This window comes from Rhinatrema bivittatum, chromosome 7 (assembly GCF_901001135.1).
Source record: "Rhinatrema bivittatum chromosome 7, aRhiBiv1.1, whole genome shotgun sequence".
Lineage (NCBI taxonomy): Eukaryota > Metazoa > Chordata > Amphibia > Gymnophiona > Rhinatrematidae > Rhinatrema > Rhinatrema bivittatum.
The window spans coordinates 190228135-190300223 of NC_042621.1; the positions used below are offsets into that span (position 1 = coordinate 190228135).

The 72089-nt window shown below is 43.5% G+C and overlaps 1 protein-coding gene across 2 annotated transcripts; it reads right to left on the minus strand.

The window, feature by feature from the left end:
* Positions 1–617: 617 nt before the first annotated feature.
* On the minus strand, positions 618–50182 carry SLC25A16 (solute carrier family 25 member 16). 2 transcript variants are annotated; one of them, XM_029609675.1, is made up of 9 exons: positions 49908–50182; positions 37301–37393; positions 27262–27395; positions 25297–25360; positions 23710–23831; positions 16199–16265; positions 14832–14994; positions 13488–13556; positions 618–5656 (listed from the first exon to the last, which is right to left on the minus strand). In XM_029609675.1, the coding sequence occupies exons 1-9, from the start codon at positions 49999–50001 to the stop codon at positions 5500–5502; spliced, it is 963 nt and encodes a 320-aa protein (XP_029465535.1). In that variant the 5' UTR covers positions 50002–50182; the 3' UTR covers positions 618–5499. The 2 variants fall into 2 exon arrangements, with proteins under 2 accessions (XP_029465535.1, XP_029465536.1); XM_029609676.1 differs by lacking the exons at positions 23710–23831; positions 25297–25360.
* Between the last annotated feature and the right edge of the window lie 21907 nt (positions 50183–72089).

A 72089-nucleotide genomic window follows, 5' to 3' on the forward strand; every position in this document is an offset into this window, starting at 1 on the left:
TTGGCAACCTATTCCGCTACCATGTGCTTTGGCAAGTCCAGCACCGGAAAGAAGCCGACTCCCCAGAGACAGTACCTAATTGGACTAAAAGCAACAATCCCCATTGGTCACCGGAAGTAGAAAACACACCCAGGATGTGTGTTTGAACATTCCTATTGGACATTGTAAAAAGTTTAAAAGTCACGGACACACAGCTCCTCTCTGAGAAGCAGCCCTGAAAACACCGTTGTAATTTGCCTGCTCCTCCGTGGAACAACTTCCTCAATTTCTTGTTCCGCTTTTCTTTGTCTGTCTTTCTCTTAAATAAACTTACTTTTTAGATCAATCAGCTGCCTGAAGTTGCCTTCCTGAGTCCCGCTTACAAACAAAACATTTCTGAAAAGCATAGAGCACCCAGGGCATCCTGTTTCATTAACAAATACTACATTTTAATAAAGTATCAGACAACTCGAGGTTTTAAAAAATTTAATCAATTTACTCATCTAGAACAGCAGTATCAATAGCAAATTTTTCCCCAATATAAGTTGCCAAAATATTTCTAAGAATCTTTATTCAAACTATACAAGATATCTTAATTTAAAAAATGATATTTTATAAATTAGTACAAAAATAACCAGTATCCTGAAGTACATAATTCTTTATTAATCTTGTATCCCTAAAAATCCTGAGGATACAGGCTGAATTTTTTTTTTTTTTTTTTTAATTCTAGCTTTCAAAAACCAATTAAACCTAGGCCTTTATTCTCTATGCCCTCATTTTCATGTTGGGCCTTTAAATGAAGTTCCAAGAGCCTGATTCAAAGAAGGATAACTGGGTTCTTCTGGTATACTAAGAGCTCATGTACTCAAGAGCAATGAACTGCCACTTCAAGATCTCATGTACATGAAAACCCTGCTCTCTCAAGATGAGCACCTTAATCTGGGATCCAGTCAATTTTAACCTTCAACTATTTGAGTAGTGCACCACAGATATTTCCAAACACTTTCTGCACTGGCACAGCAGGATTTTTATTTACCAAAAGAGATCAAACCACAAAATAAGAACAGCAGATTTCGAGTTTTCTAGCAAATGTCTTAACCTGTGTGGGTATACTGGAACAGGGTGAAACTTTTTTTTTTTTACATGGCCCTACTCCATGTCTAACCATCTTTATTTATAACAAATTTTAAAATTCAAAATTATAAAACCCCTGATTTTATTTCTAATTTTGCATACTTTTTAGCTGAATGCATGTTCTTTAATTAGAATACAGACTTAGATGCTTAAGTTATTATACCAGCAGGAAATCAATAATGCAGTGTACACTATATACACAGAAAGCCCTTTTTTATACAGATACCCAAGCATGCACATGAGTATCTGTTCTAATACAGCCTTACTGGTGGCAAACCTTACAGGGTAATTCATCAAAATGAGTTATGGCGATAACACTTTAATGACTTAACAAAAATTGTTTAAAAATTCGGGAGTGGCATTCAATATAAGATTTTTCATATAACATTTCCTTTTTGGATATTATAACAACACTAATGCCATAACACATGTGATAACACTAGTGCACAGCACGAATGCAAATTTTTAGGAAGGGGCAGGATTTATGAAAATATGGGGCAATATCGCACTATTTTTAAACACCAGAAATAACTACACCTTTTTTTTTCTTGGCATTAAGTTGTGCAATATGCCCGAAATGGCCATAAAGCAATTTGTGATCACCTTGAATTGCAGTTCGGCCATTTCTGGGCTTGGGGAGAGAGCAAAATGAAATTCTGTACTATGTTATCTCGCCCTAGCTTGATGGTACCCTGTTATAGAGTCCATCAAGCTAGGGTGCGAGAACATAGTAGAAAGTCATCTTTGTGCGACTTTCCTCACTCCAAATGACTTCAAACCTTCGCCAAGGTGTACTGTGCTGTTTGTACGTCTCACTGTACATGAGAAACTGGCCCCTAAACCACCAACACCTCAAGCTGTAAGATGCCCCTCCTATAGAGATATAAATACTTGACTACTATAAGGGCCTTAACAGCGAGTCTCTGAGTGAGATGCGAAATAGGAATTATCGCAGGGCGTGAAAAGTTTACCACACCATGAGATACTAATAATGCGAGCATGGTGCAGTAATTCTAAAATTTCCATTAACATAACACCTGTGCTAAGAAAAAGGGGGCATCTATGTGTTATCACATTTTGATGAATCTAGGAGGTTAGTTTGGTAGAAAAGCTACCCATTGAACTATAAAAGTGGTCCCATCTCAAATAAAATGTAGTTTTATCAGGATTTAACTGGATGCTAAAAAAAACAGCTTGCTGGATCTTCTGATCCATCATATTTTCAGAGACATTACAAGAAAGGAAATATGCAGCCTATACACTTCTCTATTCTCCCTCTTCCCAGTTCTCACTTTTGTAAATTTAAAACAAAAACCTACATAAAAAGGAATCTTTTTGGGGGGTGGGTCTCTTTCAAATGTAAAGTTGTCCTGTGAACACATCTGGATTCTGCTATATAAATATCCTTCTTATCCCACACAACTTCAAGTAGCTTCGTCCTGGAGATTGGAAAATGAGCAGTAAAAAGCACAAGACATATCAGATTACTTCATTTAACTGTGCAATCCAATTTTACAGACTGCAGTGAAGGCAATTGAAAAAAAAAATTCCGATGTGCCTATGTATATATGAAACTATTTCTAGATCTCACTGAAGAAATGAGAGGATACCTTGCTGCATTTTAAGCATCAGTTTACCAAAGCTGGTCATCAGCACGATTGCTAAACACACACACACATAATAACCCATAGCTGCCTGAGGTCTATTTCCCTTACATTCTACAGTGTTTACAAAAGAGTCTTTAGGGACCCTTAAAATAGCTTTTAAGATGGGCGATATGAGTGGCAGAACACAAATCAAAGACATATTAAACAGAGCTCAGCAGCAATGATTCTGATAAGCATAAGGATTATTAAATTTGGCAGAAAACCAAATTTAAAATAAAGCCATAACTTTTCACCACCACCCTTCATGTAAGGGGACAAGCTGGTCCAAATATCCCCTCATTCCAGAAGCCCTGAGCACTTGTGGAGGTTATGAACTGGCATTACTGTGCACAAGGTACAGCCACTGTTACCACATCCAGTGTATAAACTGTGTTTTGATAAACTGCAGAATTCTGGTATATGGCCAATCACAACTAATCTAGCATCAAGATTTCTATTTTTGCCAGACATAAGGTTCTTTTAAAAGAGTACTTCCAATGCAGTCATATTTAGTGCTCTAAACCTGCAGGTCACATATGGCATTATACACTGGCAGTAACTATTGTTTGCTCTATAATCTGGGGCTAAGTACACACCAAATGACATCCCACTCTCCTCCAAATATTGTGCTAATTTCAGGCTGCATCAGTGTACCTCATACTCCCAACAGCATCTGTCTCAGTAGTCTTTAAACAGATTCTTGGGGATCCCCCTTCCAGGCTAGTTTACAGGATATCCACAATGAAGATGCATGAAATAGATTTACAAGCATATTTATTTGGATATCCTGGACCACTGATCTATATGAAAGGCACAAGAATGAAATCAGAGGGCAGCTGGGTATACAACAAGCAGAAATTAAACTATTAAAAATTAATGTTTTCATTAAGGCTGAATACTGTTGTTTTAGTGTTACACACTCCCAGGAAGCATTTTAACCCACAAAGAAATAGTCCATCGAATAAAGTTAATCCCTCGATGATAGCGAGTACTGAAGTTCTATTTCCAAGTAATCTAACATTCAGAGCAAATGTCAGTCAAATGACTTCAATGGGCACAAGACCAGTTACTCAAGGAGGGTGATTCTGGCTGTGCAAAACCACACAGAATTGGTTTCATATACAAGACATGCACTATATTATAGGCAACATACATTTAGATTTGACATGAACAGATTTAATTTTGTTCTATTTACTTAATAAATTAACATGGAAAGAACATTTCGTGCATAAGAATATTTCATAGGAGATGTACTGGAATGTGACCACACTGCATAACAGATTGCTTGATTTACACTAAAAGCACATGATCTAATGTATATCAGGGCGTGAGAGCTCTTCTCACTGGAGACTACTCTCACTCCCACTCTTCTCTAACACAAATACAAAACACAGAGGATTTTATTTTACAGACTGTTTTAAACTAATCTAATTATGAATACAATTCTAAACTCAGTCTAAATTGTCAGTCAATATTTCCTAAAATTGGGAAATCTTGAAAAAAAAAAAGTTTACAACTGTGACATTTTTTTTTAAAGTCCTTCTTACACAGAGAGAAAATGTTTTTTAAGTTTTAAATCAAAAAATAAAGCTACCTAAAAAAGTTGGTACTCAGCTTCTGTATGCCAGTTATTCTGTGCCTGATCTCATGTCTTAAATGATGTGGGCCTTTTCTGGCACTTCAGGTTTCCTCTGACCTTTATGCACCAACCTCCATTTCCTGCTGTATAAGCAGTTAGAGCTTTGTACTTTCTTCAATACCTGAAAAGCATAACTGCAGTCTATTGTCCAAGAGGACAAAAGGGGTTTTTTCTGTGCTATATGAAGTGATTCTAAGTTAGCCCAAATGCCCTTTTTCCTTATCAGAAGTCATTACACAAAAGTGACACCTTCAGGTTGCCTCTGTGTGTGACTGCTTAGATAAAACTGTCATGTACAGACAGAATCCAAATCCAGCATGTGTTCCTTCTTTCAAAAAAGAAAATGATACTCACCACGGTTAGGAAACTTAAGTATTAGCATTGCTGAAACTGTGTTTCACATAAAAGTCTGTCATTCTGCAGTGGTCCCACCATTTCACATGTACCTAGCTTGGGACAGTTTTTCTAATCTTTATATCCTATTAGAGGCATCTCAGATGCCACAGTACATTGGGGTTAATGTTTAACAAGTACAGATTAAAAAAGCAGCCACCGAAAATAACAGGAAGGACTACAAAAGCACTATTAACATTGAAGGTTGCTTGGGGGGGTTTTGTTCTTAACTTCACTGACCTAAAAACTTTGCTGTGTTTGCTTGAGCAAATACAGAAATGTCACACTGCCTTAAGAGCTGAAGTCACAGCAGGACATCCTTCCAAAGCTACAGTCCATGCACATGGCTGCGGAAATATGTATGCCTCTAACACCACTTCTAATACCCAAGAGATACCACCATAACCCCTGACAAAACAGAGAAAAATACCCACAAACCTCTGAAACCTACTATAACTTCTAAAATATTTGACAACCAACACCAAAAAATGCTTGCCATGCCATGACATGACATATTCCATGTGATCAGTCGGGCCACTGTGGCTTTCTGCAGCACCTTTGTTTCTAAGACTAATTCTTATTTTGGCTTTAGGTGATAAGGGCCTATGTTTCTCCTAGCACAAATTAAATTGTCGTGATTGGTGTTTCTGAAAAGGTAAGGTATCGAGCAGTATCTCCATGAGAGCATTTCCCTGTTTAAGGATCACATCAATTGAGGTGCAGAAGCTGCTTCATGAGCTCATAGGTAGTAAAAGCCACAGCCTGGGAGGGAATACAGCGAATGTAATTCAAAGACAAGCCACGGTAAAATCCTCTTCTTATCCCATGCTGCTTATAGACATGCTTCAACGTCTGAGACATAGTACTGAAAAATATCAGAAGAAAAAAAAAAGAGATTCTACAAAATCCATGAATACATGATCACACCACATGCTTATTTACACTGAATCTAAGAGATGTGTAACTTTTTTTTTTTCAAAATTTGAGACATATCAACTTCCAAACAATTTTTCCAACATTTATAAAAATTACAACCTAGATATTATGCATATATTCAAACATTCTTTTGTTGTATTTCCTGGCCCCCATTGATACACATTCATCTTCATGCATCCATCCACTCATAACCCTCATCTTTTGTAATACGGATCTTGTTACTTCCATCCCTATCAAGTTTACAATTGCAATGGTAACCCTATACCGCTCAAGGTTAAAATACTTTACAACAATAAGTGATTTTTTTTTTACTTAATTGAATACGTCCTTTCAAATTCAGTTTTTGAGACAGCTTAGAAATGTCCTTATATCTTTGAATCTCAAAATGTGCGGTTTGATTCATTCCAGGTTTTATATATTGGCACCATCTCCCCCTTCCATGACATAACAGGTTTTTTTGGAGAGTATCAAAGCTAACGCCTTAGCCCCTATTGTAGATATAACTTGTAATAAAGAGCAGTGAAAAGGTGGTGAAACACTGACATGTCACACAAGGTCAGTATTTTTATTCTAAGTTTTTTTTTACTTTTGAACATGAAAACGTTATAATTGTTAAGTATTGTACAATATTTCTGCTTCAATGTTATGCTTTGCTTTTGCTAGATAAACTGATGCTTCAGGCTAAATAGAAAATGCAGTTTTACCAAAAAGAACTGGGCTTCAGAGCACAGGAACTATATTTAGAATCAGTGTCAATGTAATTAGCTGCAGGCTCATTAGCATACAAAGCTAGGATTAACATGGAGAGCAAGAACAAATCTATAGAGCCAGATTGTTTATAGAAGAAAGCCAATCAGAAGTTGACAATTATGTAACCTAGATTTTCTCAATAGCTGTTGGCTCTAAGTGTTTATTTCAGAGAACCATAAAAGATGGCAACCCATTGGGATATGGAGGAGACAGTATAAGCCTGCTTGGCTGCTCTGTTTAAGGGAGACGAGACAAAATCAGGCCAATAAAGAAACTGTGTGCTCAGCCAAGCGCACCGTTTAGCACCCGTTTGGCTGTGCGTTTGATGCATGTTGATGAGCCTATTAGTTAGTCGCCTGGGATACTGAAAGAAAAATGTGTGGCTTGGCCGCACATTTTACACTCAGAAATTAATGCCTGCCCAAGGGCAGGTGTTAAAATCTAAGCAACCCAGAAAAGTGTACAGAAAAGCAGAAAATACTGCTTTTCTGTGCACCCTCCGATTTAATATCCTAGCGATATTAAGTCTGAGGAGCCAAAAATTAAAAAAAAAAAATTTTTTTTTTTTAAATCTGTCTGCCGGTCAGGTTAGAAAAAACAGATGCTCAATTTTACCGGCATCCATTTTCCTAACCCGTGGCAGTCAGCAGGTTCGAAAACAGATGCTGGTAAAATGGAGCGTCAGTTGCTGGACTCGCTGACAGCTACCTCTACCGCTAATAAGGAGGCACTAGGGATGCGCTATTGTCCCTAGCGCTCCCTTATTAGCGTGACACCTCATTTAAATAAAGAGTCACGTACCCAGGAGAGGTGCCTAGGCGCGTGTTGAGAGAGCGGGCGCTCAACACGGAGCACTGGCTCTCCCGCACATTTTACAGTAATCGGCCTGATTTTCTTTACCTCTGTTTCAAGCTTCACTAGCTGGCTGGCTCTCCCCCCTCTGCTCCAGAAAGGAAACTCGATTTGGGGCTCTTGTATTGCTGGGCTAACAGCAGGAGAAACTTTATAGTTAAGACTTAAAAATAGAGTTTAGATCAGGAATTAGGGTCCTTAGACTAGAAATCATATGGTTTACTTGGGTCAGACGAGGCCGCATGCAGTATAATTGGGTCTATAAGAAGATGCTATTAGATAAGTAAATCAGAACAGGTTAAACGTATAAAGGCACAGTGCTCAATTTTAGGATTAGGTATAATGAGAATTCTAGTATAATTGAAAAAATTGCAGCAGGTTAGTGTGAATATATTTTAACTGATTTAGTTTAAAGTGACCTCGGGGAATGTGATATTTTAGGTACTGCAGGTATTTTCCTATCCCCAGAGGGCTTACAATCTAACAGGCCGATACAGTAATGCGCGGCCACGGTTACCCTGTTTCTAACCTGCTTTCTACCCACAATTTGGCCGCGTAAGTCTAACCTGCGATTCACTATCTGTTTTTACCAATCTTTACCACTTCTTTAAATTGATGCATATCCCTTTCCGCCTGCAGCATGTATATGATATGTAAGCGATCGGATTAGCTATTCCCTCCCATACAGTAATGTACGGCCCGATTATCGCCTTTTTAACCAACTGTTTTGCCGGGTCTTTAACCCGCTAATCTACCGCCTATCCTGACCCTGGCGTTAGAGGAATGTGACAGCAATAGGCAGGCTCTGGTCAAATAAGTGGGTGGGTTGGAGCAAGCAAGTAACATGGTGTGGCCTGGTTCTCCTACGCTTGGGGATTGCCAGTCCTCTTTCCCCCCCCCTCCCGAAGCAAGGGGCAGGGTGAAAATAGACTCGACATGTTATTAAAGCAAATAGAAATTGTAACAAAAGTAAACTTACTGCAAGCTTCCAGCAGCCCCAGTCCTCTCTCCCCTCCTGAGGCGCCCCACCGCGGCTCCCCTGCCTCCCGGGGGCAGCCACGGAGCGCATGGCGTGACCTCGGGCGCCTTCGCTGCTTGAGCACCTACATTGGAAGTGCGTTCATGCACCTTCGCTGGTGGGGCTGCTGAGCGAAGGCGCATGAGCGCACGCCATGACCTGAGCGCCTATCATTTGAAGTGACAGGTACCAGCGCACCCAGGATATTGTATAGGCGCTGTATGGCGCTCTACAGTAAAATGGATTGCACTTCATGGACGCGGCTTGCATTTGCATGCCATTTAAATACTGTTTCGAGCGGTATGTGATCCGAACTGTGCGCGCGGCAAACAAGCAGGCGCCTGGCACTGCCGCACTTTTTCTTATGCGCCCTTACTGTATCGGCCTGTAAGTTTGTACCTGAGGCAATGGAGGGTAAACTGACTTGCCCAAGGTCACAAGGAGCAACAGTGGGCTTGAACCCTGGTCTCCTGGTTCGTAGCTCACTGCTCTAACCACTAGGCTATTCTCCTCCCTTATTTTCATGTTCTGTTTCTATATTTATGTTACATCTGTTTTCTGTGGTGGCCACAGCACTTGCGAAGGAAAAGAAAAAAAAATCATAATCCTGGAATAAGATAAAGACATGCTATAAATGCAGCTCCGTTAATAGTTAGAGAAATGCCTTATTGGAGACAAAATGCACTGTAAACAATTAACCAATAAGCTGGCTATTTTATCCAGATAAGGATAAAACTAGCAGATGGATGTCATGAAATATGAATACAAGTTATTTCATAGATTTAGATAAGTTTAAAGGTACCTAGGTACAGAGTAAGACACTGTGTGTTCGTGCGTGCTGAAGAGGCCTGTGAGATGTGAAAGTTTAAATCCTTACAAGCTCCTTCGGGTACTGAATGCTTGAAGCTGCTGTTCAGCATGAATGAATGGGCTCTCACTGTTGGAATCGGGCTACGTGTTTAAGTTGTCTTGAAAAGTCATGGTAACTTTGCGGAGGTGGGCACGACCCTATCAGTCTCGATAAGCTTGTATTGCGGGAGGTAGGATGTCTCCTCAAGCTATCTCCCCATCTGTGTAATAAGAACTTATTTTGCTTCAAGGCAGTCTTTACTGGTTTCTCATTATGCTTCTCAGAAATGAGTTAACATCCAGTTTGGAGAAACTTTTATCTGTCTCACTCTCTCTGATGCTTTCAGATGTTAATAGGGGAGGAGGGGTGTGATGGTGAGAACCAGTGCCTGCTATAATTGTGTAGGCAGATATTTAAAAAACCCACATTTGAATGCAGTTTGCAGCTGGCTGTATGATGCGTGTGATTGCAAAATGCCTGGCATTTTATGGAGCATCTGGAGTTCAGTATGGGAGTAGAGGACTTGGTGATTGTCTGTCAGGGCTGGTCGGGGAATACCAACTGAAAGCTTGTTTGAAGTGTAGTCTTCTCCCATGCAATATTACATATAAGATAAGATTTGGAAGCATTGTAAGAATGACTATTTATACAAACCTGACCCTCCATGTCAGATATTATACTAACAAAAGTACCGAGGCATGAAAGAGCTTCTAACCACTGTACGAGCTCCATGCTGAGATCCCACATCATAGTGGAAGGCTCAGTGATGAGCTTCGCCTGAAGCCTGCACAATATAAAGCACATGAAAGGCCCTCCTTTGACAGGCTTGCCTACCACATAGTGGGATAAACACTAATTTCTTCCAAGTGAAAGTGAATTGCAGCAGTTAAACAGATACATGAAAATCAAAAGGCATTTTAAATTGGTTTCAGACAAAAACGGGAAAAGATTCTTGGACCTTTTCTTGAAGTCATATATTAAGACCTTTTCTTTCTACACAATTGCTTCCCCTTGAAATCCCTTCTGGATGCCAGAGGAATAGAAGATATTATCACTAGGCAGACATAGGGGTTGCAGTGATAGAGAAGCTTCCTGATAAATGATCACTCAGAGCTTCCACTGAATATCTCAATCGATAGGATCCAATTCCTTCTCAGTATATATGTGGCCATGTAAACTGAATGATTCAAATAAAATCCCCTTCAAGACCTACCTAGGGTAAGAATATCCTGAGAGAAGTCCAGGAACCTCTCCAATAAGGAAACAACAATGCCCAAGGATTTTGCATCTCTAGAAATCTGAACTCCGCCCCGACCAGGGATCAGTGATTGTTCTAAACCCAGGTTCAGTCTGACCATCAAAACAAGACTCCTCACCCACATGCCATAGGACTTCAAGCCCTACTGCCAAAAATAGCCTTCTGTTATACAAGGTAGAACTAACATCTGTGTGGATAAAGACTACTTTGTCAGATAAACCCTCACAACTGCCAGGTTTACACTAATTGTCTTCCACTGAAGGAGGAAAGTGAATCCTTAAGCAACCCCATCTTGGGTATGGAGCCTGTTATGCAAGTTTCCAAACCCAAGAGGCATGCAGTCATGGTTAGGTAAGTTGTTCTAGACAACTTTGAATAAATCAGCCTTCAGGACAGTGCCTCTTTCATGGCTGAATGCTGAAGATGTTTAATATATGGAGAGGATGGAACCATTCATCCCTTAGCGATCAGCAGACAACTCTTCTGAAACAGTCACATGTTTTTCCACAGCAGATTTTTAAAATGTAATCTCCTTGTGTGGAAGAAAGACTAATTCTCCTGCTTGGGAGTGGATTCTTATTAGAAGAAATCAGCATCTCACAGTATTGGCAGCAATCTCTCACAACAGCCTCCAAGCAATGTCTTCCAATGTCTGGCTGTGCATCTGCATGAAGTAGCAGTGTGCGGTCTTCTCCCTAGATGGGTCCCTGAATCCAGCAGGATATAGAGAATGGTTCAGGTAGAAAGCAAAAACTCTCGAGCAAAATCCCCAGAAGGGAGAAAAACATCCGCTTTCGACAAGGAACTAGTTTAGTTTATTTAAAATTTATATACTGCCAATCATTATTTCAAAGCTGTTTACAAAGCAGTGGAGACATACATTATAAAATCAAACACAGTAAAACATAAGTATAAAAAACACAAAAACCCCCATTAAGGTGCTGGGGTACTAAAGTTTCCCTTAACAGACCTTAAATTAGTCCCATCCTGAAATGTAAGTTCTCAACTTTTTCAGGGTCAGTGGCATATATGTGATGGACGCCCTTCCCCCACCTGTGATGTAAATTGATGTAATACTGAGCAGCTACTAAATCATTTCTCAGAGCGACTGGGAAGAGTATTGAATAGCGAGACATTGCTTTTGACAACCCAATTAACCAAAAGACTCTGGATTTAGTTTAAAAAAAAAAAAAAAATTATCCCTCTTCACCTCCAAATATCTGGAGGTAAGGGCAACAAACCTCTGATCCGGCAAGTCCTCTACTCTCTATAAGAGTAAGGAACAGCCGTTGATAGGTGAGCAGACTGAAGGGCTCTCCTCTCTCCCTTCACTATAGTGCTCTACTGGCAATAGAGCAAGCAGCTGGTGACCTCTACACTATGTGTCACCACTGACAAATGTTTACCAGTATTGGGAACAAAATTGATAGCAGTCTAGCCAACTCTACTTTTCAATTCTCTAGCTCCACAACAAGAGGTTTTTTTTTTAGGAACTGCTCTGATCCTGTGCTTGTCTAACTGAAGGCTGTGCCATCCTCGGGCATAGCCCTAAGGGAACAGAGCTTGTAGTAGTAAAATGGTCTAGCCAACCCTACTTTTCTGGTTTTTTGTTTTCTTTAGCTCCATATAGAAGACCTGCTCCAATCCCATGGCTGATGAAAGGCTGTTCACTGAACAAATTAGTGTCACAATTGTTGATATTTGCATGGTGGTAGTAGTTGGAATATGATCTTCAAAAGAGAAACTAACATACCAAATTAATGAACAAAATTTTTTTTTATGACCATCATATTCGGGCAAAATGTGTTTAGTAGGTACACATTGAGTGTGCCACGCACATCTGATCGTTGCCACAGAATTTAAAAATCGGTCATTTTTTCAATTTTTTAGATGATGTGATGCTTAAAGTAATTCTATCATCTATTCATAATCAATTTCTTCACTTAACTTGTAAAGTTGCTTGATTTCCGTAGTCAGCCCGAAGAACTGATTTATCGAAGTTCAAAATGTAAAGACGCCAGACACTGTCCGTGTTTCGGAAAGCGGGATTCCTTCTTCACGGGGCTAGATATTTTAAAGTACAATGCCGGAATAACACCGGAGCTTTGGTCTGCTCCACTTCCTGCCTGTCTGCTGCCTGCCTTGATCCAGACTGCTCCATTTTCTCTTCTTCCAGGAGACCTTGCCCAAGTCCAAGCAGCCTGGGTCCTCACGGGCTTCCAGTGGTGAAGTTCCTGTTGGTCTCCTGGCTTCAACCTCTCTTCCGCTTCACAACTTTAGGACAACTCTTCGGATTCTCGTCTTCAGGAGACCGCACATAAGTCCAAGCGGCTCGGATCCTCAAGGGCTCCTCCCGGGGGGGATCTCTGGCTTCCAGTGGTGAAGATTCGGTTGGTCTCCTGACTCGATATGCCTCACAGCTACAACCTCCGGTCTCACACTGCGCCTTCATCATCCTTAGCCAGCTCAAGGGTCCACGAACACAATAATGCATGAGATAGATTTGCATACAAGTGAGGCAGTGAATGCACATTCATTGTAGATATCCTGAAAACCTGGCCTGATTGTGGACCTTGAGGACTAGAGTTGGCACTCCTGCACTTGTGCCCAGTGTCATATGGTGCTCAATGGCACCAGGCGGCACCCAACACCATATGATGGCACCATGGCATCTGACAGCACTCCATGGCTCGTTATCTATGCTCACATAGGAAAGACGCACAAATGTACAAGTGTCAACACAAAGCTGTTATCACAAGAAAATTAACTACACCTCACAGATACATAGTTTGGGGGGGGGGGGGGATTGCTGCATAACATGAGAAATTTAAGGTGCCCTACTTATTTCCAAAGTAATTTGCATATGATTAACGGCCCATGTTACCACAGCTCAGTACATCAGCCTCAGTACCATAATATCCACAACCAATCACACTCCATACAGAAGTAAAGCAACCTGCATCTAAACTGCTCCGTTAATACTATGAATACAGCTGTCCCTGTCAGTAAAACAGGAAAGAAAAATAACTTACAGGCACTTTTCAGAATCTGGAAGAACAGCAGCTAATTGCATTCGTCGACGAGTTACATCCAGTGGATAGCTGAAAGGAGTAAAAGATTTTAGTTTTAAGCAACTTTTAGATAGCTCAAATAGAAACATGAATAAAATTGTAAATTTGAAACCATAATTCTATACTCAAACCAGACTCTCTCTCCAATAAAAGCATACCACTGTTACTGCTCTTCACTGACATTCTCCGTCTCTAGAGCTTAAACGCTGTTCATTTTATTAAATGAGTAATTTCCATGCATGTGAAAGAAGTTTAGCCTTAGTTATAGACAGGAAGATACAGCAATGGAGGTACATGCATGCAACCCTGCCCCACCACCATCAGCTACTACATTAGTAGCATGGGATCCTGTCAGGTGACCTGGATTGGCCACTGGTGGAAACAGGCTACTGGGACCTCTGTCTGACCCAGTATGGCAATTCTTATAACTCCGAGAGACAGGTTGCTGCAGTCTGGGATTGTGCCTTATAAATAGCTCAATTAAAAAGACATCAATGTCAAGATGCCAACATTGCAGAGATCTGTGTAACCTGGAGACCTGTTTAATGCCTTGTCCCATGCCTCTCACAAAGCTAAATGTGCTCAACCTACACACCTGTAACATGAATTTGATTTTTGATCCCTGATAAGTTTTTTTTAAAAAGGTGCTTTTGATGTTTAACTTATTTGATAGCTACTTTCAGTTTTGTAAGGCATTTAGATTGTTTTATGGTCACCGAGTATGTAGTTTTGAGCTTCTGACATTTTAGAGACTCCAGTTTTTAAGCCTGTGTAGGTTGCTTTTTTTTTTTTAATTAGCTTTTGACTTACGTACACCACCTTGAAAACTATTTAGAAAGGCAGCTTCCAAATCAAATCAAAATAACCACCTGCCTACAAGCTGAATACACATACACTTCCAACACACTGCAATGAGCGTCAGAGTGCCGTTACATTGTTTTTAAAGCAATTCATTCTGTTTGAAAATCATAGTTCTTCTTTTCAATATTGCTGTATGCATAAGTGGCATCTCATACAAAGAATGACATGGATGCTCATGCCAATGTGACCCACCTATGACGATATCACAAAATACATTAGATACTTTTTAAAAGTATCAGAGAGACAGAATTCAGCATCCATGTTCAAGGAGGAGGAGACAAGTTATATAAAAAATGTGTTTATCCATGCAGGGTTTCCCCCCCCCCATTTTCTTTCAGCTTATTAGGCAATCAGTCTTGCTCAATCCTGCTTGGCCTCCTATTTGTAGGTCTCTCTAACACACAGCTCTTCTCATTAATATGGGTGTCTGGGTAGAAAACTTACGATATTGTCTGAGCTATAGCACCAGCTATACCACCACACAGCAAGTTCACATGAGTTTTCAAAACTAACACATCCGGGTTGTCCATAGATGGTTTTCCAAGTAGGGCAGGTGCATGGATGAGTCCAATGCTCTTCAGTGTCCCAAAGGTAAAAAACGAAAAACCTTACAAACAAAAAAAACCCACACACATTACACAAATGTGTCCTCTTAGTACAGACAATAAAATACCAAAGCTGCATCTTTGGCAGGCACAGAGGCATTCTCCAGCAGAACACATGCCTCAGCTTTTTAAAATGCTGACCGGATATCAAAACAGCTAGTTGATTTTGCAAAGAGATGCAGTACAATACACATAACACTATTCTCAGAACTAATTAGGCTGCAGAAGGTAAAATTAATGAAACTCACATCAGTTATGCATTACAAAAAGGTGTCTAACATTAGCATGTTTAGCATAGTTATGTATAAACAAAATGATCTGGATGTTTTATAGATGAATATGTATATATTCAGTGAACATGGTCACTTTACAAAACTTGCATGAAGTGTTTAATTTTCTATAGACGCAAGACTTTGTCCAACAGACTAATAAAATTTAAAAAAAACAAAACCCAAGCTCCATTTGGGTAGTCCAGGTACATTAATTTTTGTATAGTCATCAACAACCAGATAGCATTACTTTTTTTTTTTTTTTTTAAATAAAAAAAACCTCATGACCCCATAATCTACCCACCCCCTGGATACCACCTTCTTAGCCTACAACTGTCATGATCCAAAAACTGGGAGTCTCATTTCTTCACCTCTGTAATGTGCTACATTCTCAAAAGATTTTAATCTGCATTTGATTACATCTTGTGTCTAAGTTAAAGAACCAACTTATAAGAAAGGAAAGCCTCAGAAAGGAGCCCTATATGCTCGCTTGGATTTGGTTTCTACATCTGACAGAGAAAGAATGAGAATTCCAACAAAGTCAAGGGGGTTCCAATATAAGGGAACAGGCAGGATAAACAGTGAAAACTTCTAATGAAGTCAAAGAAAAACCCAGACTGACAAGGTGCCCTTTCGTAGAAATACATGAGGCAGCTTATTATTCATTTGCTTCAAACTAAACCTGGTGGCTATGCTACTAAACAGACAAAGCAGGCTAACTCTATGGGCAATTGGTCTTTATCTGCAGCTATGTTACTATGTTCTATGTTTAGGAAACATGAAACAAAATGGGTTGCATTCTGTAGTGAAATTCAGGCTTTATATGTTGCAGATTTTTGATGGGCCTGGGTCCATATCATTTCTAAATGTAGAACCGGTCTCCATTTAAACAGGTGGCATGCAAAAAGTGTCTCCCCAGGGATCCTGCAAGACGTACCTGCATAAGGAGCCATTCCCAATACGGTAGGTGTAAGCCCTCTGTAAAACCCTCGAAAGCCTCCTTCCTTTCATGGCACAAAACATAAGATGTCAAAATTTGATAAGTTTGCATTTAAGCTACAATGTTACAAATTCAGTTTACTTTACTACCTCAAGTACAAATGTTTAGGAAAATGTGAAGCAAATTTCGAAGCCAAGTCTAAAATAAATTCTCAGCTAAGTCAATGCTAGAGATTTTTTGGTATAAAACACGTACTTGTTTAGTAAAAACTTAAACCAGAGTTTTAATTTGCACAAAAATCAAATCCTAAATATGGTTTGTGATCAGCAGTGATGGGGATTACCTCTGCAGCCACACTGATCAAGTCTGGGCTGCTGGGGTGGCGGGGGCAGCCCAGTGGCTCAATGTGCTGGAGACCCGAGTTTGAGCTAGGAGTTGGCTTTAGTTCCACTCGGTAGCCCGAGATGCTGCAGAGGCAACACTCAGTCTCTCTGAAGAGGGAGTTTCAGCTATTACACAACAGACATCCACTGGGCCAAATCAGGGAACTGAAGTATTTTTGGTCTGTCTCTCTCTCTTCTGACATGACTGAGCTAGATATGGTAGGAGGGGGTGGGGGGGCCCCGGAATCTGGGGACGAGATGAAAAAAGTATTTTAAAATAAAGGGGGGGGGGGGGGGGGAAGAGTGTAAACCATAGGCAGTCGTAAAGACAGCCCATGGAACCACAACTGGTACACAGATGGCCAATTCCAGTCCTCAATAGCCACAAACAGGCCTGATTTTCAGGCTATCCTCAATGGATATGCAATAGATAGCTTTGCACTCAATGGAGGCAGAGCACACAAATCTAAAAACATTCATTGCAGATATCCTAAAAACCAGGTCCGTTTGTGGATCTTGGAGACAGAAGGCAGCCACCCCTGGCCTAGTAGAAACCCCAATTCTGAATTCAACAAGAAATTGTCAGGGCTGCTCTCTCATTCTAGTTCAACAAGCACTCAAGATTTGTAGGGCAAGAAAAACATTTGGTAAGGACAAAAAGAATCAATGTTAAGAGGGTAACACCAACCAGAAAGACCAGTTAAGAGGATGCATGAAATTCCCTAAACACAGTTACAGAATAGAAATATCTAAACACATTATGTAGGATTCTTATATTTTACAGAAACACAAAAACTAACAATTAGAACTACTTAAAGTGCAATGATTATCTCCTCAGGATTTGATAAGATAGAGGTACAGTTTAAGAAAATACAGCAGAGGGGCACATGTCTGCAAAAACAGCAAGTTTGCATACCATAACTAAGGTTCTGTGTAGAAAGCAGGATGAATTGGCCATAACAAGGGGTGACATCTGACAGCACCAGGCAAACCACACTGAGCTCAGTACAGTTTTTACTCTGAGTATTTTTAATAGTTATGGCAGGAACACTGCCTTGAGATTCCCTCAGTCCATTGTAGAGCTTAACTCGAGGTAGCAGATTCTTCAGGAAGGCGGTTGGGTATGGCTAACTCATTCTGCTGTCTATGGAGAATCCTGTTTACAGTAAGAAAACTCGCTTTCTCCATCAACATGCAATGGAGAAATTACTAACCTGATAATTTTGTTTTCCTTAGTGTAGACAGATGGACTCAGGACCAATGGGTATAGTGTACTCCTGCTAGCAGTTGGAAACGGATCAGATTTCAATCTGACATCAGCCCCTAGTACATATACCCCTGCAGGAAGTGCAGCTCTTCAGTATTCTCCTCGAAAAGCATTGTGGATATATGTGCGACTGACTAACTTAATGATTTAGTTAACTTGGATAACTTCTTAACTTGGTTAAACGTTAAAACTTTATTAATTTGAACTGGTTGATTGACTATAGCTGGAGACTGCAAGTGTACTCAACCGGAAAGTGTCGACACCCGACAGGGTGGATACCCTAGGTAAATGAAAACATGGCTTACCCTTGAATCATTTGAAAGACCATGCGAGACGGCAGCCAAGGGTGGGATGCTGAGTCCATCTGTCTACACTAAGGAAAACGAAATTATCAGGTAAGTAATTTCTCCATTTCTAGCATGTAGCAGATGGACTCAGGACCAATGGGATGTATAAAAGCTACTCCCGAACCAGGTGGGAGGCTGCCCATGACCCACTTAGTATTGCCCTTGCAAATGCCGCATCCTCCCGAGCCTGAACGTCCAGACGGTAGAATCTGGAGAAGGTATGGATGGAGGACCATGTAGCTGCCCTGCAGATCTCGGCAGGTGACAGCATTCTAGTTTCTGCCCAGGATACTGCCTGGGCTCTGGTAGAATGGGCCTTGACCTGTAGAGGTGGTGGCTTGCCAGCTTCTACGTAGGCTGCCTTGATGACTTCCTTGATCCAGCGGGCAATGGTTGCCCGCGAGGCCACTTCCCCTTGTCTCTTTCCGCTGTGAAGGACGAAATGGTGGTCCGTTTTTCATACGGGTTCGGACATTTCCAGGTATCTGGATAGGAGTCTGCCGATGTCGAGGTGGCGTAGACTACGGCCTTCTTCCAAATTCTTCAAGCCATCTGTCGTTGGTAGTGAGATGGTCTGGTTAAGATGGAAGTGTGAGACCACTTTGGGGAGGAAGGAGGGAACCGTGTGTAGTTGGATGGACCCCGGGGTGAGTGAGGAACGGCTCACAGCAGGACAGTGCTTGTAGTTCCGATATGCGGCGGGCTGAACACATCGCCAGCAAAAACACAGTCTTTAAGGTTAACAGGCAGAGGGACAGGCCTCGGAGGAGTCTGAAGGCGGTTCCCACTAGGAAGTCCAAAACGAGATTGAGATTCCACAGAGGTACCGGCCACTTTAGTGGTGGGCGAATGTGTTTGACTCCTTTCAAGAAACGCGACACATCCGGGTGAGAAGCTATGCGCTGTCTCCCTCGCTCTTGGAGCCATAGCATGACAATGCGGCCACCTGTACCTTGATGGAGTTGAGGGACAGACCCTTCTGTAGTCCGTTCTATAAGAATTCCAGGATCACGGGAACTGTAAATGAGTGTGGCTTGATGTGGTCTTTGCACCAGGCTTCAAATACTCTCCAGATCCTTATGTACGTTAGCGATGTGGAGAACTTGCGTGCTCTGAGGAGAGTGTCGATTACCGCCCCCAAGTATCCGCTCTCTCAGGCGAGCCCTCTCAATGGCCAGAGCGTAAGAGAGAATTGAGCTGGGTCCTCATGGAGGATCGGACCTTGTTGTAGCAAGTCCGTGTGTGTGGGCAGGGGTAGGGGGTTCCCTGCCAGTCTTCTTGGCCAGTCCGGAGCCACCAGAAGCACTAGTCCCTTGTGTAGGTGTATCTTGTATTGATTGCGCCCAGTATGGGCCACGGCAGGAAGGCGTATAGTAGGGTCCCCGGGGGCCAGGGCATAGAACCCTTGGGTCTGCAGTTCCCGCCTGCGGCTGAAGTATCTAGATACTTGGGCGTTTGATCTGTTTGCCAGAAGGTCCATGTCCGGTGTCCCCCACTGATCCACTATCATCTTGAAGGCTGTGGACGACAGCCTCCATTCTCCTGAGTCTAGACTTTCCCTGCTGAGGAAGTCTGCCGTGATGCTGTCTTTCCCAGCGATGTGGACGGTGGAGATCTCCTGGAGGTTTGCTTCTGCCCACGCCAACAGGGGGTCTATTTCTAGGAACACCTGTTGGCTTCTGGTTCCCCCCTGCCGGTTGATGTAGGCCACTGTCGTGGCATTGTCCGACATTACTCTGACCGCTTTGTTTCGAAGTCTGTGAGCGAACTGCAGGCAGGCTAGTCTGACTCCCCGCACTTCTAGGCGGTTGATGTTCCATCCCGCCTCTTCTGCGTTCCACTGCCCTTGGGCGGTTAGCTCCTCGCAGCGTGCTCCCCATCCTCAGACTGGCATCTGTGGTGAGTAGGGTCCAGGTTGGGGAGGATAGTCTTGATCTCCGGCTCATGTGGCTGGCCTGCAGCCACCACCGTAGCTGGGTCCGAACTCTGCCCGGGAGTGATAGACGTATGGTGTAGTTCTGGGACCGTGGGCTCCACCGTGATAGGAGTGAGCGCTCTAGGGGCCTCATGTGGGCTCACGCCCATGGCACAACTTCCAGTGTGGATGCCATCAGCCCGAAGACTTGCAGGTAATCCCATGCTGTGGGACGAGGATCGTTCAGCAAGGTTTGCAGCTGGTTCCACAATTTTGATCTCCTTGTGGGGGTCAGGCTGACCTTGTCCTCTTTGGTGTCGAATCGGACTCCTAGGTATTCCAGTGACTGTGAGGGCTGAAGGGAACTTTTGTTTGTGTTGACTACCCATCCTAGGCTTTCCAGTAGAGTTATGACTCTGCTGGTTGCTTGGCGGCTTTCCTCCGGTGACTTTGCTCTGATCAGCCAATCGTCCAGGTAAGGGTGAACAAGGATTCCTTCCTTACTCAGTTTTGCCGCCACCACCACTATTACCTTGGTGAACGTCCAGGGTGCTGTGGCTAACCTGAAGGGTAGTGCCCGGAACTAATAGTGACGGTTCAGGACTTTGAAGCGTAGGTAGCGCTGATGTTCCTGATGAATGGGGATGTGCAGGTAGGCCTCCGCAAGATTGAGGGATGTGAGAAACTCTCCCGGTTGTATCACTCTTATAACGGATTGTAGGGTTTCCATGCGGAAGCAAGGGATCCTGAGGTGCCGGTTGACGACTTGAGGTCCAGGATGGGCCTGAATGTTCCCTCTTTCTTGGGAATGATAAAATAAATGGAATAATGGCCAGTATTTAATTCCTGTGGAGGCACTGGGGTTATGGCCTCGAAGGCCAGTAGTCTGGACAGTGTAGCTTCCACTGCTGCCTTCTTGGAGGAGTTGTGGCAGGGGGACTCCACGAACTTGTCCGGAGGGGTTTGTAGGAAATCCAGGTAGTACCCCTCCCGAATGATGGCTAGGACCCACTTGTCCGAGGTTATTTCGACCCATCTGTGGTAAAATAGGGCTAGTCTGCCCCCTATGGCTTCTTCCCTTGGATGGGTCGGCTGAATCTCATTGTGGGGTGCGGCTGGGGCCCATACCCGAGCTGGCTCCCCTCTTGTTGTGCTTGGTCCGAAAGGACTGGTTCCTGCCCATAGGGTGGGGCGCTTGATAGTTGCTCCTGTAAGGATTGAAGCGCTGCGAATTTCTGACCCTAGAGGACCTGGGGAAAAGATGCTGGTTTCTCTTCGTCTTATCTTCCGGTAGTCATGGCAATGGGGACTCGCCCCATTTGTCGGCCAGTTTCTCTAGTTCGCTGCCGAACAGGAGGGATCCTTTGAAGGGCATCCTTGTGAGGCGCGTTTTGGAAGATGCGTCGGCCGACCAGCTTCGGAGCCAGAGTTGCCTCCTGGCAGCCACCGCAGATGACACTCCTCTGGCCACTGTGCGCACTAGGTCGGAGGCAGCATCCGCTAGGAATGATACTGCTGGTTCCATGTCTTCTCCCGGGGTGTTGTTCCTGGTTTGTGATAAGCAGGCACGTGTCACTACGGTGCAGCAGGCCGCAATTTGTAAAGACATAGCAGCAATGTCAAATGACTGTTTGAGGATGGACTCCACACGTCGGTCATGGGCATCCTTGAGCGCAGCTCCTCCCTCTACTGGGATAGTGGTGAGCTTAGAGACCGCACAGATCATGGCATCCACTCTTGGGCATACAAGAAGATCTTTGTTTGCTGGGTCCAGGGGGTACAGGGCTGCCAAGGCTCGTCCCCCTTTGAATGCGGACTCCGGAGCATTCCATTCCAGGTCAATCAGCTGCTGCGCTGCTTGTAACAGAGGGAAGAGGCGAGAAGTCTGTCGAAGACCCTCCAGCAGGGGGTTCGGTTTAGGTTCCCCCGAAGTACCTGGGCCCTGGATAGCGAGCTCCGTCAGACATTGATTGACCAGGTCCGGGAGCTCGTCCTTTGTGAAGAAGCGTCTCATGGTTCGGTGAGGCTCTGTCTCCAGGGGGGGGAGCTCCCCCTCTTCTAGGGGTTCGGCTTCCTCCTCAGAGATGTCCGAGTCCCCATAGGTGGGGCTTCTGGGTAATGGGAGCCTGTGCCTAGGTCTTGAAGGGCCTGGGGCATGTGGGTCCTCCTGTGGAGCATGTGGCTGGTCAGCCAGAGGTTCAGTTTGCATTTGAACAAAGGCATGAAATCCCCTTGAAGAACTCCACCCATGATATCGACGCTGGATCAAAGCCAAGGGGTGCTGGTTCCTTGGGGGTCCCCGTCTGTGGGGGGGGGGGGTCCCCCGGGCTAGGTCCGGAGTGCCCCCTGAGGAGCTAGAACTCTGCCCTGGGTGGGACTGGCCCTGAGCTGGATCTCCCAGGGCCTCCTCGTACTGCGCGCACAGGGCGTTGACCTCCTCGCTTTGTGCGGCATGCTGGGCAGAGGCCTTGCGCTTTAATTTCTGTTCCTGGGGGTGCTATGGCTGTCGGCGCATAAATCTTATGCGCGCCGGTGCACTTAAAATGAGCATGTAAGTTGTGCACGTGGCTGTGCCGTAGATACGCGCTCGGCTCTGTGCGTGCAAGTTATGCGCGCAAGGATTTATGCGCGCGCAAGTCTATGCGCACAAGTGCTTTGTGCGCCTGACTCGGAGATGTGTGCTCTGAGGCGAACAGCGCGGCGAATAGGTCAAGATGGCTACGGCAAGCACGCGGACAATATGGTGACCCCCTCGGAGAGTCTCCATGTGGGCAGATGCATTGAAGATTTCAGGTGGTCTATGCACCTATGGCACCAGGTTCTGATGCTTCTTGAAGAGAGGGTGAGTGTCTCCAGTCAGTGCGTCAGGGTCCGGGGTCCATTACTGGTTAAAGCCCTCAAATGGTCCGAAGCTCAACCCTTCCTCAATTCCCAGGCTGTGCAGGCCACAGGAGTAGGGTGGGCAGTGAAGAGGGGTGGTGGGAAGCCCTAGAAGAGGAGCCCCTGTTCAACTTACTGACCATCATGACAAAGAGCTCCATTGCCTCCAGAGCTCTGATTATTTATTTATTTATTTATTTATATGTATATATATATATATATATATATATATATATATATATATATATATATATATATATATATATATATATATATTTATATTTATTTATTTATTTATTTATTTTATTTTATTTTTTTTTAAACTAAAAACTGGTGTTGAGGAGCTACAGAGGCAGAAAACAAAAAAAAAAATAGGAGGTAGTTCTGAGAGGCCTAAAAAGGAAATAAAATATAGCGAGGTATAAGTCCAGGCTGTAGTATGGACAAAAGTTGACTGAAGGGCTTGTAAGGCAGCATTCTCACAGTAGCTACCGTACATGCTCAGAGAGTGTGGTCCATTTGGCAGTCAGATAACATCACATTATGGCTAATCCAGCCCTGTTTTGACAGAACACATTAAATTACCAACATTTTCTGGCAATTTCAACTACTGCAACCTGAGTTTATAAATCTAATACCTTATTACTGTATGACAGCACGTCAACATTCACAGCTGTTTGATTATCTTTACAGAATACAAAGAATAAAAGGCCTACTTTTGTGTAAATTGTTCTGAAGGCATGAACAATCCCTGTGTATTTGTGCTCTCCTTTCACTTGGAATGCCAGGCGAGCTCGCACCATGTCTAGAGGATAAGTACAAATGACCGCTGTCATACCTAAAAATGTTACAGAATACACATTGTAAGCTTCTGCTTGTTAAAACACCAAAAAAAAAAATCCAAATTTAAAACCGCCAACTCTAGCTCTACAAAAAAGTACAGTAATAATGAAAACTGATTGTATTTAAAATGCTTATATTCTGCCTAATCCAGACCAGCCTGCATAACAGAAAACAATTATAGTAATATAAAAACAAAATAGTACAAATCTACTACAAAAATAAAATGTCTATCCACAACCTCTCTATCTTGAAATGCTCCAACAGCCAGCCTTTTAAATTTTCCTGGATCTGCAGTAATCTTGGATCATCCTCAGCTCTAATGGTAGTGTTTTCCCATAAAGCAGGCCCAATAGACAAGGTCCTGGCCCAAGTAGCTTGCAGCCACATATCATTTACTGATGGAACAGCCAACCTCACACATCACTATCATTTCAGTAGCATGGCAATTTCTGGGCCTTGTTATCTGCTGGGTCTGGGTGGGCAATTCCGGTCCTCAAGGGCCACAAACCAGTCAGGTTTTTAGGATCTCTCTAATGAATATGCATAGAACTGAGGCAACATGCATGCAAATCTCTCCCATGCATATTCATTAGGGATATCCTAAAAACCCAACCATTTGTGGCCTTCAAGGACCGGAAGGTAGTGGAGCTCTACAATTGTCTTCTTCAGGATGGTATTTAGTACGAGGTTAGACTTGGAAATGCTGGACATTATCCCTCTGCTCAGTCACCCAGATGAGGCAGTTACCAAGAAGGTGAGCAGGAGCAATAAAGGACTCAATCTAAGGAGGTGCTCTTAAACAGGCCGACAGGCCTGGAGATTCAACCCATATCCAGTCAGCCTTTAGAAAGGTACCAACCAGTGGCAAGAGGCAGTCTCATGACAGCCATTGCTGTACTATTAAACAAAAAGACAATCCTTCGTTTTTATATACGAGAAAATGTGTTTTTCTTGTTGCATTTTTAGCCTAGTTGTTTCCTCCTGCTCCTTCTCTATTTTTCAATTCAATCAGAACCAGCTGCCATTGATCACTGACAACTACCCATGCAGCGCTGGGGAGATTTACAAGACCTACCTTTTTCGGAATCTGGCAGGCTAGATTCCTAAGATTTTTGCAAAGATGTTCTACATGAGCTTTCCAGACTACATCCAAACCTTTTTTTTTTTTTTTGCCTATTTCTGCAGTATCAAAAAGAAATCAAAGCTGGTAAAATAGGAAAGAAAAATTAGGATCTTGGTATCCCAAATCATTTTAGTGATCTTTCTGACCCAAAGAGGAGGAGTCCTGTGCGTCACTGCAACAAAAAGCCATTCAGTTTCAAAAGGCATTTTTGTCTGTGCTGTTAGTTAACAACCAAATAAAAAGCACTACACTATTTGTCTCAGACATCTAAGAAGTGGTAGGAAAGAGAGCAAATGTGAATTAAATTGGCAGTAAAATGCAAAAGAAAAATTCACACCTGCCATGGATCCAGCCATTAATCGATGTACATGTCCAGATATCCCCAGCTTCAGGTTTATGAACTAAAAATTAGAAAACTGAGTATTATGCAGTTCAATTTCCTTATTACATGTCTGTCTCAATTATTTTGAGAGAATACCCTCATCTCATTTCTTTAGCTCTTTCCCCTCTACATTTTGGGAAAATTCCAGTTTGCACTTCCTTCTGACAGAGGCACTGAAACTACTCTCGCCCGTGTGTAAGTAACCTTTAGGAACACCCACCCCCCCCACGCTATCTTTTTGGAACTCTCCTTGGCACTGAATACCCCCTCTCCTACTTTATTCTTGGCCCTTATCCCTCTACCTTCCATCTCAACTATCCCTCTGCGACTCTCACTGAGCCTTCTTAATGCTGCCCAGCTGTTTCCTCCTACTCCTTTGGTTTCCAGCTCAACTGGAAGCAACCTCCACTGGTGCAGAATGCCATAAGCCTTCATTTACAACTACTCAGGATCCCCCAACCCTCCTCATTTTAATGCTCTATCCCCCTCATCACAGCAACAGTACTCAGCCAGGGCTACAGACTGGCTCCCTGGCTAGTAGGTACCACTGCTGTATGATGGCCAGGACTACAGCATCCCCAGACCAGGATCACCCAAGAAACAGAAGCCAGGCTTGGGAATCTACTCCTCTTCTACGTGGCAGTATAACAGGGCCACCGCTTTTTCCTTGATCACATCTGCTCCTAGCTCCAAAATAATTCCCTGTAGCCAGATGTTTCCTATGACTTTTACCAGGAGTAGCCCAGTGATTAGAGCCGTGGGCTGAGAAGGAGGGAAGGCAGAGTTTGAATCCCACTTCTCCCACCAACACACATTGTGACCCTGGAAAAGGTCACACCACTCCATTGCCTCAGATACAAACTTAGGGCTCTATTCACTAAGCATTTTCCCCCATACATACAGAGTGTGAAAAGGCCTTTAGTAAATAAGTTATAAGCACCTGAATGTATAACTTGCCTTGAGCTTGGATTTGGAAAGGTGATTAATTAAATCCAAATAGTTTAACATGCTTATAAATTCAATGGACAAAAAGGTCTAAAAAGATTTCTACCTCAACGATTGAAAAGTTTACTAAAAATAGAGTGCTACACTCTGTTAAAAAGGAGATCATTTATAAATTAAAACTAGATTGTCTAAATCTGGGGCTCTCTTCTGAATAGTGTGTACTTCATTTCCCCCTAGATCCCCAAAAGGCATTGCAGGGGCTTGCAGTAGCCCTGAGGAAACAATGATTCCCCTACCATTCAAACCACAAATCAGAGCAGGTTTCCAACCGTGAGCAGCTTTAGACAGTCAGAACCCAAAGCCATGGTTAATCTCTCAGATATCCCCTACCAGGGACAGAAGGCTCCATTTTCATTGCTCTTCTGCCTACATAAAATTCTCTAGCTAGGATGACTAAGGAACATAACCTGTAAATTGAGCAAGGTTATTTATTGATCTACTTTATCCCTTTACCCTGCAGCTATTTGAGTCCACCCACCAATAAACAAACCAGAGCACCATGGAATGTGTGCCAGAGTTGAACTCTGAGAAGGTGTTTTTTTCCTTGAAATTGTCACTACAGTGCACCAGTTTCCAAGATCTGAGTAGCATTAGTGCAGCCGGGGATGTATCCTCGCCACCCAGGAGCACTGAATCTAAAAAGCTCAAGGGCAAAATTTTGCCATATCTTCTCCTCCTCGCTGACTGCACACAATAAAATTTCTTGCTACACCTGCTGCAAAGTGACAGCTCCGCTGGTATTCCAGTACAAAAATGCTTGCATTAAAGCACACTCCTCTCAGCTCTTATCCTTTAATGGTTATATCTTTTTAAACAAGGGGATAGTATCTTCTCTGCTATTCTGATCTGACTGCTGTTAATGGTGTCACCTGCAGCATTTACTGAAGTTGAGAACAAGAAAAGTAAAAAAATTACCTTTCTGTAGTGGTCAAATGCCATAAACTGGATTGCACCATAAGGAAAAATCCTGACCATCATCGCCCCATTTCCTTTATACAGGCCCAGGTAGCCCTCCTTTTTGGGCACAGCGCACAATGTAGCAAAGACACCTGTCAAGAGCAAAAAAAAAAAAAAAATGGTACGAGTCAAAATGTAAGACACTTCACACCATGCTGAAAACATTAGCATCTGCTTTGTAAACATTTATTCCAGAAACACAAACGTTGACTGTGGTGTTTCCTTGCATGACAAAGGCTCAGGACGCCGTGGCAAGGCTCTGCCTATTCCTGGTTTCTTCCAGTGCCAACAGAGGAGAAAAACACAAGCTGGACAAAAAAAGAAAGCAAAACACTTCACAGTGTGTTTTCTTCACTTCACAAGATACCAAAGCTGGCCAAAGCTGTGACTGATGCCTCAATGTACTGCTATACTCAACATGCCAGATGGGCTTTCAACTGATTACTTACTGTTAAAAGGGATCCTTCAATAGAATTGCCAACTACAGAATGCAGCTCTGAGTACACTATAGAAACCCCAAATCAATAAGAGGAGAAAATGCATACAGAATTTCAGTGCTTTTTTTTTTTTTGCACAAGTAACCTCCCAATGCACCACCACTAGCAGCTTACTGTATCAACTTTAAAAATTCACTTTAACCCAAACATACTCAGCGTGCATAAACATTTTATGCTCAACCGAAATAGATTTTGCGCACAAATCTCAAATATAAGACCCTCACACCGCAAACTCGTTTTCAGCCCCATTAAAAAAAAAAAAAAAAAATTTACTTCAGCTGATCAAGAGTCAGCATTAAGAAGATATGAGTTAAGCCTACACACCTTTCTGCATTGATGAGAAACACCTAATGCCTAAGAATGGGATTTGCATGGAGGTGCGCTTTAACTCCTTAAAACTGGGAGAGGGGCGACCAAAATGATAAAGGGAATGGAACAGCTCCTCTATGAGGAAAGACTAAAGAGGTTAGGACTTTTCAGCTTGGAGAAGAGACTTCTGAGGGGGGATATGATAGAGGTGTTTAAAATCATGAGAGGCCAAAAGATAAATCTTATGCGATATCAATATCATTTGTTCTGGCGTGGCTGGTTTCAGAATTACAGCACACCTTCCATTTAGAGGAGTGCCAGTTATAAAAAGGCAGTCTGATAAATTCATGTGGAGGCTGTAATAAATCAGAATTAGATGCTCCTATTGCCTTGTTGCCAGAACAGATTACAAAGCCATCCAGCCCAAATGGGAAGCTCTCCCCCTTAATATTCATTGCAGAAAGGTTATTTTGCATCCCTACTCATTTCATTGGAAGCAAGGGGAGATAAAATTGGGAGTGCTATGCCATAATGATTCAGAAAAGTCAAATTTTGATTACTGTGGGGGGAAATGAAAGGTTTAATTTCAGAAGATAAAATGGTCACTGCTATTCTTATGGCGGAAAAGGCTTGAAACTAACAAAATGTGTCATCACACACAAATTATACAAAAATAACACTTATAAGAAAGTGGATCACATGCTTTTTGATTGTCTGGAAAAAGAAATCTGTGTATAGCGTTCCAGAAACAAAGTGAGCAAAGAGGAAGGTCAGGCCAACTTCCCAAACTCTTTTCTAAATCATGCATGCAAATAATCTAACAAAGGTGATTTAGGGCTACAAAATGGGAAGGAACTGAGCAATCTTCAATGCATGGAGGTGTAAGGAACTAATCTTCCTCTTCCCTTCCTTCCAGGAATGGTTCCTATAACAATTCAGGAAAAGTTAGCATTAATGTCAACCTGCATAACATTTTGGAAATGGGTCAATTCACTGACAATTAAATGGAAGAGATGAGCCCGATGGTTCAGTGGCAGTACTATGCAATGCCATGCAGATGCTAAGTTTACTCCTGGGGGAATTCTGCGCTACTGCGGAATGCAGAAATTCCTCCTGTGCCAGAAAAGGATAAAAAAAAACGGAAGCATGCAGTGCACGGACAGCGGCCAATCTGGGACAGAGATGTCGGGTGGCGCACGGAGAGTGGGGGCATCGCAGCACAAGAGGGAGAGAGAGAAGGGAGGGGGAAAGAGAGAAGGAAGGGGAACAGAGGGGCTAAAGAAGAGGCCCTGACCCTGAGAGTATATTTGAGCCCTTGTGTTTGTTGTGAGCCAGTGGGGAGAGAGGGGGAGAGACAACGTGTGTGACAGATGGCCTGTGAGAGAAAGCATGTGTCCGATATCATGTAAGAGAGACAGGAAGACTCAGGTGGAGAGGTTAGCAACAACTGCAGCAGCCCCTGCCAGCAGCAGCAATTGACACTGCTGGCAGATGAGCCAAGTTGCCAGGGACACTCATTGCACTGAAATGCAGAATAATTTGCAAAAAAGTGTTATTTTGAAAAATGTGCAGAATTTAGAAAAATGTGTATGCAGAATTTTCAATTTTTTGTTGCAGAATTTCCCCAGGAAACTACTGCTTATAGTCCATTCAATGCTGCTTTCAATACTGGTTTATTTCTACAGACACAGGCATAACACAAGACTTGGACTTCACGGTATGTAGCAAGCTTAACTCCAGTCCATTTCAATTCACATAGTTATGCTCTCTGACAACACACACTTACAACACAGATTTAGGCACAAAACAGCAGAAATACTCAGCACTAAGAACATAGCAGGCATCTGCAGAACTCATGGTCTACCTCTGTAATCCTACTCTCCTTTGGCCCCCAGGCCTTCCTGGCATCCCAGCATGTCTTAAGGTCTCTGAAGCCCAAGCCAGATTCTCAAGGGCAGAACCACATAACCAGGCTATCAGTCTAAGCCTGTATTTATCTGAGCCATTCTATGGTTTTCTAAAGAGGGCACAAGCTTCTGACCAGACAGACAGAGCCTGGTTCAAGGCCCTGCCAGAGCACTTTTTGCCACAAAGCAAAGGACTTGCTTTTGATTCCATTCCCATTTGTCAAGGCTGTTGCAGAGGCAACATTCACAACTCCTGGAGGAGAGTCATGGCATTGTGCAATGGCAATACCTAGTGGCTAGATTTAGGACTGCAGGCACAATATAGACCACGAGACATTCTCTCTAAACCAAAAACTAAGATGGAGCAGCAGCAAGGACTGAATTTTCCACCATGCCTTAAAAGAGTTGGAAAATATAAACATTACAGAAAACAAGATTATGAACTTTGACAAAGCCCCAAAACTATTTCTCTCTGAATTTGCCTCAAAACAAATAAGTAATTTCCAATTGGAATTGAGTTATCTTAATGCATTAAGATCATACCAAGATGAACTCAATGTCTCAAAAAAAAAAAAAAAGAAAAAAAAACCGAGGGGGCGGGGAGCAGGAGGAGAATCTTCCAAACAAAATTTGATTTTGACCCTCATCAATATGTACTCTTGCCTGTTTGTTCGCTATAAAGTAAGTAGATACCAGGAACAAGACAGCAGAGCCTGCCATCATCCCAGGGCCCAGCCAGCCAGACATATCCTTGGCCCAATATTGCTACCAGTGGTATCCAAGCAGAACCTGCCTAAATTCCTGCCCAAGACCTGAAGACAGACGCTGATACGACATCCCTATATCAAATTAGAGCAGATTTCTACACAAAAGCTACATCTTTGCTGCAAATATTCTGACTAACCTGCATCTCTGCTTAACAAGTCTAAAGCTGCTGAGACAGTGTTCCTTTCCAGGACAGAAGCTCCTTGTCCAGAGAGACTGCACAATCCTTCACACACTTACTACACTATCAGTGTAGTAAGAAAACAGACTAACTCCTAATAAGCTTGAAAAGTTCAGAAACTCAGTCCTCAGTAATTTGGGGTTAGTATACTAGTAGGCTCTGCAAATTAAAAAAATCTGTGCAATTTTATAATTGATCTGTTGTCAATTTAAAAACTGTAAAAGTGCATCTGACATCACCTAAAGCAACTGCAAAATATTTGCATACCTAATTGTTTAATTGTTAAAAAAAAACATAATAAAGGGATTACTGAACCTTGACAAGTCAAAGAAGTTCTTGTTCTGATTCCGATCCCAAATAAAAGTTACTAAAATCAATTCTTAGAAGTTATAGTCTTCACTACAGGATATACAAGTGAAGATCAAGGGGTTAAAGGGGCAGTTAGAAAGATGAGGCCATTGCTGAAAGACTAAACAAATTCTTTGCTTTGGTGTTTACTGAAGAGGATGTTAGGGTGATACCAGTCTAGAGACAGTTTAAGGGTGATGATTCAGATGAACTGAGCCAAATTATGGTGAGCCTGGAAGATGTAGGTCAGATTGACAAACTGAAGAATAGTAAATTGCCTGGACCGGATGGTATACACCCCAGGATTCTGAAACTAAAAAATGAAATTTCATACCAATTAGTAAGAATTTGTATTCTATCATTAAAATTGTGCATTGTACCTGAAGACTGGAAGGTGGCCAATATAACCCCGATATTTAAAGACAGCTCTAGGGGTGATCCGGGGAAACTATAGACCAGTGAGCCAGACTTCAGTGCCAGGAAAAATCGTGGAAACTTATGAAGAATAAAATCACACAACATTTAGATAGACATGGTTTAATGGGATACAGCCAGCATGGATTTACCTAAGGGAAGTCTTGACTCACAAATCTCCTACATTTTCATGAAAGGATAAACATGTGGACATAGGTGAACCGGTAGGTGTGGTGTATTTGGATTCTCAGAAGGCATTCGACAAAGTCCTGCATGAGAGGCTTTTAAGAAAGCTAAAATGTCATGGGACAGGATGAGATATCCTTTTGTGGACTGCAAACTGGTTAAAAGACAGGATACAGAGTAGGATTAATGGTCTGTTTTCCCAGTGAAAAAAGGTAAAACAGTGAAGTGCTTCAGGGATCTGTACTAGGACTGGTGCTTTTTAATATATTTATAAATCATCTGGAAAGGGGCACGAATATGACATGCTTAAATTTGCAGATGACAAAATTATGTAGAGTAGTTAAATCTCAAGCAGATTGTGTTAAATTGCAGAAGGACCTTGTGAGATTTGAAGACTGGACATCCAAAATGGCTGATGAAATTTAATGTGGACAAGTGCAAGGTGATGCTGACATGGGATGTGCCCCTTGTGACAGTGTCTAGGTCCCCTGTATCTCTAAGAAACAGAAGTATGAAAAACAATAACCCCTGAACCCCAAACATGACTTGTGCTGTATTTTCTTTTTTCTTCTCTTCTATGGAACATGGCACAGCTGTTGGACTGGGAAGATAGCCAATGCTGTAACAGATAGTAAGAACTTCAACATTAGTGTAATCTAGCCTGGCAAAGCTCCCAGAGCTTGGGTCATCATTGGCACCAGAATCCAGATAAAAAAAAAAAAAAAAAAAAGGGAGGTTTCACCTTTTAAAATCTGTTAGACAAATTCTACTGAAAACAGTATTTACACATCTATGCATTAGGAGTTTAAATAAATGCTTATGACATTTCTTTGCTTATGCACTGAAGCAAGAAATATGTAAACCAGGTGCTCTTCTACTAATAAAATAGATAAATGCTTCTAATTCTAATTATATAATTTGTTGAATAGTAGAGCAAAACAAAGCACCCAGTTAGCTTGACTAAGAATGTGATGCACACTATATCAGAGGTCAATTAATTTTTATAACTAAATTCTCCTGGCTATGTAACCTGACATACTAAAATCACATAATTTCCAAAATTCAGTGTAAGAAAAATACATGAGGCCATATGTCTGAGATAATATGACTTGACCTATGTTGAAATTAAATCAGTACTTAAATCTTTGGAAGAGTCCATGAATTGTCAAGTAAAAAAATATATATATACACAATGAGATGTAAGAGCTCATGGTTGCTATACTATCCAGAGTATGATATGCCCGAGATCCTAGCCAACTTAACTATGACACTATCTTTTATATGGGTATCTAGGACACAGCTTGATCAATTAAATACTTTCCTCATGTAAAATAAAAATCACTCTTTATTAAAAATATATCTGACTGAATTATTGAAATGGCTCTGATCTCAAAATAATTAACTAAGCTCAATAAATGCATCATCTCTGAGGAGTGCTGATATGTTAAACTTATGAGACATGGTTTTCTAAGGAAAGAGAATAACCTTTAAGGGAAATCCTTAACATTTTTTACTTTGATCTATCAGAGCAAAACAGAGACAATGCATATAGGGAAAACAACCCTTGCTGTGTTTACACGATGTTAGGTTCCACATTAGGAGTTACCACCAAGCAAAGAGATCTAGGCATCATAGTGTCACAATGTCACTGTCACAATGGACAACAATGAATCTGATCCCATCAGTCTTCCCCAAGGTGTACCCCAAGGTTCCTCACTCTCATCCACGCTATTTAATATATACATGCTTCCCCTTACCACGCTTCTCACTAACCTGCACATCAAGCATTTTATTTATGCTGACGATGTGCAAATCATCTTCCCTTTCTCTGATACCATCCAAACTGCTTTACGCAGCTGGGAATCCTGTCTTTCCTCCATCAACCAACTCCTAAAGGACATGCACCTAGCTCTTAATTCCAACAAGACTGAGCTATTAATCATATCTAATAGGCAACCGATCCCAGACATCCCTCCTGCTTACTCAGCTACCAACTTCCCATCACACACTCGCAACTTAGGAGTTATTGAGAATCACCTCTCATTTAAACCATTCATCAAATCCAACATAAAAGACTGCTATTTTAAACTCCAAACAATAAAGAAACTCAGACCCCTACTACACTTCAATGATTTCCGTATAGTCCTCCAAGCTATTATTTTATCGAAGATTGACTATTGTAATGCGCTCTTACTTGGCATTCCTGCAACACACACTAAGCCACTTCAACTCCTACAAAATGCCGCCGCTCGGATATTGTCAAACACAAAGAAAAGAGATCACATCACCCCCACACTTATTGAACTACACTGGCTCCCTATACAGTCACGAATTCTTTATAAAACACTCTCGATCATACATAAGAGTCTAGTAAATTCCAACCTCAACTGGCTTAACCCCCCCCCCCCCTCTTACCTCGCACCTCCAAGAGACCTACACGCCCAGCCCTCCAAGGAACACTCCATGCCCAATCTATTAAATCTTTTAAACTCTCCTCCACTATTAACAGAGCCTTTTCTCTTGCCGGCCCCACCATATGGAACTCACTGCCCCATGATATCCGTATAGAGACCTATACCCCCACTTTCAAAAAGAAACTTAAAACCTGGCTCTTTCAGCAAGCCTACTCCATCTCACCCCCTATTACATAAAACCCCCCTATGAATGTTATACTGATATCTTGGTATGAACGCCTTTGTCTGCTGATTTTGTACTTTGCACTATCATGTATATAGTTTTAGTTATATTCCATAGCATCTACCCATTGATGCCTGTTATATGTAAGGGCTCCTTCCCATAAATTATTTATATGTTGCCTAGTTCATCATATTATATTATGTTATCTGTTATATGTACGGGCACTGCCCAATGGTTTTTTTGTTCACTGTGAACAGATACGATGTGCGAACGGATATCGGTATAAAAGAAATGTTAAATAAATAAATAAATAAATAGTGGATAATACATTGAAATAGTCAGCTCTGTGTGCTGTGGCAGTCAAAAAAGCAAACGATGTTAGGCATTAGGAAGGGAATGGCGAATGTCATAATGCCGCTGTATCACTCCATGGCTAGACTGCACCTGGAATATTATGTGCAGTTCTGGTGCCGCATCTCAAAAAAGATATTAGTTGCACTAGAGAAAGTACAGAGAAGGGTGATCAAAATGATAAAGGGGATGGAATGGCTCCCCTATGAGGAAAGGCTAAAGAGGTTAGGGCTGTTCAGCTTGGATATGGCTGGGGGCGGGGGGGGAATATGATAGAGGTTTACAAAATCATGAAAGGACTTGAATGAGTAATTGGGAATTGGTTATTTTTTCAGATAATACAAGAACTAGAGGGCATTCCATGAAGTTAGCAAGTAGCTCATTTAAAACAAATCTGAGAAAATTTGTGTCACTCACATAATTAAGCTCTGGAATTCATTGCCAGAGGATGTGGTTGCTACAGTTAGTGTAGCTGGGTTTAAAAAAGATTTGGATAAGTTCCTAGAGCAGAAGTCCATAAACTGCTATTAATCAATAAGGACTAGCAGTTTGGGATCTATTTAATGTTTGGGTACTTGCCAGGGACTTGTCACTTGGCTAGCCAGTGTTGTAAACAGGATACTGGGCTTGATGGACCCTTGGTCCTCTGACCAAGGACTGTCACTGAATGAGATATGTAAAATTTTTGAAAATTCTGAACTGGGAAAAAAATGTTTTTCCTGGGTTCCCCCCCCCCCCCCCCCCCTCCAGAAAAACAGACATTTTGGAACCCACACAATTCTTATTTTTGCATAATAAAACTTACTTTACTGTTTCCAGAACATAAAATTAAATATGTAAGGCTGTTAGCTCATAAGATTTACACTTTTTAAAATAGTGGTCTATCATTAAATGACAGATGCAGTGGATGGGTGGAACCTGAATCTTTCAGTCACCTCATCCATCCAAACTCCAGTCCATCCTTCACCTTTATCCCTCCCTGTTTTAGTTACATCCTCCATGTTGCTGGCAGCCACAACCTTATTCAGTAGCATCTGGGGCACATTTTAAATAGTTGGGTGCTGGGCTCCCTAGCAACACAAGCTTCCTACAGTTGCGGTCAGTGCTCTGTTCCCCCAGCCCAGAGTTCAGGCTCCCCTACCAGCAGCATCACACCTTTTCCCCGACACAGCAGTCTCTCCAGCTGCTAGGATCTATGTTCTTTGCCAGCCACATCAAGCGGCCAGTCTGTTCCCCCAGCACAGCGTTCTACTCCACTGACAGTATGTCTTGTAATCAGGGCCTCTGTTCTCCAGCAGCCATGCCGCTGACACCTATTGGCTCCATTGTGCTTCACTACAGCCATGCCACTTAGGGCAGTACACTCTTCCTCCAGAGAGGAGCATATGGCTCCTTGCTAGCAGCACAGCTGTCTGATGTGTGCTCTTCCCAGCCCCATTGCATCACCAGTCTGCTATACCACAGTCAGCCTATATGTAAAACTATGCAAAATATGCATGCCAGACAAACTGACAAATGAATACAACCAAAGGCCTTTATGCAGGAGGATTTCATAAGTATAGGAAAGATAGCAAACATGTCCAGTGTTATGAGATAGACCTATTTTTTTTTATAGGTCAAAATTAAAGTATCACTTATTTCTGCAGATGCAAATAGACTAACATGGCAACCACCATATTTTGCTCAGGATTGGCATAGTAATCTAATATTTTTCATTGTTTTACCTTTTCATATTTCATAGTTATTTGGAAATATCCAGAATGCATAATGGGTAGGTAGTGACACTTTAAAACTAGGTCTTAAAAAGCATTTTATGCATGATTCTAAGCAAAAGTATTTCAAAAGAAGTTTCCAATTTTTCCACTTCTGGCCTCAAAAGGAAAAAAAAAAAAAAAGATGGGGGGGGGGGGAATTTTCACAAATTTTTCCCAGCCTTCACATCGCTAGACTGGAAGAAAGTTAAGTGAGAAGGATGTAGCTGCAAATGAAGGCTCATGGCACCAGATCCCAACCCAGATTCCAGTTGAGGCAGAAGGCTAAGGGAACAGAAGGAAACTCCTGGGACAGGGGGAAAAAATGCAAACTATCAAAATGCTCCAATAGTACAACTCACAATTATTGCATTAATTATCTTGGATGGCAAAAAAATGGCATAGGATAGTAGCATCCTGCCATACAAGGTAATAAAAGTTTCATTTAGTGAACATACTATTTTAAAACAAAAAATTGTGAATTCAATAAAATATAACAAAGAAGGGAGTCTAATAAATAACTAATGTATACATGAAAATACATCTCAAATATAATAACAATCCATCAGCATAATGAACACAGTAAAACTAACACACAACACTACAGGATTATTTACTAAAAGAAATAATAAAAAAAAAAGTACAACTCACCTAAATGTTTATAATGAGGATTATGAGCTTGCAATAAGATCTTTACCCTATCCAAAGGAGCAATAGTTGTTTTGGCACAGCATCCTGCAATTCCTTGGGAGAAGAAACAAAAGAAATTTCAGCCATTCGCAAAGCACAGGAATGCAACTCAGACTAGCACATTGCATGAAAAACATGCCAAAAGTAAGAGCTCCCAGAACACTGACTTATGCACAAGCAGGAAACTAAAAATCACTGCAGCACTCCTGCACCACACTCCCCAAAATTCATGTGTTTACTTTTTGGCAATATGCTGCCATCAGCATTAAAGAATAAAAATAGACAATACTTAAAATTAATCTATATATACAGATATATCCATACATACATATAACTCCAAAATACACAATTATATGTCAAGTCAAAGTTTCTGCATCTCAGGAGAACACCTGAGACGTATTTGCATTTGTTTTGAACATAGCTCACTGCTTAGGTGTCCCGGACACTGCCTACTCTTGTTTCCAGCTTCCAAAATGCTATATTGAGCTCAATGTATCTTGCACTTAAGCCCTCTATCACAAACAGAAATAGGAACAAGTTCACCCACAGAGCACAAGTAGGCAGCCATTAAAAAAAAAAAAAAAAAAAAGGGGGGATGGGGGTCATGAATACCAAACAGAGGGGCCCAATGCAAAAAAAAAAAAAAAGCAAGGAAAGCAGGCACTGAAAAGTCAGCGCCCGCTTTCTTAATGTATGCATGGCGCCCGCAAGGGGAACGCCATGCTATATTATTAATTGGGGGGGGGGGGGGAGGGGGGCGCAGTTACGGCGGTCTGCTGGTTATGAACACAGACACCGAGCATATCGGCCTCGGTCTTCTTAATGCAGCCAGCTGAGTGTTTATTTTCTTTAAACTTTTAAAAGAAGTGCAGAAAAGCAGTCTTCTGCTTTTCTGTACTTTTCAATATGCTCAGCTATTAACGCCTGCTCCAGGCAGGCGTTAATAGCTGAGCAATAAATGTGTGTCTGAAATGCACATTTATTCTTTTGCATTTGAAGTGAATGAGTAATTGCATTAGGGGGGGTGGATTAGCGCCTACTTAACCCATGTCTGACTGCTGCTCGGCCTCGAGTGATGCTAGGTTTGTATTGTAAGACAAAAGTACTGCAACGCAGACTTCTGCCTGCTTCAAGCAGTTCCTGCTCTGGCATTTATTTCATCACATAACGAAAAGGTGATTTATTTATTTATTTATTTAACGTTTCTTTTATACCGATGACCGTTCGCACATCGCATCGGTTTACAGTGAACAAAAAACCATTGGGCGGAGCCCTTACAAATAACAGATAACATAGTAAACTAGGCAACATATAAATAATATTTGGGAGGAGCCCTTACAAGAAATACAAACATCAATGAGTAAATGCTATGGGGATATGCTATGGGATTGAACTATAACAGAAACTATATACAAGTTAGTGCACAGTACCAAATCAGCAGGCAAAAAGGCGTTCAGACATGAAACTGATGCAAAATACTTTATTTATTTATTTATTTATTTAGCATTTTTCTATACCGACTTTCCAATAACAAAATTATTGATCAATTCGGTTTACATTTTAAACAATAACAACAATGACAAGTAAATGTCTTACAATGAACAGGTCGAATTAACTTGGATTAAGATATATGGGGGTAATAACATAATTAACATGAGCGGTGCCTAATATAGGCTAGAGGCTGGGTTTTAATGATAGACTGCCAAAGATAATAGACTGCCAAAGATCATGTGATTTCTAGAGAAGATCTATATAGTTCTCTAGCGTGTTACCACTGAGGGGATATTGGCAGGGATATTTCGCAGGTTGATGTTATGGGAAAGCTTGGTTGAATAACCAAGTCTTGAGCCTTTTTTTAAATGTAGTGGAGCATTGCAGTGATCTGAGCTCTGATGGGAGAGAGTTCCAGAGTTTAGGCCCAGCTGTGGAGAAAGCTCTTTTACTTAATGCTGACTTCATCGGTGGAATTTGAAGGTTGTTTTTGTAGGCTTGTCTCACTGGTCTGGAGGATGTGTGGAGTTGGAGAGGGAATGTGAGCTCGAGTGGTGCCAGGTTGTGTATTGCCTTGTGGGTTACTGAGAGCACTTTGAATAGTATTCTGAATTTGACGGGAAGCCAGTGTAGGCTTTTTAAGATGGGTGAGATGTGGTCTCTTTTGTTGGACTTGGTTAGGATCCTCGCTGCAGCGTTCTGCAGCATCTGTAGCGGTTTTATGGCGTTGGCAGGGAGACCCAGTAGAAGAGAGTTGCAGTAATCTATTTTCGTGAGAATGATTGCTTGTAGAACTAATCGGAAGTCTTTGAAATGTAGGAGTGGTCTCAGTCTTTTTAAGACTTGTAATTTGAAGAATCCATCCTTTACAATGTTATTTATGAGTGATCTGTAATTCATTTGGTTATCCAATATAACTCCTAGATTTCTGACTTGTGGGGTTATTGTTAATTGAGTTGACAAGATGGTACTTGGAAGTGTGTAGGTTCCGTTTTGGGAAATGAGGAGATATTCTGTTTTGTTTTGATTAAGGATCAAGTTGAGGTTAGTGAGTAAGTTGTTGATGGCTTGTTGGCAAGAGTTCCAGAAGTCCAGAGTTTTTTGGAGAGATTCGGTAATTGGAATCAGTATCTGAACATCGTCTGCATATAAGTAGTGGACGAGATTCAGGTTGATGAGGAGCTGGCAGAGTGGCAGAAGGTAAATATTGAATAAGGTTGGAGAGAGTGATGATCCTTGTGGGACTCCTAAGTTGCAGGTGACTGGTTGAGATTCTTCCTTGTTGATCTTGACCTTATACTGTCTGTTCTGTAGGAACGATTTGAACCAGTTGAGGGCCTCATCTCTGATGCCAATTTCTGCCAGGCGATCTATTAATGTGTTGTGATTGACCGTGTCAAAGGCTGCTGTTAGATCTAGGAGGATGAGAAGACACGGTTGTTTGTTTTCAAGTTTAAGTAATATTGTGTCCGTTAATGAGATTAGGAGGGTTTCAGTGCTTCGAGATTGGCGGAAACCGAACTGCGATGGGGAAAGAATTTTGTGGTCGTTTAGGTATTCTGTTAGTTGTTTGTTTGCAACTCGTTCTAAGATTTTTGCGATGAATGGTAGATTAGCTATTGGGCGAAAATTGGCTGGGTTTTCAGGAGAAAGATTAGGTTTTTTTAAGAGTGGTTTTATGATTGCCATTTTTAGTGGGTCAGGTACAATCCCTTGAGAGAAGGAGCAATTTATGATTTGTGCGATGGGTTTGGATATGATTTTAGCACAAGAGATGAGGAGATTGGTGGGTATGGTATCCTGAGGGTGAGAAGAGGGTTTGAGCTTTTTTAGTATATTTTCGATCTCTAAGGATGAGGTCGGTTCGAACTCCTTAAGGCTAGCCTTTTGTGATGAGACTGCCGCTCCAGGTATTACTGGCGTAGTGTAATTATTATTGTTATTATTAATTGACTGAGTTAGTAGATTTGGTATCTTGTTTTTGAAGTATGTTGCCAGTTCTTCTGCTTTGCTTGCTGCTTTATCATCTGGTATGGATGTTGGTAGGGGTTTAGTGAGGGATGAGACCAAAGAAAAAAGCGCTCTAGGGTCGAAAATGAAGTGGTGGATTTTTTGTGAGTAAAAGTCTTTTTTTGCTTGGAGGATGGATATTCTGTAATGGTGCATCATGGTTTTGAATGCTGTGATGTTGGTGTATGTTGGGTTTTTACGCCAGTGTTGTTCTTTTTTTCTGAGATCCTGTTTTAAGGATTTTAGTTTTGGTGTGTACCAAGGTTTTCTGTTGTCCTTGTTTGCTTGAGGAGCTTTGGTAATAGTTGGGCATGTAGTATCGGCCACTTTTTTGGTAATGTTGTTCCAGGACACAATGGCTGAGTCCGCGTTAGTGAGGTCCAGTTGGTTAAGTTCATCCGATAGGCTGTTGCTGAGAATTTCCTGGCTGCACATTTTCTTGAATTGGATTGTGTTATTCTGCTTATCTGGGAGTGTAGGTAGGTTTATCTTTAGTGTTGTGTTGATCAGCTTATGGTCTGACCAGGGAACTGGAAGGCATGTGGGGTGAGAAGAAAGGGTAAGTTCCTGGTTAATGAAAATGAGGTCCAACGTATGACCAGCTTTGTGGGTGGGTTCCTTAATTATTTGTTTGAAACCCATGCAGTTTAGTGTGCTTAGGAGAGTTTCACAGCTGTGAGAATGGGGGGATACATCCACATGGAGGTTGAAGTCCCCCAATAGTATCGCTGGTGTGTCGGAGTTGATGTGTTTTACTATATTTTCAACCAAAGGTGATGGATCGGTTTCGAGGTATCCTGGGGTGGCGTATGTAAGCCCGATTTGAAGGTGAGAGGATTTAAATACGGCAAATTCTAGAGAATGTGAAGATATTGAAGTTTGTAGTGACATTCCTAGTGTTTTTTTTGCTGCCAGAAGAAGACCTCCTCCTCGTTTTTTGAGTCTGGGGATTGAGAATATGTTGTACGAGTGAGTAGGGAGTTGGTTGATTGTAGCAATGTCTTCTGGTTTTAACCAGGTTTCAGTGATTGCAAATATGTCTGTGTTTGTTTCCAGCAGATAGTCATGAAGCAGGTGAGTTTTCTTAGTCAAAGACTGTGCGTTCAGCAGTGATAAGGTGAAAAGTGACAGTCCCAGTAGTTGGTTTAAAGGTGAGATGACAATAGGGATGAGTCTTTTTTGTAAAGAGTGTGGTAAGGCTTGTTTTTTTGCTGCTGGTCTCTTGAGGTTGTGGATGATGGGGATGGATGAGATCGCCATGATAGGTTTTGTAACTGAGCGCTGGATGGTTGCTTGTTGAATGAGCGCTGGTTGCTTGTTGAGTGAGCGCTGGATGGTTGCTTGTTGAGTGAGCGCTGGATGGTTGCTTGTTGAGTGAGCGCTGGTTGCTTGTTGAGTGAGCGCTGGTTGCTTGTTGAGTGAGCGCTGGTTGCTTGTTGAGTGAGCGCTGGTTGCTTGTTGAGTGAGCGCTGGTTGCTTGTTGAGTGAGCGCTGGTTGCTTGTTGAGTGAGCGCTGGTTGCTTGTTGAGTGAGCGCTGGTTGCTTGTTGAGTGAGCGCTGGTTGCTTGTTGAGTGAGCGCTGGTTGCTTGTTGAGTGAGCGCTGGATGGTTGCTTGTTGAGTGAGCGCTGGTTGCTTGTTGAGTGAGCGCTGGATGGTTGCTTGTTGAGTGAGCGCTGGTTGCTTGTTGAGTGAGCGCTGGTTGCTTGTTGAGTGAGCGCTGGTTGCTTGTTGAGTGAGCGCTGGTTGCTTGTTGAGTGAGCGCTGGATGGTTGCTTGTTGAGTGAGCGCTGGATGGTTGCTTGTTGAGTGAGCGCTGGATGGTTGCTTGTTGAGTGAGCGCTGGATGGTTGCTTGTTGAGTGAGCGCTGGTTGCTTGTTGAGTGAGCGCTGGATGGTTGCTTGTTGAGTGAGCGCTGGATGGTTGCTTGTTGAGTGAGCGCTGGTTGCTTGTTGAGTGAGCGCTGGCGAGAAAGTGCAGACTGGGCGCTGGGTGAGATCTGGATGGCTGCTTACTAAATGAGCGCTGCCATGGCTCACCGAGATGAGTCGGAGTAAGAAAGAGTTACTGGAATTCTTTGGATAGATTTGGTTTAGGGGCCTCACAATGCAGGCACAGGTGTTGCTGCTCTAAGGCGTGTTAGAGGTATTAGTCTTTTGCCTAGGAGAAATAGAGGCTGACTGCTATAGGAATAGGCCCTGGGGCACTCCAAGGGGCTACACTAAGGGGCACACAAAGGGGCAAGCCCCTTTGTCGCGCTCCTTCGGCGCGCGGCGTTCGGCGCGCGGCGCTTGGCTGGATATTGATTTAAAACCCTTCACGGGCTGGCTCCTATTGGAGGAGCTGTATCGGTGGGCGGGACTATTGTTCGCTCACCTCGTGGCCTCGCGAGAGGCTTGTCCCTGGTCCACCTCCCCTGGCCCCGATGGGCCTACGCCGATCGCGCGGGGAGGGCCGACCCGGATCGAGGGGGCAGTGCAGGGCGGCGGCGCCGGCGAGAAAGGGTCGCCTGCAGTCGTTTTCGGCCCTTTAAAGGGCTCTGGGGAGGCGTCGGGGCTTCCGGGGAGGGCTTAGCTGTGCCCTTCCAAATGCGGCTGCTTTTTTTGTTTTTTGTTTTTTTTTAAATTCGCCGCGTTTTTGTTTAGTTTGTGTTGTTTAGTTTGTGTTGTAGATTGGGGGTAACTAGAGAATTTATACATTTGACTTCAATTTTGATGAAAAACAGTTCGAGAAAAATGCACAAATTATCTTGGAATCTATCCTTGCAAACTACATCAGGAATCTGAAAATTTCCAGACTACAGCTGTTTGCATAGCATGGCTATATCTACGTAGCAGATGTAATACAGAAGCCAATGTACTAAAATGCAGAAATCTTTGCATGCTAACATACCAGTGTACATTATTTGGCATTTTAGCATACAAAGTACCATTTGCAAAGTTTTCCATGTTAGCAATGTGCTCAGATCACATTATGATGTATTTTATGTAGCTGTTCCTGTTTGGATGCTATAAACAAAGGTGGACAGGCACTGCCACACCTACACAGAAAGGTAACCTACACAGAGCGGCAGTCACTACTATAAGCAAATTGATGGGCAGACTAGATGGGCCATTTGGTCTTTATCTGCTGTCAATACTGTGTTGTGTTATGTACATTTTTATCCTGTAAACTGCTGTAAGTTTTGGAGTGTGCTATATACAAATTTAATTTACAATTAATACAATTTTGCATACATTTCCCACGTGCAAAACTGTATTCAAATAAAGTTAACGAGCTGCTGCCATGCAAATTCACGCAAAGCAGCTCATTAACTTAGTGTGTAGTTAGAACAATGTGCACATGTCAAGTTTTGCACAAGAAAACTACACCTCTGAGTATTTTTTGTGAAATCTCGTTACAAGATTTTGCATGCAAATGTTTTTTTAAAATGGTGAATATTTGCATTAAGTCCCTGTAGAAAGACCGAACACAATTTCAAACAGTAGGCACAATTTTTCACACATTAGTACATGTGCCTCTTACAGAGAGCTATGCTACAGATTCAAGGACTGCTCTGGCAGAGGAAATGTCAGACTGCAAATTCTCCTGGAAAGCACAAAGAACAAAACCATCAAAGATTGTGATTATTTTTAATAGAATGACAGAGAAACAAAAGTAACATTTTTATACAACATTACAAGATGTGCACAGGGCTGTACAATACATAAGAGTCCCTTCCCCACAGAGCTTACAATCTAGTCAAGACAGAAGAGAAATTAAGTGTGGGGAAAATGAGAACACGTTTAAAATATGAGCTGGATGAATAGGTGTGGTTTAATTGAAGAAAGGGAAGAGACTAATTTATCTAATTAGGTAAAGCTGTTAAAAATTCATCTTAGCCTAGAAAACATTTAAGAAAAACAGGAAATAGGACAGGGTGGAAACTCCAGGGAAACAGAACCTCCTCCCTTCCCAGAGTCAGCATGCTATTAAGTATGTAGTAAATGAATATCAAAGTCACCAACTAGTGTTTTGTTTTTTTTGCTTAAAATCCTCAAAGCAAGATTAACAAAATGAAAAGACTGTACTCCCAGGAATAGTATAGAGGGAATCCACAGTGGTATTTACTCATGGCACTCTGTCCTGAACACCAGCACTGTCATACCCTGCTCCTCACTCCCAGCTCATATCCCTTTCTAGTGTCCCAAGCTCCCACAGGCTTCCAAACGCTCCCAGGAAGCACAGGCGAGTCTTCAGTGCCTGGCATCAGGCATAGCAGCTGCAGTCTCTTTTCTCCCTTGCCACAGCACCCTCATCGGGGTTGCTCTCCCATGCATCGCTGACACATCTATATCACCCACTTACAAGCCGATACAATGAAGTGCGCTCAGCCTAGCACACAGGTTAGGTCTAGCATGTCCAACAGTGGGTTAACACCCAATGTAATAAGAGGATTAGCACGTCCAAATGCATAGCTAACAGCGCTCCTCACATGTAAATGCCATGTAGAAGAGGCTATTAGCTATTGTTTTGTTATGTGTCATCTCTATGGGATTTGTATCTTAAATTGTGTACGTTTTTATGTAATCCAAAGATCTGTGAATTGATGGAATATAAATGTTCTTATTAAAATAATTAACTACCGACACAAAAAAATTGCCATGCGCCCAACACGCACTTTTTTCATCACAGCAAATTTAACGTTAGCCCCAGAGCTGGTGTAAAGCCTTGCCACGTGTCAAGGGCTCAACTAAAAAAAAAAAAATACTACTTTTCTGTGGTTCCTCCTACTTAGTATCATGGCAATGACTAAAAATTATCAAAACATGAAAGGCTTGATGAAAACAAAAATTTGGGGGGGGGAGGGGGCACAATATGCATACTCCAAGACATGTATATTGTGTGTGTATACTGTGCTGGTAAACTATCTGCAACAGGATAAAACAGTCATTTGTACTGAGCGTCTGTTTTCCTAACCCACGCCTCTCCTGGGTGCCCGCTGCTTTTGAGTGCTAGGGATGCACAACTTATCCCTAGCGCCTCCTTTTTAGCGTGGCAGCTCATTAGAATGTGCACCCAGGAGAGGTAGATGTGCACGCATTGAAAAAAAAATGGTAGTCCGGTTTGGACACACATTTTTATGCTCGTGATACTGCATCTGCCCCTTAGGGCCTACTAGCTAAATTTGCTCACAGGATGGTTACCCCTGCATGGACGAGCTTGCCATTTTCCACCCAAGGACCTGGATATCAGCTTGAGGCCCCCACTAAGTTTGATGTGATTCAATTGGACTGTTTTTGCACATCGACAACTTGCACTTAAGGCATTCTTTTTTTTTTTTTTTTTTTTACTTGTAAAGTAGTGTTTCCTTACCTTTTCAAGCCCATCTACATATTGTTAATGTTGCATGGCACACCAACCTCCACAGATCAACAATGAGAAAATTGAGAGGACTCGTATGGCCAAAAGAAGAGCTAGGGAAGCACTCAAAGCCCCACCGCTCTTTTCCAAACTTTAAAACAAAAGGAGAGAAGGGACAGACACATTAACTCATCACAATGCACCAATTCCCTCTCGCAGAAGAAGGGAGAACCAGAAGTCAATGTGAGGCAGGAAGCCAGTTCAGTTGCCGCCTGCTGCTGCCAAAGCTTCTCCCCACTGCTGCTGCTCCTAACACTCAAAACTAGTGCTTAGTGTACATTCTGCTTGTCTTCCTCAGCCAAGGGACAAGAGGATGTCCTATGGTGTGTTCAGTGTGCTGTGGCAGTCAAAAAAGCAAACAGAATGTTGGGAATTATTAGAAAGGGAATGGTGAATAAAAAACGGAAAATGTCATAATGCCTCTATCGCTCCATGGTGAGACCGCACCTTGAATATTGTGTACAATTCTGGTCGCCGCATCTCAAAAAAGATATAATTGCAATGGAGAAGGTACAGAGAAGGGCTACCAAAATGATAAGGGGAATGGAACAGCTCCCCTATGAGGAAAGACTAAAGAGGTTAGGACTTTTCAGCTTGGAGAAGAGATGGCTGAGGGGGGGATATGATAGAGGTGTTTAAAATCATGAGAGGTCTAGAACGGGTTAATGTGAATCAGTTAGTTACTCTTTCAGATAATAGAAAGACTAGGGGGCAACTCCATGAAGTTAGCATGTGGCACATTTAAAACTAATCTGAGAAAGTTCTTTTTTACTCAACGCACAATTAAACTCTGGAATTTTTTGCCAGAGGATGTGGTTAGTGCAGCTGTGTTTAAAAAAGGATTGGAGGAGAAGTCCATTATCTGCTATTAATTAAGTTGACTTGGAAAATACTGGCTAACATGGAATAGACTTAGTTTTTGGGTACTTGCCAAGTTCTTATAGCCTGGATTGGCCACTGTTGGAAACAGGATGCTGGGCTTGATGGACCCTTGGTCTGACCCAGTGTGGCATGTTCTTGTGTGCATCACAAAGCAGGGCCCAGCTAGCCATGCATGTTGTCTTAATTAAAACGCTCACGCTGTGGCTAGGAAGAGGCATGCATGATTTACATATATTCTCAAAAAACTCCTACATGTTTAAGTACTGCTGGTAACCTGTTCCTGCAAGGTGCTGAGAGCACAGCGCAGCTACCAATTCAGCTTTGAGAATTAGGCAGTGGTGACTTTTCTGTAGCAGACTTGATCAGGTCTGAAGGCACACTAAAAATTAGTAGATTTCAGGTTATCTACAAAAGCCACCATTTTATCTCTGCAAGGGCTACCATTTTTCTAGCAAACCATACAAACTCTGGGAAGGACCTTTGGCTAATATATTAAATGTATTTTGTCTACGAATGAGGCATTATCTGAGACCTCATAGCATGAGGTGGTATAACAGGCACATGCAAAAGTGCTTTCAGCTGAATGCATGTATTATTCAGGTAAACATTACACCCAATGCAGGAAATAGTTTTACCTTTAAAAAAAAAAAAAAAAAAGCACTCAGCTCAGCACACTCGCATGGAAATTCCATGCACGAGGGCATTAAACATTCCCTCCCAATGCAGAGAGGTAATGGCTGACCACACAGACAGGCCAGTGCAATATCGGCTCATGTAAAACAGGCACTCATGATTGAGCGCCTGCTCTCCCAACACATGCCCAGCGTATTATTTAAATGAGGGGTTGCGCTAAAAAGGACATGCTAGGGACAAACTGTCTGCCCTTAATTAACGAGCATCCATTTTTCTAACCCGCTCACAGCCACGAGTTAGGAAAACAGGCACTTAATTACTGGGCATTGGTTTCCCAGTAATTAAGCGCCTGTTTTCCTAACCTGTGGCTGTGAGCGGATTAGGAATATGGATATTAACTAGGAGGAACAACAGAAAAAACAATATTTTTAGCTTTTTTGTGGCTTTTTTTTTTTTTAAGACAGCTTGGACCTCAAAGACTTTACCAGCACTAGGGCTGGCGTTAAGTTTTCCTTATTAAAACGTGTACAGTGATTTTTTTTGCATTGGGGTGGGTGGGTAATAGCCTCATCTACATGCATTTACATGTGATGAGCGCTATTAGCTACATGCTGGTTTGGCCACATGTTTTGGATGCGCTAATCCCCGATTTCATTGGGTGTTAGCATTGCATGTCCAAGAGCTTGTTAACCTGTACGCCAAGCTCAGCACACGATATAGTATCGGCCTGTTTAAAACTAGAAACTTCTACTCAGAGAAGGCATAAAGTTTCTAACACTGGACCACCATGGCTCCCTCTACATGTGAGGAGAAGCAGCATCCACTGGAAGTGTGTTTATTTTTTTTAAGCCTAACCATGGCCAGACAGCAAGATGTTAGGGGCACAAAAAAAAAAAAATGCTCCTATAATCTCTCTCTCGTTCAGCCCCTCCCCAGAGTTAAAACCTGTGTTCAAGGTGTGCTAAATGCACATCTTAACTTGGGAGGCCAATACAATACGGTGCACTCAGCCGAGTGCACTGTTTAACCCGCAGTTGGACGCTGGTTGTGTAGGCATGTCCACAGCACCTTATGCTAAAGGGGATTAGCACCTCCAGAACATGCTGCGAAATTAATACTGTTCATCACATACAAATGCATGTTGATTAGTTACCCCAAATGCAAAAAAAAAAAAAAAAATAAGGCTTCCAATATGCACATTTTTGCATGATATAGTGGTGATATTAAGTCATCCGAACTAAAGATTAAAAAAAAATCTAAACAAAAGTTCCAGCAGTCAGGTTAGAGAAACAGACACTCAGTTAACCAGCGTCAGTTTCCCAAACCCATGCTGAGTACCAATTAGGAAAACAAAGGCTGATAAATTCAGCACCTTTTTTCTTAACCTGCAGACAGCAGACTTCTCCCGGGCACCCGATGTCAAGGAGGCGCTAGGGGGCATGCAGTCGACCCTAGTGCCTCCTTGACAGCACAGCCCCTAATCTTAATACTGCATGGCACCCCCAGGAGAGGTGCTTGGAGACGCTTAGGCAAGCGGGTGCTGAACACTCAGCGCCTTCTTTCAGCACATTGTTTTTGCATCAGACCCTTGGTGTATATACACATTAATTCCCGGTGCATTAGCTTCTGCATCAGGTGTTAAAAAAAAAAGTAACCTGTGTGTTAAATGTCAACGTAAGGCGGTTAATGCACAGGCCTGTCGTGCATTTTCAAGTCACGAAGTTTGACCATAACCCAAGTTGTACATCCTTTAATTCTCCTCCTGAAATAAATATCTAATAAAAACAGTTTAGGATTGTAACACGGGGGCGAGGGGGGAAGCAATAAAGCCCAGAAAATGTGCAATTGATAGCAGCTAATTAACACAACTGCTTTAAATCTAGTCTTTCCACACATTTATAATCCAAACCTATTCCTGAACCCCTTCCAAATAGAAATAGACACTAGGAAAGCCAAACCGAGTCAAATGTTTTTAACAGAATCTCGGAAGCAAAGAAAAAGAGAGCGACTTGAATACGGTCTAGGTCTATGCTGGAGCTGCTGTGCCCCAGTCCCACTCCCAATAAAACCCACACTGGAGCCCTTCAAACGTCTCCGCCGGGCTGCCCCTGGTGCAGAAAGGCCTTTACCCTCCGCATCCCTTCCTCACCTCCGGCGGCGAATGAACGCAGCCAGTAGAAGTCTCTGCGGGCCGGGAGTCCAGACCGCGTGCCACGGCCCGGCAGAGCCGCTTCAGTGGCCATCAGTGTCCCAGTCAGCCAGAGGCTGCGGCCCGTGCTGAGAACGCGGCTGATTCCCGGCCGGGAGGCTTCCGAACACGCGTGACAAAAGCTGCAGCCATCAGTTCATGCTGTGGGGGCCCACCCACAAGGACCTGCACGTAGCCTGCCGCGAGCGTCCCCTCCACCAATGCACGCGCTCGACTCCAGCGTCATAGCGTCAGGAGAAAGGGGGCAGGGTTGACCCTTTGGCAGCCAATAAGCGAGAACGAGGTGGAGATTTGGACCGTGGGATGCGGCCGACCTCTGGCGACGCAGAGGTCATTTAAGGGAACGTGACGAGGGTTTGGTAGAAGGAAATTTTAGCATGGCTTATGACAAAGCGGCGGCTGCTGCAAAACAGTGCGCACATGGGAATGCACTGTTTAACCCGTGATTGGACGCACTCGACCCGCACATTTTTAGGCTCAGAAATGAATAGAGCAGGCGTTCTGAGCAGCCCAAGAAATGTACAGAAAAGTAGAAAATCCCCCACCTTAACATTGTGGCAATGTTAAGTCAGACGAATCAAAAGGTTTAAAAAAAAAAAAAAAAAAAGTGCTGGCGGTCAGATTAGGAGTGTCCATTTTCCTAACCTGTGGCTGTGCACAGGTTAGAAAAACGGACACTGGTAAAATTGAGCATCTGTTTTCTTAATCCACTGACAGCCACCTCTCCTGGGCACCCGCTGCCAAGGAAGCAGTAGGGGTGCACATTTCTCCCTAGTGCCTTCTTGGCAGCGCAACCTCTCATTTAAATATTGACACACACCCTGGAAATGTAGCTGGGCGCATGTTAGGAAAGTGGGCACTCAACACTGAGCTATTTTTCGCACTCATTTCTTGCATCAGCGCCATAGTCAATCATATAAGGGCCGATGCAATAAAGTGCACCTACCCTAGCACACAAGTTAACGAGCGTTTGGGCACACATTTTGGACGCAGGTCCATAACCCCGATGCAATAAGGATCAGTGCGTCCAAACTCAAAGGTAGCTAATAGCACTCATCACATGTAAATTCCATGTAGATGAGGGTATTATTTATTTATTTATTTTATTTATTTATATTCTTTTATATACCGAAGTATAGCTGAGTGCCTTCACCCCAGTTTACATTGAAACAACTTCATACAGAGAACGAGTTATACAACTTCATACAGAGAACGAGTATATGTTAAGGATAATTACAGATAATAAATAACATCTCGGCAAAAATGCAGAGTAGAACAAGTTATCAGTAGGCAATATATAACTTAAGTAAATAGAAAAAGGCTTGTTACAGAAATCAAGAAGTGGGATAAACCAGGAATTGTCATATCAGTCTGTGAATGATTGTCTAAACAACCATGTTTTTAGTTCTTTTTTGAAGGTTTTGGGATCTCTGATAGAGCTATTACCCCATGATGCAAAAAATCCCCATGTGCCCAAATTTTACACCTGCCCTGCAGCAGGCATAAAGTCTTCCCACGCATCAAGGGCTCAACCAAAAACCAAAACTTTTCTGTGGTCCCTCCTACTTAGTAACATTCGGGCCGATACAGTAAAAGTCACGGGAGAGTGGGCAAGCACCCGCTCTCCCGGCACGCGCACAGGCATTCTCCTGTGCGCGTAATTTAGTATTCAAATGAGGGCCCGTGGTAAAAAGAGACACTAGCGCGTCCCTAGCGCCTTTTTGACAGGAGCGGTGGCTGTCAGCAAGTTTGACAGCCGACGCTCAATTTTGTCGGCGTCGGTTCTCAAACCTGCTGAAAGCCATGGGTTCGGAAACCGGACGCTGGCAAAATTGAGCGTCCGGTTTTCAACCTGCGAGCCGCAGGCTGATTTTAAATTTATTTTTTTTTAAATTATTTTTTACTTTTGGGACCTCCGACTTAATATCGCCATGATATTAAGTCGGAGGGTGCACAGAAAAGCAGTTTTTACTGCTTTTCTGTGCACTTTCTCAGTGCCCGGAGAAATTAACGCCTACCTTTGGGTAGGCACTAATTTCTGAAAGTAAAATGTGCGGCTTGGCTGCACATTTTGCTTTCTGAATCGCGCAGGAATACCTAATAGGGCCATCAACATGCATTTGTATGTTGCGGGTGCTATTAGGTTCGGGGAGTTTGGACGCTCGTTTTCAACGCATTATTACCCCTTACTGAATAAGGGGTAAAGCTAGCACGTCCAAAACGCGCGTCCAATCGCTGGTTAACCAGTGCGCTCCACTGGAGCGCACTGAACTGCATCGGCCTGTATGTTAGGAGAGATAAAAGAGGGTGGCAACATTTGTTAGAGCAGCATCTGCATTCATGATCTCATGCATAGGTAATGAAGATACAGTGTTACAATCAGATACATTCTATATTTAAAAACATCTCCAGTGAAACAAGTATAGGGCACTGGTTATAAGGAATTATTTTCTTTGATTTATAGTCCACTTTTCAGACATTTCAGAGTGAATTGCGTTTATGCTGACGATGTCCAGGTTTTCATGCCAATAAAAAATTCTCTTTCCTCTATGATGGAATACCTGAAGGTATACATTGAAGCAATTAGCAAATGGATGCTGCATCACAGTTTATCAATTAATCTCACTAAAACTGAGATTATCACACTCTCACAAACAAAAGAACCGGTCAAGAACTGATAAGTAGATTTTAATGGGTTTTGTATCCCAATATCTTAACTATCCATGATTTAGGGGCACTATTAGAATCTAATCTTTCCATGAAAACACCATTAGAAACCAGGCTACACCAGGTTATATGGAATTAAGAATGCTGAGACAACTGCAACCTCTTTTAGAAAAATGATTTTAAGACAGTTTTACATACTTTATTGGGTCCTAACTGAGATTGCTGTAGGCGTTACAAATTCCACATTACAATCATTACAACTATTATAGAATGCCACAGCGTGGATGTTTTCTGGTAAAAGAAAGTTGTTGTGACCGTCGCTGCCTGACGTCTCCACTCCGCCTACCTTACTGCATTGGCAACTCCCTCCGGGGTTGATGGAAGGCTGGCTGCCGCGGCGTCTCTCTGTCGAACTCATCCGGTGTCCCCGGACCGGCCCGACGCTGCAATCCTCCATGTTGACCTGATGCCTAGGGGCGCGCGCGCGGCACGGCCCCGCCTCAAGTGCCAGAAGTGACGTGAACCTCAGGGGCGTCCCCCTGAGATGACGTCATCCGCTTCAGATATTTAAAGGTCTCTGAATTGCTAACAACTCGAGTTAGCAAGGAATGGCAATGGACTCGCTACGACTTTCCAAGCTACCCTGCCTCCTCGGACTTACCAGGGGTACCCGCTGTTCGGGGGCCTCGCTCTCTCTCTTACTTTGTAGATTGCAGTCTGGAACTGGTACTCGCTCCTCGAGGGCCCTCATTCCCGGACTTCTTCGGAATTCACTTCTGCCTGGAAGTCACCGCTGCCTACTACATCTGTGAGTTACCATCGCTCTCTCAGAGCTTTCCCTGGAACCAGGTACTCGCTCCTCTAGGGCCTACTTCATTCCAGCTCCTGGGCTTCTATGAGACATTGTGTGAGTGTTACCATCAGGTTCTGTCCATGGACTCTGCATATACTGCCTACTCACTATATTTCAGTTTCTCTACAGCTCAGCCTCCAGGGATCACTGTTCCAGTATCTGAGGGACTACAGCCCAGCCGGGCATTCCAGCTCACTACTGCCACCTCTGGTGGTTCAGTATACTGTCTAATAAAAGAACTAGTGTGTGTCTGTCTCCTAACTCTGAGCCTGACCGGTGGGCCCTCTTGGGATCTTCCCCCGGGGGTGTGGTCATCTGCCATCGGTCTAAGGATCCACCCACAACTCTCCTAAATAATAACAAAAGTATGACCACATTATGCCAGTTTTGGCATCACTACACTGGACTGGGTAGGAGGTGAGAGCGGTGGTCCACTGGGCTAACCTGTGGACTGCTGATCGTAACAGTACCCTCCCTCTTAAGTCCCCCTCCAGAGGCCTTGAGTTTGCATGGGCACCGACTTTGAAGAAACCTTTGGATCGCTACAGGTTTCTTGGCATGGGAGGTAGCTTCCTCAGCCAGCCGATTGGTTTTCTTCCCTAGTTCATGCAATTCCGGGGACAGAAGCACAGCTACAAGCAAAGGGATGAGCTCTTCTGGATTGCCTTGCCAGAGAACAGTCCACCTCCTGGGCGTGAGGACACCTCAGGAGCTAGACGGAGAAAACTAGATGGAAGCATAGCATTCCTCACGCCTTCCTTTCAACATTGGGCATACAGAATTTGTGTCACTTAATCTTTTTCAGCGACAAGGGACTCAAGTTTTTTCTTGGTAAGATTGTGTTCCTTTTCTAAACTTTTATGTTCGGATCTTTCTTGTCCCAACTGTTCTTGTAATTGTCCAAAGACTATTTTAAGTATATCTTCCTGGAGACATCATAGAGAGGTTTGCATTCCTCTGGACTCCAAATAGGGATTTGGAGGTGTTGAAAGGGTGGTGGCCATGACTATCGGGTGGATCAAGTCTTTGAGTACCATACAATATTCTGTACATCCAGGTCCCCAGCAGATTTATTTATTTATTTTATTTATTTATGAACTTTTATTATACCGACATTCGTAAAACACATCACACCGGTTTACAAGTAACAAAAAGAATGGAAAGTTACATTGAACGTGGAGCGGGGCGAGGGGAGCAGGTGAGAAAAGGGGAGAAGAGGTGGGCAGGGAGCAAGAGAGGGAAAGGAAGAGATAATGGAATGAAATTAAGAGAGAGAGGAGAGAAACCATACTAACTTTTAAAAAATTACATCAAGGGTAGATTACATAAAATAACTGGATTAGTGGTACAGAAATATACAAAATGCAAGGTGAATTCTGAAAGGCAGGAGGGAGGCACTGGTTAGGTTTGGTTAGCATCCGGGTAGGCCTGCTTGAAAAGCCATGTCTTGATACCTTTTTTGAAATTATGCAAGGAAGGTTCAAGACGGAGATTAGAGGGAAGGGAATTCCAGAGGGAGGGGCCAGCAAAGGAGAAGGCACTTTCTCTGGTAAGGGTAAGGTGTGCGGTTTTGAGGGATGGGGTGTAGAGGATGCCTGCGAGGGAAGTTCTGGTGGGGCGGTTAGAGGAACGGAAGCGTGGCATTTCCTCGAGCCAGGGGAGATTATTCTTGTAAAGTGTGTTGTGTATGATAGTTAGTGTTTTGTATTGAATGCGGAAGGAGATGGGTAGCCAGTGCAGATCCTTGAGTATAGGGGTGATGTGGTCCCTTTTACGGGTGTTGGTTATGATTCTCGCCATGGCGTTCTGCAGGATTAGTAGGGGTTTAATGGAGGAGGACAGGAGGCCTAGAAGAAGGGAGTTGCAGTAGTCCAGTTTAGATAAAATGGTAGTCTGCAGGACTAAACGGAAATCCTGGGCGTGGAGGAGGGGCTTAAGTTTTTTGAGGATGTGAAGTTTGTAGAAGCCCCCCTTTAGAAGAGATTTGATGTGGGGTTTGAAATTGAGGTGTTGATCTAGGGAAACGCCTAGGTCTCTTACAGAATGCAAGGGGGTATGGGCTAAGGCAGTGTTAAGAGAGGTGGATTGTGTAGTGAGGTCCGGTTGCTTAGAGATGATGAGGATTTCTGTTTTTGATGCGTTTAGTGCAAGGTGGAGGTTGGATAATAGGGAATTGATAGAGACAAGGCAAGATTCCCAGAATTGCATGGATTCCTTGAGGGATTTTTGAACAGGGATGAGAATTTGCACATCATCAGCATATAGGAAGAATTTCAGGCCTAGGTCAGAGAGTAGGTGGCAGAGTGGCAAAAGATAAATATTGAATAGGGTGGAGGAAAGGGAGGATCCTTGGGGGACACCCTGTGTGAGGGGAATGTGCGAGGATTCAGACTTATCAATTTTTATTAAGTATTCTCTGTGGGTGAGATAGGAGGAAAACCATGATAGTGCTGTGTTGGAGAGATCTATCTCTGCCAGACGGGAGATGAGGATTTGGTGGTTGACAGTATAGAAGGCTGCCGAAATATCAAGGAGGGCAAGTAGGTATGAATTACCTTGGTCCATGCCTTTGAGGATGGTGTCTGTGATTGCTAGTAAAAGATTCTCTGTATTGCGACCTTTACGGAAGCCAAATTGTGATGGGTGTAGGATACCATGGTCTTTGAGTAAGTCAGTAATGTTGGATTCGTGGACCCTTGAGCCGATCGGAACCGAAAGGTGAACTGCTGCAAGGTAGCAGCTGTGGCCCCGACCGGGAGGCGGCAAGGACGGAGATGTGGCTGGACTGAGGAAGACCCTGGGAAGCCCTTTGCGACCAAGGGCTTAGGCAAGGAAGAAGGGAACGGATGGAGCTGACACAGTGGTGAGGAAGTCTTCGCCCTGGAAGCCGAGCCTCCCCCGAGAGGAGCTCGTAGGAGTTCGGCCGCTGGGACTTAGGAGATTCACCCTGGAAGCCGGAGTCCCCCCAGGAGGAGCCCGTAGGGACCCGGCCGCTGGGACTTAGGAGAGCCCGCGGGGGCAGAGTCAGACGGGATCCAAGGACGAGTGCCAGAGGGTCGTTGCTCACCAGTCCGGAGTCAAGTGCCAGAGAGTCGCCGCTTGCCAGTCCAGAGTCGAGTGCCTGAGAGTCGTCGCTTGCCAGTCCAGAGTCAGAAGCCAGGGGATCACCGTGAGCCAAACCGGGGTCAGAAGCCAGAGAATCGTCGCAAGCCAGTCCAGAGTCAGGAGCCAGGGAACACCGTAAGCCAATCCGGGATCAGGAATCAGGAAGACCAGGAGAACACAGGACGCAGCAACTGGAGACAGGAAACCTGGGAACCTCGTTGCAAGGCAAGGAAGGCTAGTAACTGCAGGGCTTAAATAGCCCTGCAGCGTCTGACGTCAGGAAAGGAGGAGCCGTGCTTTCCCGCGCTGGGCCCTTTAAGGCCAGGGCTCAGCCGCGCGCACGTTCCTAGGGGGCGGGGCTAGCCGCAGGAGGACGCCGGCGGCGAAGAGGGAGCCGGCGCATGGCGCCTGAAGGCCCTGCAGGCCCGCGCGGGGTCGGACCGCAAGGAGGGAACTGTGCCCGGGGTCCCGAGGGAGGAGAGGTGACCGCGGACCCGCGGCGGGGTGAGTGGCGATTCCGGGGCCGCCCCGGAATCGCAACAAGTAAGTTGGGTGTTAACTACCTTTTCAAGGATTTTGGAGATGAATGGCAGGTTGGAGATAGGCCGGTAGTTTGCTGGGTCAGTGGGGTCGAGGGTAGGTTTTTTTAGAAGGGGCTTGACGACAGCAAGTTTGAGTGAGTCTGGGACTTTACCAAATGTAAGGGAGCAATTGACTATGTCAGCTATGGGTTTTGCAATGGCAGTAGGGATAGAGAGGAGAGTTTTCGTGGGGATTGTGTCTGAGATATGGGTAGCTGGTTTCATCCTTTTCAAGATGGTTTCAATCTCCAGCATAGTAGTGAGATTGAGGGACCCAATATTGCTTCTATTGTTATTAGGGAGCGGAGTGGTAGATGAAGGCTTAGTGGGGAAGCAAAGGAGGATGTTGGCGATTTTGTTCTGGAAGTACTTTGCTAGTTCTTCGCATTTATCTTTGGCATTTTCTTCATGAGAGGTGGGGGGGGGGTGGGATTAGTGAGTTCTGCTACATATGAGAATAGGGCATTAGAGTTGAATTGATAATCATGTATCTTGGATGAGTAGAAATCTCGCTTGGCTTGTAGAGTGGCTTGACGGTAAATGTGCAGCGTATGTTTGTAAGCTGCTTTGTGTGTAGGGGAGGGTTGTCTACGCCACATGCGTTCTTTAGATCTAAGGTCCTGTTTTATCTGTTTTAGATCAGTAGTGTACCATGGTTTTCTTTCTGTTCACGAAAGGGGTATTTCTTTATGTACTAAGGGGCAGATTTCATCAGCTACAGTGGTGGTGATTTTGTTCCAGGAGGACAGGGCAGAATCTGGATTGGTAAGGTCAATGTTCTTGGCTACTTTGTCAAATGCTAGAGCAAGGTCGTCTGAGGAACGAGGTTTATGGAAAGAGATTGACTTACTATGTGTTTGTGAGACTGGGGATGGGGTGTTAGTAGTGAGGTGGGCATTGATGAGGAAGTGGTCGGACCAGGGTATAGGGGTGGCTACAGGGGTGTTGGGTGCTATTATATGGGAGTTAACGAAAAGGAGGTCGAGGGTGTGACCTGCTTTATGTGTTGGCACCGAGATAAGCTGTCTGAAGCCCAGGGCCTTGAAGGTGTCAAGAAGGATTTCGCAGGCAGGTGTGGCAGGACGGACGTCTACATGGAGATTGAAATCTCCGAGTATAACTGCAAGGGTGTCTGGCTTAAGATTGTCTGCAATATATTCGATGATGGGGGGTCATGTTCGAGAAGGCCTGGAGGGGCATAAATGAGGCAGACTTGCAGAGCGTTGGATTTAAATAGCCCAATTTCTAATCTGGAGGGGAGGGGGAGGGTGGTTTGGAGTTTGAGGTTGAGATGTTTTCTGGCAGCCAAGAGTAGCCCTCCACCTCTTTTTTTGGGTCTTGGTATGGAAAATATGTCGTAAGTCTGTAGAGGGAGTTGATTAGTGAAGACATGATCTGAATCTTTAGCCAGGACTCAGTGATAGCACAGATATCAGGATTGGAGTCCGTGAGCAGGTCGTGGAGGATGGGGGCTATTTTTAGGATGGAATGTGCATTGAATAAGGAGATGGCTAGCGTAGCTAGGCCTAGAAATTGTGTGAGGGGCGAAATCATAATAGGCACTAAGGATTTGCGATAGATGGAGGGATGTGGGTGCGCTGGGAGCGTTTTACGCAGTATGGGGCGGTGTAACGTGGGTATAGTTAGGCGACACATATCAGTAAGATGGGACTGACGGGAGGGGCAGATGAGACGGGGCAAAAATTCTGCAGGGGAAACGAGACAACAGCTAAAAGTGCAAGTCACAGAGCTAGATAAACAACAACAGATAACAAAGCTAAATGGCAAATATTAAGTGAAGGGTCTGCAACTAAGTAAGCAAGTATCAGAGGCGCAGAAGGAGAAATTTGAAATGTTCACAAAGGTAGGGCTAGGCGAGGAGAGAGGATCAGAGAAACTCCAGCATGGTAATGCAGATAAAAACAATAGAGTCGAACCCTAGTCGCAGGTACCTAGTCTTGGGGTAGGAAGGAGCGAAGGGTGAGGAGGGCTGGCTGTGGGAGGGAAGGTTAGGGTCGGGGGTGTCAGGGAGGTGCAGGGGAAGGGGGGATGGGGGTGAGGGCGCACTATGTGTTTGTATAAGTTCAGATGTGGACCAGTTGAACTGTGGCTGGTATTTCTGCAGCCATGGTAAGCCTAAGATAACCAGGCTCATGGTTCTGGATAGCACATGGAAACTGATGAGCTCAGTGTGTGATGACTCAATGTGCAACTTGGGCACTGTTGACTGGGTCACCTGTCCAAGAAGGGGATCGCCAAAGGTAGACGAGAGCTCCGGGGTGGATGTGTGGGCACAGTAGGAATTTGGAATCACTTGATCAGGTCTTCTTATATGAAATTCCCCCTGGAGCTGGAATCCACCAAGGCCTGGGTAGCGAGACAGACCCAAGACTGTTTGATGGTGACTGGTAAGGTGAACTGGGATTACAATTATGTAACTCTGAGGGACACATGTTCCACTGACTCAGGGTACTGTGCACTCCTTGTTTTTTCAGGGCAGTGAGCTAAGATATGGCCTCGGGCTGCACAATATAAACGTAGGCCTATTTGTCTGCATCGAGTCTTCTTGGGAGAGAGGCAGCACTGGCCTAGCTGCATGGTCCTGTGGAAGGGACACCGGAGTAGCTACAACAAACATGGGAATGGGTTGGAAAGGTGGCGTCTAAGGAGTAACCTTGCATTTTGAGTGGTTCTCTCGAGCTCTTTCTTGAAGGTGCCTATCTATCTTCCTGGTAAGGTCGATGAACACCTCCAGTGAAGTTGGCATCTGTCAGGCAGCAAGCTCATCCTTGATTTGTGGCAATAAGCCTTCTAAAAAGGTTGCTAGCAAACTGTCTCCCCTTCAATTCAGCTCTGAAGCCAGGGTTCAGAGCTCGATGGTGTACTCAGAGTAAATCAGAGCCTACGGTAGTCAAAGTGTTGTAAAGTGTGTAACAGAGGATCCGCACGCTCCCAGAGGGTGTAAGTCTATGCTACGTGGCTCCATCCAGCAGCGATAGAATATAGGTGGTTTTGGTCAGATTGTCCAGAAATAGAGGTGCCTATAGTTTAAAGTGCATATGGCATTGATTCAAAAAGCCTGAACATTTCTGGGGGTCCCCAGCATACCATGGCAGAGCTGATAATTGGAAAATTGGCTGGTTGGTTGCTGAGACCAATGCTGGTACTGCTATTGGCGGAAACAGGGTGGTGGGTATGGACAAGGTGTCCATCCATGCAGGGGTGGCTCCAAGCAACCTGCTGCCTGAGGCAAGGATGAGATAGCATTCCCCCCTTCTCCCCACCTCAAGGCATGGCACCCTTTCAATTATTTCAAATGTTACGCCGGAGGTGGACCCTTGGGCCGAGGTGGGGTTGACGCAACCCGTAGAAAGGGTCCTAACCATCGGCAGGCGAAGTGGGCTGATGGACAGAGGCTGGCTGGCGCTTCACCAATACCAGCCCTAGTTCCCCGCGGGTTGAGCCTTTGGGTACTGGGGCTGGCTGGACTTAGGTGGGCCTCCGTATATCATCGTCGTCGATAGAAGGATCGAGATCAGCCCAGAGACAGCAACTGAGAAATGGTACAAGCTGTACTGGACGAGGTAGAGTCCCGGAGACCCAGGTACCAAAGGAACAAAGTCAGACAGGGGGCACCCGAGCAAGAACAGGCCGAAGCCTGAATAGGCTAAGTCCAGGACGAAGACTGAAGAGGCATCGTAAGCCAAGCTTGAGTCAGGGCTGGCGGCAATCTGGAAGCGGTGGCAAGCAAGGCTGAGGTCTGAACGAGGAGATAGTCAAACATAGTCAGGCAGTGCAGAGGTCTGGGCTTCGAGAGAGTCAATGGCGTGGTCAGGCAAAGCAGAGGTCCGGGTCTGGAGAGAGGCAACGGAGTAGTCAGGCAATGCAGAGGTCCAGGCTTGGAGAGAGTCAACGGCGTGGTCAGGCAAAGCAGAGGTCCGGGCTCCGAGAAGGCAATCCGAAGGTAGGTTGGAGAACAGGAACACAGGAACGAGGAAATCAGGAACAGGAGTCAGCAAGGATCAGGAACACAGGAATGAGGAGAATCCCTCAGGAGGCAACGAGTACTCGACCAGTGAGGAGACCTGTTGCAAAGGCAATGCTAGGAAGTGAAGCCTGGGCTTATATACCGGAACTCTGCTGACATCATCATCCGGGGCCGCGGCTCGGTTCCCACCGCGGGCTCTACTTAAGTCACAGTGATGCGAGCACGCGTGCCTAGGAAGGGGTGTGGCATCGAGTAGCAGCGTCTCTCTGCGGGCCATGCGGAGAGGCCCAAGGCAGAGCACCAGGAGCTGTAGCTGAACCGGAAGTACCAGGGTCTGTAGCTGAGCCGGAGGCACCAGAGGTTTCCCGAGGACGGAGCCGGCAGCCTACCACCGCCAGAGACGAGGGACCAGGCACTGGATTCACTTGAGAGAGGTGAGGGGAACGAGCCGCAGGTCTGCCACGGCCGGCACGCGTAACATCAAATGCCGTGCAAGGGGGAAAGCAGGGGTCAGAGTTCTCAAAGGAGATTGGCAGATAGTGTCAGTGATAATATTTCTAAGAAGCTGTAATCTTGCCACACTCCCAGGAACCCTAAGATCTGCTTCCCACCTTTCCCCCAGCATTCTCCCCTGCAGAATGAGCCTCTGAAAGGACATTAGGCACAATAAGTGAACTTTACAGCCTGCGCCTGCACCCCCCCTGCCCTCACCACACAAAAATTCTGCATTTAAAATAACCAATTTTATAAGAAGAAGGACATTGAAAGTATAGTCTTCTGAGGTAAAAACCCTGCAATAAACACACTTAAAGTGCATATGATATTAGGCCTATTGTAATGCAGATGTGGGCTTTGTCCGCGGAAAGCCCAGAGTAAACTGAATTACAATTACAATATAGTAAACCTCCCATACTAAAAAGAGAACTAACTGCCAGCACTCAAACAGTAAACAGCTAGTGTGGTCCACCAGAGGTGGCAGTAGAGAGTAGATTAGATTTTGTGGTGGACTTGCCACTTTCTAGAGGTAACAATACCATCTGGGTTACAGTGGATCGATTTTTGAAGATGGCTCACTTTGTGGCTCTCCCTGGCTTGCCTTCAGCCATGGAACTTGCTAAACTATTCATCAGTCACATCTTTCGCCTACATGGCATGCCTAAACACATTGTTTCTGACAGAGGAGCTCAATTTACAGCAAAGTTCTGGAAAGCCTTGTGTAAGAAATTCGACATCACATTTGACTTTACCTCTGCGTACCATCCTCAGTCGAATGGCCAAACTGAGAGAATGAATAGAACTCTCAAACAGTTTCTCTGCGCCTATGTTGGTTCACGACAGAATGAATGGGCTGAACTGTTGCCATGGGCTGAATTCGCCATCAATTCGCATCCAGCATCATCTACTGGATCTACACCTTTTGAAGTGGTATACAGACAACAACTCTTACCACCTTTACCACTTCCACTTTCTGAGTCATTCCCGGCAGCTCAATCTACTGCCGAAGATATACAGCAGCTCTGGAGAAAGACTAAAGAGATGCTCCAACAAGCAGGTCTAAGAGCTAAGAAAGGCTATGATGCTCACCATAGCAAGGCTCCTGAATTCCAGCCTGGTGACAAAGTCTGGCTGTCTACCAACATCTAAGACTCAAACTTCCATCTGCTCGATTTGCTCCACGCTTTGTTGGACCCTTTCCTATTCTCCGACAACTGGGTTCACTCACCTATAGTCTGAAACTTCCTCCAGCTATGAAGATTCATAATGCATTCCATGTTTCTCTGCTGAAACCACTTATTCTTAGCGAGTTTTCCACCAAGACTCCTGAACCTACTCCTGTTGATGCAGAAGACGACATCGAGTACAAGGTTGATGCCATCCTTGTTGTAAGCAAGAGAGGCAGAGTTTGGGAATACCTCCTGTCATTGGAGAGATACGGACCAGAAGAAAACTCTTGGGAACCTTTGGCTAATATCATGGACAAAGAGATGCTTCATCAATTTCATCGATCGCATCCTCAAAAACCAAGATCAGGTAGGGGGTCTGGAGGAGGTCCTTTGAAGGGGGGTACTGTTGCATCCGTCGGTCTCAGACGGCTTCGACCTCTGTGCCTCTCCTTTATTCCTTCTTTCTCCTCAAGCCTTGGGAAGATGGCTGCTGCGGCGTCTTCATGCTGCTCTCTCCGGCGTCCCCGGAACGGCAATGGCAACGGTGTTCGCCATGGATTTCCTGAGGGCTTCCTAGGGTGCACGCGCGCATGCCACCCACGTCTTTATCTACGTCATGACGGGAACCTCGGGGGCGTCCCCTCTGAGTGACGTCACGACATCCAGGTATTTAGCCTGCCCTTCGTTTGCTAACAAACTGAATTAGCAAGGATTGGAATGCCTCCGGTCTAAGCTGCTCTGCCGCTTCCTAGCTGCCGCGGGAAGCTCTCTCTCTGCCCTTCGGGGTCATTCATCTCTAATCTGGGTACCCGCTCCTCGGGGGCCCTTATGCTTCTTTCAGGTACCTACCTGGGATACCAGGTACTCGCTCCTCGAGGGCCTGCTCTCCCTACCTTGGTGCCTACAGTTCAACTAGTTCTGCCTGCCAGGATCTTCATCAATACAGTTATCTACTTCAGTGAGTAACTAACCTTGTCAGTCTGTCTCATCTTCAGCGCTGTGAGTCTGCATCCGGGACTTCTCTACTATCTTGTGCAGCCTACCAACTACTCGAGTGTGGGACTGGTCTCCTCTGCTGAGGACCCCTGGACTGCTTCTACTAAGTTACCTCACTGCTGCCCTTCCTGGGCAGTTCCACCGAGCTGTATAATAAATACAAATTCTCTGTGTTTGCGTGTATAGAGTCTAGCCTAGTACTGCGGCTCCTCACGGGGCTCCTCCCTGTGGGCGTGTCCATCACCGCAGTACCCAAGAATCCACTCCAACACCTCAAAACCATAACAGTTCCACATTAGGACTCACCATTCAGGAAAAGGATCTAGAAGTCATAATTGATAATACATTGAAATCTGCTCAGAATACAGCAGCATCCAAGAAAGCAAATTTAATGCTAGGCATTATTAGGAAAGGAATGGAGAATAAAACAGAGAATATCATAATGCCTCTGTATAGAGCCATGGTGTGACCTCATCTTGAGTATTGTGTGCAGTTCTGGTCACCACATCTCAAAACAGATATAGCAGAATTAGAAAAGGTACAGAGAAAAGAGACCAAAATGGTAAAGGGTATAGAACGATTCCCCTATGAGGGAAGGCTAAAGAGGTTAGGACTCTTCAGTTGGAAAAGAGATGGCTGAGGGGATATATGATGGAAATCTATAAAATAATGAGTGGAATGGAACGAGTAAATGTTAATTAGTTGTTTACTCTTTCAAAAATTACAAAGACTAGGGGACACACAATGGTGATACATTTAAAACTAATTTTTTTACTCAATACATAATTAAGCTCTAGAATTCATTACCAGGGGATGTGGTGAAAGCCATTAGTGTAGTTGCATTTAAAAAAGGTTTGGACAAGTTCTTGGAAAAAATGTCCATAAACTATTATTAAGCTGGAGTTGCAGTAATGCACTGCTTGATCCTGGGATAAGCAGCTTGAAATCTACCCCTTGGGATCCTGCCAGATACTTGTGACCTTGATTGGCCACTTTAGGAAACAGGACTTGATGGAAACTTTGGTCTGACCGAGAATGGCAAGCCTTATGTTCTTAAGACAATATAAAATAAAAAAATAATCTTCCATTTCACTTATCAGTTGCCACTTTCAACCAATATTGATATTTCCATTGAATATACACATATCTATTGCAAGAAACTTAACAATTCCTCAACAATTCCACCATGGCAAAATGTTTCATTTGTATTTTCCAGTACCTGAGAGTAGGTTCTTCTTTCTCTTCCAATTTAACAAAATAATTTTTTTTTTTTTGCCAAAAGTATAGACAGGACAAGACATTTTCCCCCCCAGAGGACAGGGCCTGATCATTTTAAAATAATTACCAGACCAGTTCAAAGTACAATTTAATTTTTTTTCTAAATAGACATAGATTTGCCTCCAATAAGAAATCAGCTTGTGACAATGTTAACATATGACAGTCTGGTTTCTAGGGCTTTCCATTTCAGTTTCTGTATGTTTCTGTTTCTAATTTGTAGTCCCTTATTTCTGTATTAGGTAAAGGTCAGTTTGTGGTCTACGTGTGTAACTAAGGTGTACTATTTCTGCTAGCGTGTAGTTTCTCTGTAGGGATTTCTGTTATCCCAGCAGGTTCTAAGGCCTGGTGTAATATTTGCTTTGCTGCCTTTTCATACATAAGGTTATTGCTTGAGTATTGAGTGCTGTTATTGTATGGTATGGCAGTGGTCTAGTTGTCTTTTTTCAGGGGTTTGTATTACTTCACAATGTGTTTAGCAATGGAAGGATTCTGTTTTGCTCAGGTGATACTAGAATTTTAATATATTTTTTGCATGTTGGGTTTTAATGTGAACTATTCTAGTTCTGCTCTGCACCTGTTCTTATGATTATTGCTATTTATTGTAGTTATGATGATCTCTACCTTCCTAGAAAAAGGACTCATTAAAGAATATATTGATATTTGTTTTAATACTTGATTATATCTGATGTTTCCATTACATGTTCTTTACTTTTTTAAATTAAATTCTTATTGTGTATTTATAAACACATATACAATTAATTAATACAGATTAAGAATGCATTTTTAATGTTGGTAAGTATTTTAAATAATTGAGTTAAAATATTTTAAAGTATCACTCATGATGCATGATGGCTGTTGCAGACTACTTAGAAATCCATTGTAGGGTGCAACTAGTAGGGTTCAGACCTGTATGCCTATTGTCCACCCATGTTAACCTCAGGCCTCCCCACCCCAAAAAGAAAAATCAATTCTGGCTATGTCACTGAGACTATCATTGCAATGTCTGGACGAAACACAAATTGTGAGGGAATATAAAACAGGGGAAAATTCCCAGGTAGATGTGATGAAGGCTCACGCTGCCAGGATCCCAGTCCTGGTTTTGACTGAACTGGAATGGGTAGTCTAGTAACTGCACTGGAATACTCTCCTGAAAAGATGAGCTTCTGCTCCTTCCAAGCAGCTACTCTGAAAGAAGATCTTCCAGTCTATCAGCCCTTATGCTGACTTCAACTAGAAATACGCTCTGTAATCCTTAAAGAAAATCTTCAGTGAAATGCAAGGACTATGGGCCTAACTCCCCTGTCACTACTCTTACTGCTTTGGTTATCTCCAAAGTCTCAGGATCCTATCTATCTGGACCCTCAAAAATCTTACTCCTCCTGCAAGACCTGAGGGCTCTGAACTTGAACCTCAGCTACCTTTCCAGAAGTCAAGATTGGACACAAGAAAATGTGCTCATGAGTTTTATGAAAAACACTCCGCACACTGATTTCCCACTGAGGAGTGTGAGGGAACAATATGCACTCCTACTCTCTCTCTGACTCACACATTCAACATCTGTGAAGACTCTGAGGCAGATAGCAAGCATTAAGCTGGTGACATCCTTCCAAGTAATACTACACATGCTAAAAGCGCAAACAGTGCATGTTATCTCATTCAACGCATGCTAACAATTTTAGCACCTTTGCAAGTTTCAGCACAGCTTAATACATTGGCTTCGTAGTTCAAAATAAGTCTGCACTTTGTAAAGAAGAATAAAAAGAAGGTAACATCTAGGGAGGTCATAGAACATTGCAATGTCAATAGCGGATTTGTAAAGGTACCTTGCCATTGATTGACATTTAGCATTTTGAAAGCTACCTTGCAGTTGGTTAGGAGTCATAACTATATGCAAATGTTTTTACCATAGAAGGAAGCTCGGCATCATGAAATGATTACACATCTCCATGCTTATTTTTAGAAACTTTAAAACATGGTACAGGATTTCCTCCTAAATCTGAATACCACAACATGAGACTTATGATTGCAATGACTTAATGTTTTTATTATATTTTGAAATGATTGAACCATTAACCAAAGAAGAAACTAGAAATTATAATCTGTAGGTCTTGGGCTAAGGTGGTACAGAGCTGTAATGCGACTTAGTTTAACAATAGGTGCATGTTAATTAATGAATTATGTTTTTCATTTATATGATGTCCTAAACCAAATCATTGTACATTAACTCACTGCCAAGATGTCTGCAATCTCCACGGCCAAAGGAATTTTGTGCATTTTTGCAATCAAATATTTTTAAACCACAGTAACAAATTCTTCTTGCACGTGTATGTAATGTGACAGAGCCATTCAGTGGAGATATTTTATCCACAGACTAGCAAAGGCTGTGTTCCCTGGTTGGGATCTGCTTCAGAGTTTCTGACTGACTGAAGGTACCACCTCATGACCTGATGGGGGAGACATAGAATGCAGCTCAGCCTGACTCAGAGCCTCTGAGTCAGAGCCCAGTGAAATAAGACCTGAATATAAAATGTGCTCTGAACTGTGCTTTACTCACACGCTAAAAAGAGTTAACTCCAGATGCAGTAAGCTAATGGTATGCTAATACAATAAGGGGCTGATACAAGTGCGCCCAGCCTAGCACACAGGTTTACATGCAGTTGGACGCACGTTTTGGACATGCTAGACTAGCACCCGATGTAATAAGGGGATTAGCATGCCCAAAACGCGCTTCCAAACTGCTTAGCCAATAGCACTCATCACATGTAAACTCCATGTAGATGAAGCTATTAGCTATTACCCCCTGATGCAGAAAATCCCCCAGCACCTTTAATGCACACTTGTTCAATGCAGCAAACTTAGCATCAGCCCCGGAACTGGTATTGTCATTCCCCAAGTCAAGGGCTCATGGCAACAGCTGATTTACAAGAAGATAACCTACTGACCCCACAACATGGAGGGCTAAACATATTGACAGAGTCCACACCCATAAAAAGTTAGAGTAAAGGCACTGGAGCATGCAAACATAAAAGATTCGTTTTAATTTTTAGTTAGTTTTCATTTTTAGTTTTTTTAAATATCGTTTCAAAAGCCTGACACCAGCTAGCTATTCAGCCTTGTGCTGCTTACATTTCTGTGCTGCTTACGTTTTTGTGCTCTTGGATGGTTACAATAAATCCACAATTCATCTGCTTGCACAAACCTTGTACGTCCAAAAGTGACATCTTGCACTTACCAGCTCCAGGCAACCGGCTGCAGCACACAGCCTCGTCTCAGCAGTTCTTTTTAATATTGCATCGGGTGCCCAGGAGAAGTGGCTGTGCACACGTTAAAAAAACAGGCGCCCAGTCTGAACACACGTTTTTACGAGTGTCTTATTGCATCGAACTGCAAAAGTTTAATAAAGCATGCTAACCAGAAAATGTGTGCATAAAATATGGGTTATGCACAGAAATCCATCTTTTGTGTGCATAAATCCTGAGTACAGAATCTCTGCACCACAAACTCCCAAGTTCAGCCTCAAAGACTAACAAGAGCCTCAGGAGCTTTCCTCCATCTCTGAGCAGGGGTTACATTTCCAGTGATAAGAAAACAGGAGGTAAGCCTACATTCCTTTCTTTTATTGGGAAAACATGATGTATTTTTCCTGGCTGAGAGCAGTGCTCCTCGGAGGGAGGGCAGTGTATTCTTTTAGGACTACCCTTAGGTACTTAAGGCCCTCACCAGGGATAGCACTAAAAATCAGGGAAAGAACTTTACATTTCATTCTCCATGAAAGGGGCAGCCAGTGAGGTTCAGCCAATACACGCGTAAAATGCTCATGATATTTTCTGCCAGTGACCATGCATGCTGCTGCATGTTGGATAGATAAATAAATAAATAACCTGAATGGCAAACTAACAAAGCCAGTAGGCCTAGAAAGACAGAATTATAGTAACCTAAACCTAACATAACCAGTGACTGGACTACAGTTTGCAAATCCTCTGGGGGAAACGTAGAATGTTAACACAGCGAACCAATTTCAATTCATAGAAAGCCATATGAGCCACTGCACTAACATGTGCTTTCATTCAAAGCTTAGGTCCCCCAGGCTTCAGATCTCAGATTGATGGGGGGAAATAGCATGTTCCTTCCTTCCTTGTACCTCAGCCATGAGTTCAGGACTAGATGAGCAACAAACCCATAAGGCCTCAATCTTCTTCAGATTCAGAGTTACATTATTTTTTCCCTTCCAAATGTTAATTAATGAATTTAAAAATTGTTATATTCCGCCTATATCGGATCAGCCATGCTTCAAACAATTAGCAACTGTTTTCATTGCCTAGATTATATTAGGTCTCAATGGGAAAAATAGCTGACTATCATCAGCATAGCTTCTGTAACCCATTCCATTTTCTATTGGATGGAAATAAATGTTGAACAATACAGGAGATAAGGCAGAGCCTTCAAGAACTTCCCAGCAAACCAAATTCCAAGTAGAACTCTTTTTTAAACACTTTATTTAACAGGCAGACTTTATATAAGCTACAACAGTCTAACAACAAGTGTACAGTTATACAGTACTCAGGAGGAAAAGCATCAGAATCCCAAAAAAGAATGAATGTAGTACAGTGTTGTGAACAATGTGAGCGTGAGCCCCTCCTGCTGTTGCACAATTAGCGCAACCTCGTGGGCAGGGCCCTAAGGTCTGCGCCGACGGCAGGCAAACGAGTCTTTGCACGGACCAGACTATGACAAGGTCCAGAAATCCATAACTACATACAGAGCCGAAGGGCAGGTAAACAGAAGACGAAGCAAAGCTGAAGGCTGACTGAAGACAGGATTGGATGAAAATAGGCTTAAGGCTCTGGCTGAGGCTGAAGATGAAGACAGACTGAAGACTGTGGCAGAGACTGAAGCTAAAGACTAGGGCTGTGGCAGAGCAGAGGCTGAATGAGGACAGCTCTTTCAGTCTTAACAGTGGCTTCTACCTCCATGACGATGGAGTTCAGATGTTTTGGGCGTTCAGAAGGATTGAAAGATGCTAAGATCTCTATTCATCTCTCATAGCATAAGCTGTTACAGGATGTATACTGGAGCTGCAGAACTGGTACTTCAGGCGAGGTTGTCTGGAGTGCAGTACCCGGAGATAGGAAGAAGGTAGCGCAATCCTCCTGGCAGTATGACCCCCATTGGTTGATCAGTAAGGCATTCCAGTTAATAGATGGTTGATGGAGTCTAAGCAAGGATAATGCAAGTAAAAGAAGGTTGGATGGCTTAGGAAGTTCATAGAACTGGATGGTTTCCTGATGAGACCCAATCTGCACAGTGATAGGCAAGGTGGTCATAGTCATGTAACCAGGTAAGGGTTCTCCATGGACTGAAGAAATAGTACAAGGAGTGGTCAAACTGGAAGTAAGGCAACTACAATGACGTAAAAGCAAGTTCCCCCCAGCTCCAGAATATACTAAGGCTTCAGTTTGAAGTGAGTGTTTTCCGAAGGTGAGAGACAGCGGTATCATTAATTGTGAGGAAGATCCAGGATGGTGAAAAACTGCCTTTCCAACTAGACTTCTCCTTACAGAGGTTTTTGGTCTCTCAGGACAATGACTATAAAAATGTCCTTCCGTTGCACAGTAGAAGCATAGATTGTGCAGTCTTTGCCTCTGTTTTTTATCTATCGAGAGTCATAAGCTGCCCAATTGCATGGGTTCTTCGATGGCAACAACCTTTGCTGCCTCTGGAGCAGACTGCAAGGAGTTCAGAGGCTTAGGGGCCACAGGAAAGGTCTGATGGGAGGCCTTATTCTCTTGAGCTTGTTCCAGAAATCTCAAATCAATTCGAATAGCATAGGTGATAAGTGGTTATAGGGATGGGGGAAGATCCCAAACTGCTAGTTTATTTTTGATTCTCCCAGTTAAGCCTTGCCAAAAAATGGCAGTTTTGCTATCTTTGCCCCAACCAAGTTCAGAAGCCAAGATATGAAATTCCACTGCATACTCCACCAAGCGGGTGCCTTGACGAATGCTAAGAAGTTCTGCGGAAGTGGACGAGACGCGACTGGGTTGATCAAAATCAGGCGAAATTGTTGTGTGTTTAGTTATCCAAGTTCCTATGAAGTAAGTTATCCTGTTCCCATAAGGAAGAGGCCCAGGCGAGAGCAGGACCATCCAACAGGGAAAGGATATTTGTAATCTTGACATGATCATAAAACAAACAAGCTGGCTGTAACTCAAAATGCATCTTGCAGACATTAAGGAACCCTCTGCACCCCGAACTAAATCATGGATTTCCATGGCCCAGATAGTTGGTGGCGTAGAGTTCACCAGAGCTGGTACTGGGACAGGGCCTGGGACATTGGGTTTGTATCATATCTAAGCGCTGAAATAAGGTCTGTAGTAAGCAATCTATTGGTTCCAATAGCTGCTGCGCCTATGGCATGAACCTGTTCAGCAGACCATTCAATTCGGTTTTATGATCCTGCATCTGGGTGACTAAGGCAGTGATGGCCCATCGTGGAAATGCATTCACCAAGCTCATGGCTCAGCAACCTGTTGCGAGCAACGTGAGCATGAGCCCCTCTTGCTAAGGCACAATCTCAAGGGAAGTGTGGAAGTGCGAGAGACATGGCTTCATAGACAGAGCATATTAGTGAACATTACCCAGCATTGCTCGTGTTGTTTGGTCAATAAACAGCTTGTGTGTGTGTGCGCTTGTGTATGGGCGGAGGCATGTGCCTCTTATCTGTGGGAGGGATAGGCATGTGCCTGTTTTTGTGTTCTGCTTGTTTCTGTCCGTCTGTGCCGGTGCTTGTGTTTATGTGCCTGTGATTGTATGTGGCAGTGCTTTGCAGACAGAGCATTTTGTCTTTGCACAGTGCCCCTTCCACTATTACAGGCACAATCTGGTGGCCACAGATCGACATCATAGTGTGACCGACCAACACGAGCATTTTATATAGAGAGAGAGACTATACTGATATTTTTTGCTCATATGTCAGTTTCTCTATTCACG

What these genes read in the sequence shown, in the direction of transcription:
- SLC25A16 (XM_029609675.1), bottom strand. Translation starts at nt 50,001, where the DNA reads ATGGCCACTGAAGCGGCTCTGCCGGGCCGTGGCACGCGGTCTGGACTC. An exon ending in GCGTTCATTCGCCGCCGGAG is followed by an intron (nt 37,394 to 49,907) that starts GTGAGGAAGGGA and finishes TCTTCTCCCAAG; the next exon opens with GAATTGCAGGATGCTGTGCC. An exon ending in TCCTCATTATAAACATTTAG is followed by an intron (nt 27,396 to 37,300) that starts GTGAGTTGTACT and finishes TGCTCTTGACAG; the next exon opens with GTGTCTTTGCTACATTGTGC.